We start from the raw sequence: 62,172 nt of genomic DNA, 5'->3' as shown, positions 1-62,172 counted from the left end.
CAACAGTGTTACACTGTTGACTCATATTTAGCTTATGATTCACTATGACCCCCAAATCCCTTTCCACAGTACTTCTTCCTAAGCAGTCATTTCCCATTTTGTATGCGTGGAACTCATTGTTCTTTCCTAAGTGGAGTACTTTGCATTTGTCCTTATTTAATTTTATTCTATTTACTTCAGACCATTTCTCCAGTTTATCCAGATCATTTTGAATTTTAATCCTATCTTCCAAAGCACTTGCAACTCCTCCCAGCTTGGTATCGTCCACAAACTTTATAAGTGTACTCTCTGTGCCATTATCTAAATCATTGATGAAGATATTGAACAGAACAAGACTCAGAACCGATCCCTGGGGACAGTGCCGTAACGAGGGCGAGGTGAGCGAGGCACTTGCCTTAGGTATGCAGAGTCTAGGGGCGCAAGTGTCAGCTGCTCTCTCGGCTTCTGCTGCCTCTATGGCAACCAGAGACACTGGCCGGCAGAGAACTGAGCCTGAGGGCGAGCGAGCAGCTGGCTACTGCAAGTCAGGAAGGGGAGGGGTAGGACAGGGGCACATACATGCTTCTGAGACGTAGCCTTCCCCTCCCCTGGCACTCACCTGGAGGAGACGCTGAGGGGGCTTCTGGTGGCAGACAGGATCATCGGCAGTGGACCTCACTCATCACCTGAGCAGCTGCTGGGGCTTCGGTGAGTGTTTGACCCTGTGATCCGCACACACACACACCCCAGCCATCACTCCTGCAAACTGGGCAAGGGGCAGCCCCATCCACGACCCCCAGTGAGGCTATGGCAAGGGGCAGCAAAGGAGGAAGGAAGCCACATGTGATGGCAGTCCCCTCCCCCTTAGATCCCACACCCCCTCTCTGGCCCCCAAACTCTGTCCCAGAGCCTGCACCCCAGACTCCATCCCAGAGCCCAACCTCTGAACTGTCCTACACCCCAATCCCCTGCCCCAACCCAGGGCCTGCACCCCAGACCTCCTCCCCCCACCCAAACTCCCTCGCAGAGCCTTAGGCAGGTGGGGGGCAGGCTCTGAGTGTTCTGGGCACCATCAAAATTTCTACAAACCTGTTGCCCCTGATACTTGGGGGGGGGGGGGGGGGAGATCTTATTCTACTTCTAGCAAAAAGACATTTTTCTTTTACCTTAATTATACTACCTTAGGGACCAGCTATAACATATTACCAAGGTTCAATACAAAGTCATATAAGTTATACAAAAATGCATAATGAAGAGATTTATCTACAACTGCATTGATTGACTGCTGTGTGCAGTAATATAGTGACCCCTGGGTCTTTGAATGAGGCTTTATATTTGGGGGGAGGCGAGGGGGCGAGCGGCGAGTCAGGGGCAAGTGGGTGGGCAAAGAGGCGAGCAGTGAGCCAGCAGGGGTTCTAGGGGCGGGCATGGGGGTTTCTGGCAGGGGAAGGAGAAGGTGAAAGGAGGCGAGTGGTGTGTTGGGGACTGACTAGGAGGGACCAGCAAGCCAGCGGAGGCTAGGGGGTGAAGAGGAGTGTGATGGTGGGGCCAAGCGGGAAGGGGGCGGGTCCTATTTTACTGCTGTGATCTGGTCACCCTATGCGTGCTGTTTCTCCACCCCTCCCCAACCTTCCTTTTCGGCTGTGATGTTATTGACATAATCTGGGACAGTATAGAACATGGGTGCAACCAAAGTCCTGTAGTGGCACCAAATCTTGTATAAAAGGGATCAAATGAGGTGTCTAAGACAAGTTTATGGTTTGCTGGTTATGATTATGCTCTCTTTATGTGTGTATCATTTTTGTAGTTGAAGTTATGAAGGTTGGCTCTATACTGTCTGTATTTCAAACTTATGCTATGCTTCTGGGTGACATCCTAGACAAGCTGGTGTCAGCTCTGCCTAGCCTGCTTGATGGCCTATTAAGGACCATCAGATATACAAAAAGGAAGATTACTTACCAAATCAGAGTGTAAATGTTGTAGTCCTCTATGAGTTTACTGTAAGTGTGCCTTTAGCCAGAATCCACCTTGAATAGAATGGTACTCAGCATGAAGTTATAGCTGGTGTAAGGAAGTTATTGCCTAAGGATCTTTTGGTCGGGGAAAATGTTAAAGCTTTGTTCAGTCCAGGTGATCTTAAACCTGTGTCTGTTATGGGCAAAGATTTGCCTGGGGAGGGTTTCTCCAAAGGTTTGTCTGAGGAAAAGAGCTGTTTGTCTGTAAATGAAGTTTCTGAATGTCTGTCTAATGTCTCAGAAGTAAATCTGAAGTTAGATCAAGAGCAGAAAGATCTCATTGGTCAGGAAAATGTTTCTCAGGAGCAGATTAAAGTGGATGGTCAGGTGAAAGCCCTAACTGAGGAAGGAAAGGGTAGATTTTGGATGGGTGATGGATTGTTGGCTAGTACAGCTTGTAAAAGTGAACCTGAAAAGGGTAACTGATTTGCTGGCAGTAGCTCAGTGTAGTGAGAAAAGCAGCAGTGTATCTGTTGGGAGTGGCAATGTGCCTGGTAAGGAAAGTCTGGATGAGCCTAGGCAGCCTTGTGAGCTGATGGTTTTATCTAATCAGCAGTTTGGGTAGGCAAGGATAGTGGAAGATGGGTTTGTTTCCAAGGGGCCGGTGGCGCTGGGGGGGGGGGGGGAATTGTTTCCGCAAGGCCGGGCGGGGCTGGGGGTGTGTGTTTCGGGGGGGGGGGGGGGCGTGCAATTTTATATTCTTGCCTCGGGCGCAAAAATAGCTAGTTACGGCTCTGCCTGGGGACCCCACTTGTTATGCCCTTCCAGCATGACTGTGAACTACTGATAACTACTCTCTGGGAATGGTTTTCCAACCAGTTATGTACTCACCGTGACCTTGTAGTAGCTCCATCTAGATTGCTTTGAGGAAGTCAGGACTGGGAGTATGTGGCTGTAACTCAGACTGGTAGATGGCAGAGTGTTACCATTGCTGCAAAGATCAGAGCTGCTGGACCAGGGCTGTCTACCACACACAGACACTCATGATGTAAAAACCTGATAGTAGGGAGTAGTCCAGTCTGGGAGCTACAGTACCAAAGCATTGTGGGGCACACAGAACAGGCAGTGGCATAGCCCCTCCTTGACCTGGATTTGCACCCCAAGCCAACTGGTCACTTATTCCATACTGCTGTTTTCAAGGGATTAATATCTCCTAACTTTACATCTTCATCTACTGATTTGAGAATTATAAAATAATAATCTGCTTTTTTTCTACTCATCTTTCCCTTTTAATATGTTTCCAGCTCTGATCCTGCCAACCTGCCCACTTCTACTGTCAACTTCCGGGCTTTATAGTGGAAATCTTAGCCCTTTCCCAGCTGGGCTTCATTTTCATTATCCCTGGCCCTCCCTCTCTCAGGTGACACAAGGTAAGCCTAATTGGCCTCTCAAGGCCCTCGTTAACCCTATCAGGGCTAATGTGGGGTGAACACCCCATCACACTGCCCTTTTGGTAATTTGTTGGTGTAACTTTTTCCTTTGCTGTTGTAGTAGGGTCACCAGTAAAGGAACAAGACCTGGCAAACTTGTCCCAGCATTTGTCTGGGACAAGTGTAGCCAAGGCCTACAACTCTAGGAAAGAGAAGAAATAAGATGGAGAAGGAAAATGACACGCAGGGGTGGCGGTGGAGGGGTTGACAAAGTCTCACACCCGAGGTGATGGTTGGGATTTAGCAGAAGCCAGGTGGTGATGGCATCTGGGTCCCACTTGCTCTCCGGCCTGGGTTGCTCAGGACATTTTTCAGCATCAGGATGACAAAGGGCCAACAATGTTACACTAGATCCCAAGGTCCCAGGAAATGGTGTCAGTGGTAGCCCCTTGATGGTAAAGCTCACTTCTTCCCATTCACCCATCTCCTAGCCAGTAGCTGTCAGACAGTTTTCACCCCCAAAGTAATTTCTTTTAAGGAGCCCTCCTCCTATTATTTTATCCACCAACTAGGCCTGACTTTTGACATACCAATTTTGGTCCATTGATTTTCAGTCCCATACTTCTCTTGTTTACCAGGCATGATCTTAACACAGTCCTTGAGTTCTGTAAGTAGGCCATTTTATTTGAATTAATTTAATCTTTTTGTTTCCCTTTTGCACCTTTTCATACTAACATTTATTGTCATCAATTATTGTGACACTTTGTGAAATTTTACTTACTTTTTACAACCTATCTCACAATTAGGGTAAATTTGTAGGCCCAATTATTACAACACTAGGTAGTTACACTATAGGGAATTGTTACATGGGCCAAGATTCTGATGCCCTTATACATACTTAACAGTAAGTTCTTGACAAATACTCTCCTTGAAGTTAATGGGACTGTTTGTAATATAGTGCTGATCCATAATGATTACTTGGCAGGTAATATTGTAAAGGTAGTTCAATTGTTAAAAGAGCTTACCTGTATGTTTGGATGTTTTTTATTTATATGGGTTGTGCTACATTTTCTTTGGAATTGAATTTAATAGTGTTTACTGATAGTTAATGAAGCTTTCTACTTGGTAATGATATAAACCCCTATCTTCAGAAGCTGTCTCTGATTTTGCACCCACAAGTAATTGTATTTACAAGTTGGAGGCATCCAGTAATAGTGGATGCGCTTCCTAGTTTTATCTAAGTGCCTGACTGAACCTCCAAATCAGATGTATAAATGCTACAGAATATGCCCACAACTGTTTGCAGACACAGATTTGCTGACACAAAGTTGGAAGTTGAGCTGAGATCTTTTTAGAGCGACAAGGTGAGTGAGGTAATATCTTTTATTGGACCAGCTTCTGTTGGTGAAAGAGATAAGCTTTCAAGATCTTCTTTGGGTTACGTCTTTTTGAAAGTCAGTGCCATCATATGGATTGATAGGCTTTTCTTTTGTATTTCATAGACTATTTTTAAAAATAATAAAATTTAAAAGTTTACCATTATGCAATTCATAATTGTTTCTATTTTTGTCCCATTGTCAAAGATAACATAATAACATAGAATTTTGCACATCTTAACTACTCAGAACTGTGGGTGTTTGGTGTGACAGATTGGGGGATATATCTGTGTCAAACTGTGAATTCCATGTTGTTTGGTGAACTCCACTTTGTTTCAGAGGTTCTACTCTGTATTGTAACCTTCATTTTGAAGTGTGACCTTCATGTTATATTGCAACCTCGTTTGTGGATTTGGAGGATTCCTTTAGTAGCAGGGGCTTAACACCTAGTGGAAAGACTATGGCTACACTAGAGAGCTTACAGCAGCTCCCATTGGCTTAATTACTCCAGCCCCTGCAAGCGGTAGTAGCTATGTCGGCAGGAGAAGCTTTCCCACCAACATAGCACTGTCCACATCAGCACTTAAATCGACATAAGTTATGTCGCTCTGGGGTGTGTGTGGCTTATTCACACCCCCGAGTGACATAACTTATGTCGATTTAAGCTGTAGTGTAGACCTTAGTCTGAGAAGCTATGAGAGGGCCATCAAAAGCCATCAATGTTCAATGAGTCTCCCCTACCAGAATAATGGGTTTTCTACCAGAAGGGCTATTGACTTTGAATGACTCTCTACATAGAAGCTGAGGGGAGGAGGGAAATTTTCCATCTGAAGCATATGGTGAAAAGGAGAACAGAGGCAGAGGCTGTTTTAAAAGGTGGCTGCATCTCTGAGCAAGGGGGCAGACCAATGGTATATGCAAGACCAGGCCAAAAAGGGCTTGTAGCCTAAGAATGCTGACCAAACCAAGGACTCACAGGAGCTGTGAGGTAAGATTGGGGATAGTGTTATTTTTAATAAATCTATAACTCTCTAGTGTGCTTTGTTAAGAGAGAAAGCGTCTACCGTTAAAGAAATTTCTTTGGTAAGTTTGTGTTCTTTGTCTTCCAGCCACATTGTACCTGAAGGATGTAACTAGGAACCAGAGATCTCACAGTCAGGTACACTGGGGGAATATGTCTAAGCAGCTAGGGGTTCTGGAGGGCTGTGACACTAGTTTCAGGGTCTAAGATGGCCAGACTGCAGGGTCCCGTTGTCCAAGATGAGTGTCAGACACAGGGTCTGCCCGTGGGAGTGTGCCAGAGCTAGGAACAATGACCAATCACTTCCCAGACTCAAAGGCACTTAGAAGCACATGGGCCCGAGAGTTGGGTCCCTTTACAACAGACTTAGGCTTGTCCAGAAGAGAGGACAGGGCAAGGTTGTGACAGATGATTTGGGGCACTGGGCGGGACAGAAGCAGTGCTCCTTCTAGGTTATATCCCACTTGTTCTAAAACTGATTCAGCTGAACAAGAATTTAAAACACTGGGAGTCATATTTTAGATAAGGCAGAGGAGCAAAGACCGCAGGGATCCAATTCTGCAGCCACTGAATACTAGTTCAGTGTAATTAACAGATTTGAATATGTATGTCATCCACAGAACCAAACCTGAAAAGTGAGCATCTGCTGCTTCTCTCCTGTGGAGTTCATGAACTCTGTGGGAGAGGGCAGAGATCCCCCATCATCACCTCTGGAATTTCTCAACTCCACAGCAGGGAAGTCTGTGCTGCTTCTCTTCATAAATTGCAGGAAGCCTGCAGGAGAGAAGCTCCCCTCCTGAGAAGCGGAGCCTTGTAGAAAACACACAAATATAAATCCCTTACCATGTCAAGTGTGGAAATAGTGAGGCTGGGGATAGGTGAGTCTCTGGGGAGTGATGTATGTTGGGAATGAGGACTTTTAGGGATATGGGTGAGTTTGGGGGTAGCAGCTGTGAGGGGGTATTGAGGGGCATAGAGGACTGGGAAGGGGGGCAGCAGTGGCTGCAAGAGAGCCTTTGGGGGGACACAGAGGACTTTGGGAACCTAGCTAGCAGTGGCTGTGAGAGGCGATGCAAAGGACTGTGGGAGTGGGAGCAGCAGTGGCGGGGGGGGGAGCGGGGTATCTGGGAAGTGGAGCTCTTTGGGGGGCGGCTCTGGTTGCTGGGTGGGGGGCAGCGCTAGTGAAGGGGAACCTCGGAAGCGCCTTGATTGGCTGGTCGCTTGAGCAAGGCCATGCCCATCCACCCCCCTTCCGCGCCGCTGGCGGTGTAGCGGGCAGGGGATATAACGAGGCGGGGCGCTCAGAAGCGCCTCTCGGTGAGGGAAAGGAAGTGCTGCCAGCCGCCTGCAAGGGGCGGGCGTTCTCACTCCCCGGCGCTGGTTGGAGGCTGGGGGAAGTTTGTCTCCGCTGATGCTAGCCCGGCTCGGCAGCAGCAGCTCGCGTTGCTCCTGAGCCACCGGCCGCTCGCTCCAGGTAACTGCTCGGCCCCCCTTCCTCCGGCTCCCCGCGGGCCGGGCTGTGCCAGTCGCGTCCGACGGAGTCTGGCAGCCCGAGCTCTGGCCGGGCTGCTGGCTGCAGCGCCTCTCCGGCTGCGCTGCGGTGGGAGGAGGGGTGACTGGTGCGCACTCCCTAGGGTTGCAGCGGGTCGGGGGCGGGGTGTCGTTTGTTCCTAGCCCGGGCTCTACTCCAGCCAGCCCCTCTTCGTTCACTCCCCTGACCCGGGCGCCCTGCTTGGGTCCGGCAGAAGTTGGTCCAGTTAAAGGTCTTCCCTCGCCCACCTGGGCTCTCCATTGACTGGAACACAAGGGTGGTGGAGCCAGGGACCGAGCCCCATCCTGGGTAGCTGAGTCTGTTTGGCCGGGGCAGGCTGTGGTGAGTGTAATGGACGGTCTGTTTCGGTTTTTAAGCCTCCTTTGGTGGAACTCGCATGTTGTTGTAAAGGGCTGCGGGATAACACTTTTTGGTTCTTTGCTTGTCCTGGTAGAAACAAGAACCACTCCAATGTGAAAAAGTAGCAATAGGGAGATTTTTAATAACTGCCCCGGCTCCAGTTTCTGGGCCAACGATTCGTGCTCTCTCTCCCTGGTATTATTCTTACTTGGAAAAACACTTTCTCCACAGCACTATGAAGTAGAAGCTATTTTAATGAAGTTGAAATTTACCAGGTTGTTCATCTGCTATTGTCAGAAAAAAATATTTCTGGAAACTTTGTTCTGTTTCAAATAGGAGTGCTTTTAGCCGTTTAACTAATGGGTCTCCAGGTTTGTTATTGTTGCTAACACTGTTGGCAACTTGAATGAATAAATAGGGTGAACCGTACAACAGTCAATCTTCTCCACATATGAAACCTTGCAGAGCTATAACAGACTTTTTACATGAACTTTTTTTGATCTAAGGTTAAACAATAATAACCCCTTTATTTCTGGGATTTCTGCAAACATTGCTATCTACTTTGAGCCATGTCTACATAATATTATTTAAGGGCTAAAACATCTTGGCAATGGCCATGGGTTAGAGAACAGACTTTTTATTTTTAAGGAATAGCATTCCTGTTTTCTGTCAAGGTTGGTAAAACAGAGCAGAGTCTGAAGAAACAGATTTGAGGGCAACAGTTTAGAAGGCTGTAAGTGGCTTTCTGGGATCTAAGCCTGGTGAGTGGTTTCAAACCTTAACAGGCAGCTCAGTATACCACTGGCATTTTGCCCCCTTTTCAAGGCTGTTCTGAAAAGTAAATCTTTTTGCTGGAAGGCGGTGAGGTCAATGACTTTTAAAGAGCAGTATGAGTTACCTGTTTGGAGTATTTGCAATTCCAAACAGGTTTCTTAAATAGGGGGTTTCAGGTAGCTGATTTCAAGTTTGGCAAGAAATAACACAGAGGCTCTGTGGAACCAGAAAAGGGTTTTTAGCACTGTAGCTGTTGGATATTTTGTCATTGAGCTGAAACCTCTCTTGTCTTTAAAAGACGATAGACCCCTTCTGCCTCTGTGAAGTAGGGAAAAAACATACTAGTGATGGAAGTCAAGTTATGGTACAAAAAAATTTGTCGGAAGGTAAATATTTTGGATATTACATTACTACTTAACTTTCTATCCTCTTTGGGAGTCTCCAGTGCCCTGTAAGGTTCACAACTCTCTTTCCCACTCTAACCTTTCTAGTGTCCTCAGATGTCAGTCCTTAAGGTAATGAGGTGGTACCAGAAAGAATCTGTATCATCAGTGATGGGCTTCAGTTGCTTGGGGCACTTCTAGTTGAGTGATATGTAACACTCCTTTCCCTGAGGCTAAGCACATCTCAGAGAATTTTTCCATGCTCCATTAGCCTGGTTGAGGATAAGACAAAGATCAGAGGCCAAAAATCTGCTGTTTTTACACCAACTACTAACTTCAGTGAAGTGGACTGCTCAGTGGGACTAACTGCATGAATAAAAATGTTCACCAGTTTGAGCAAAGGGCTTAGAATCTGCCCTGCTGAGTTTACACTGGTATGCTGGAGCAAAATTCAGTTCTTAAAATCTTCCATCACAGTGGAGAATTTCCTACCTGTCTTTCAGACAAAGCTTTTAAAACCTTCCTCTTGCCACACCCCCCCCCCAAAAAAAAAGAAATCTAAAGGTTCTATTCCAATTACAGCATGTTAAATTACTGAAATCTGACTTCCTAGAACTGCTGCTGCTACTGAGGGCTTCTCTACACTGTGACTTGTCCAAAAATTTTGTCTTTCACGGGTACTTAAAGTCCCCCCTTAAAAAAGCCCCCCCCCAAAAAACAAAAGTTTTGCCAATGCAAGTGGCAGTGTGAACGTGGCTTTGTCGGCAGGGCGACAAACCTAAAGCCGCGCTGGAAGTATTTTGTCCTCAAAAGTGCTGACAAAATACCGATAGAGAACATTTACACACGCTGACTTTTAGGGACAAGGCTGTGTCGACACAGCCTTGTAGCTAAAAGCTGCATTGTGTAGACAAGCCCATAGGAGAGGTAATTCCCCAGGAATTCAGCATGCCAATTAGCAGCATTGATGTAGTTTATCAGATACTAGTCAGCATTATTCAGCTCCAGGAAAGCTTACTGTGGTTTTTAACATTATCACTAAAAATAGCATAAGGAAACTAATTGGGATCCTTAATTAAACAAACAAAAGTAAAAGTGAGGGAGAGGAAAATTGAAAGCAGAAAAAAGTATCTCCATACCCTTCAACAGAATATAGAACCTTTTAGAATGCCAATAGCATCCAATGAGCCAGAGTTTTGCAAAACATGTAAATGCTATCCTGGAAAAGTCTGGCTTGCTGACAATAAAATTTTCTAAAATTTCATTTAATCTATGATAATTGTTCACATCTTTCATAAGGTTTTAGGCATTCTTCACTTATGCATGTGCAAGTATGCTGCAAATGTCTGTTAGGAGGGCAATAACAGTAAGGCAAGCACAGTTTTCCATATAGAGAAAACTGAAAGTTTTCAGATAACTTTGTTTTGTTTTAAGTATGGTTTGCCTCTGGATGCTAAGAATGGGCCAACACAGATTTGCATGATCATGTGTTCAAAGAAATACTTTGGGACAGGTGGGTTACATAAAGTATCTGTCTAATTTCAAAGCAGTGTTTTCTTATTATGTTAATGAGACTTCTATTTCTTGCACTGTTTTTAACTGTCTTCAATTGGTGTATAAGAGGATGATAGACCTGTGTGAATAACTGATTTCTTCAGTTTGCTGGCAGTCTGAAAAGTCAAAAGAAAAAAAGTGGTTTGGGTTGAACTGAACTGTTTGGGCATTTTCAATAAATCAAAAAGTCATTTCATTCAATCCAAAACAAAACATTTAGGTTTGGAGAATTTTAGCCTTTTTTAAAAATAAAAGCAAAATAAATGAAGAGCTGGATAACATGGTGGTGGTACTGGTACCTTACCTCTCTCCTGTTTACCCAATAGCCTCGTGGTTAGGGCACTCCCCTGAGATATCGGATTCAAACTGCTCTGTAGCAGGGACTAGCCAATGGGCCCTACAGAAAAGGGTGAAATCCTGACTCCATTAAAGTCAGTGGTAAAAAGTTCCATTCATTTTAATGAAGCCAGGATTTCACCCCAGATATCTGGATAGGCACCGTATAAGAATCTAGATTTTGAGAGTGAGGGGCAATGTTAATTTAAAGAAACTGTCATATTTGCTGCTTACCTCCCAGGTGCAAGAAGTTTGGATTTGTATTTGACAGTTGTATCTTTTAGCATTGCTGCAATTAAAGTTGGAGGTACCTACATTTAGAAATTTTTTTGGAAGGAAAAAAATCCCCACTGTTTCTACTGTTGGTGTAGCTCCACTGGTGCGAGCACTGGTGTAGAAAGGGGTCTTAAACACCATGTTAGGGTAGTCAGTGTTTTAAACCATGTCCTCTAACTAGGCTTAAAAAAGAAAAGGCCCATCCAGCATTGTACTTAATAGGGCACCAGTGGCCACTGGTGCCCTATCTAAACTAACTCTCTCACTAGTGATATTTTAGCAGTAATTCCTTTTATATAGATAAGGACACTGTGTTGGTGTATATAATGGCCATTGCCTGACAGAAAGGGTCAATATTTATTTTTTAAAGCTTAACGCCTTGTCTTTGTTGCTAAAAAACGCATACCTTTTCCCTTGCAGTAACTATTGTGTGAGAGAGATCCTGAAGTGAAAACCACAGTGAAAATGAGCCACTCTTCCTTATGATAAAACTAGGGCTGTCAAGTGATTTAAAAATTTTTTTTTTTTAAATCATGCGATTAAACAATAATAGAATACTATTTATTTAAATATTCTGGATGTTTTCTACATTTCAAATATACTGATTTCAATTGCAATACAAAGTGTACAGTGCTCGCTTTATATTTTTATTACAAATATTTATGCTATAAAAAAATAGTATTTTTCAGTTCTCATATAAGTACTGTAGTGCAATCTCTTTATCATGAAAGTTGAACTTGCTGTTGTAGCCGGTGTTGCAAGATACTTACGTGCCAGATGCAATAAAGATTCATATGTCCCTTCATCTTCAACCACCATTCCAGAGGACATGCGTCCATGCTGATGATGGGTTCTACTCGCTAACGATCCAAAGCAGTGCAGACCAATGCATGTTCACGTTCACATCTGAGTCATATGCCACCAGCAGAAGGTTGATTTTTCTTTTTTGATGGTTCGGGTTCTGTAGTTTCCGCATTGGAGTGTTGGTCTTTTAAGACTTCTGAAAGCATGTTTCACACCTCGTCCCCCTCAGATTTTGGAAGGCACTTCAGATTCTTAAACCTTGGGTTGAGTGCTGTAGCTATCTTTAGAAATCTCATATTGGTACCTTCTTTGTGTTTTGTCAAATCTGCAGTGAAAGTGTTCTTAAAAAGGAACAACATGTGCTGTCATCATCCGAGACTTCTATAATATGAAATACACGTCAGAATGCAGGTAAAACAGAGCAGGAGACATCCCCCAAGCAGTTCAGTCAAAATTTAATTAATTCATTATTTTTTTAACAAGCATCATCAGCGTGGAAGCATGTCCTCTGGAGTGGTAGCCGAAGCATAAAGAGGCACACAGATGTTTAGCATATCTGGCATGTAAATACCTTGCAATGCCAGCTACAAAAGTGCCATGCAAACACCTGTTCTCACTTGCAGGTGACATTGTAAATAAGAAGCCAGCAGCAGTGTCTCCCATAAATATAAACAACCTTGTTTGTCTTAGTGATTGGCTGAATAAAAAGTAGGACAGAGTGGACTTGTAGGCTCTAAAGTTTTACATTGTTTTGTTTTTGAGTGCAGTTATGTAACCCAAAAAAATCTACATTTGTAAGTTGCACTTTCACGATAAAGAGATTGCATTATGGTACTTGTATGAGGTGAATTGAAAAATATTTCTTATCATTTTTACAGTGCAAATATTTGTAATAAAAATAGTATAAAGTGAGCACTGTACACGTTATGTTCTGTTGTAATTAAAATCAATATATTTGAAAATGTAGAAAAACATCCAAAAATAGTTGTTAAATTTCAATTGATATTCTATTAACAGTGCGATTGAAACTGATTAATTGTGATTAAGTTTTTTAATAGTGATTCATTTTTTGAGTTAATCTGTGATTAATCAGTAGCCCTAGATTAAAAAAAAAAGTGTCTTGTCTTCACTGTGGTTTTCACCTCAAAATAGCTCAGATACATTAGATAGGGCAAGGTAAAAAATACTTTTTTTTTTAAGCAGTGAAGACAAGGGCATGTTCTTCAGGGCAGGGCCTGTTCTCTATGACCTTGTCTCCACTAGTGTCTTGTTCTTAAATTTCCCACTGTTCTGACAGGTGCAGCTCTACCAGCACAAACAGTAGTGTAGATAAGGCACTGGTAACTGCATTTTAACCTTGGTGTTGTCTAGATCCTGTTCTGAGCAGGATCAGATGATGCAATAGTTAAAATACCCACTGTCAGTCTGTTATTACTTTTGGCATAGCTGCTCTTGGTGGAGTTGCACTGATAGCTGCAGTAATGGAAAATTAAGAGGAAATGTCTAGTGTGACTAGACATTGATCCAATAAAATATATTACCTCACCCCCCTTGTCTCCTCCTTTGGGTTGGACTAATCAGATGCTGTTCTACAGCTGCGTCATAGAATACATTTTCCTGAACCAATCCTATAGTCCCAAGATTTTTAAAACATGAGCTATCTCTCTCCCTCCCCTATAACTGCCTTATTAATATCTAAAAAAACAGACCCAAGCATCTTTCCTGCCATGTAGCACTTTTACACAGGTGCTTATAAAGATTAAAACCATAAGCCCTTAGTAACAAACAGTTTTTAAAAGTTTTTTCCTATGCTTTTGGTGAGGACAGTTTGAAGCTGCAGCAAAAGCAGCTTTGTTAGCCAGTGAATTAGGGGTAAGGAAGGCTGTTAGCTGTCCAGAACATAGAAGAGATAAGAGGTTTGTTTCTTTTCAAATTTTTGAACAAAAGCTTGTAAAAGTTATATTCAGTTTTGTAAAGGAATAAAACTCTATTTTATAATCACTTGAAAAGACAAGCCCTTTATTTATAGGTGTTTTTATTAAAACACAAGCATGCAGAAATAGCCCAGGGTTAAAACCACAGACAACTAGTTTATCAAAGTAAATTATAGTAATAAAAAAAGTTTTCCCCTATGCTTTTGCTAACATTGATTATTTTTTAGTGAGGACAAGTTGAAGAAGCCTTTCTAAATTAGTGGATTAGACTTGTCTTTCAAAGAGGTTTTCTTTTCTATCTGAAGACACATACCTTCATTTAGTACTTTTGCATATGTGTTTCAATAAAAAATTAGCACACAGAAGCATCCGAGGGTTAAAACCACGGACAAACTGTTTCTAAAAGTAATTTATAGTGATAAAGTGTATATAATTCACTGAGTATCAATGGACTTCCTTTTGTTTTGTTTGTCCTCAGTACATAGTAGCAGTAGGCACTGAAGCTGTTTAACCTACTAAGTAACAGCAGCTTGAAACTGACATGATTGTTTCATTGTTACTACCCAGAAAGCTTTTGAGCAGTAATGGAAATTACCATTTTTTAGGGTTTGTTTACACTTGGAAATTTCTGAAATAGCTATTCTAGAATAATTCCCCACATGGACATTTATTATTTCAGAATAGCTATTTTGGTAAATTTCCAAGTTTACTTATCCTTACCAATGCTGCTGCTGTTTCACTGAGACATAAGCAGGAGCACCACAGCATTCTGTCTGCAGACTCAGGAAGACAGGACTGCATTGGTTTATACTCTGTTTATATCTGGAAGACTATCCTGGTAAATATATATATGAATGACTCTAGGAGCTCCTTTATGCCAGCTGGCAAAGGGCACGTGCAATACACTGTTGTCAGAATATTTAGCCAAATAGTGTCTTGTAAGTTATCGTATAATTAGTTACATATGGGACATTAATATCATTGTGTGATGTATGTATGGTTAGTGTGTAAAGGGTTATGTAAGTATGCTGGAAACATGTTACTAAAATATGGCCAGACAAGGCAATCTGTGTGGATAAACAGGTTTATTCCACACAAAGGAATGTGGATTTGCCAGTGTCTCTGGTATACAAAGCTTGAACCTGGCAATGAAAGTATATTTGCATCTAAGGTAAACCAAGTAATCAAACCAACAGAAAGAGCTAGTTCACAATGAGATGAAGACAGCATGACATGTGCTCACCAGGAGGGGAGAAGAACTTTTTTCTGGGGATACACTTCAAAAGAATACATTTCAAAGGTTTATGGGACTATAAGAAGAAGGGGAGGGAACCCCTTAGTTATCCATCACTTAAGGAACAAAAGAAGCCAGCGTTCTTGGAAACTGTGGAAGGTGAATCTTTCATCTGGGTGGGTTGAAGATGCTGAGAACTGACTAGTGGGAAATTGCCTGAGACCAGGATAGTAAACTGTTACATTTTAAACACTAGGAAGTATATATTTTTTTACTTTGTAACTATAGCTCTTTTTTTCTCTTGCTTATTATCACTTAAATCTGGTCTTTGTTACTAAACTTATGTTTAGTTTTACTATTAACTATGTCAATGTTGTGTGTTAAATTGGAATGTGTCATCCTCAGTGAGCCAGTAGGCTGGTCCAGGTATACCATCTCTTTGGAGACAGTGGACTTCATAGTTTATGTGAATGTTCAGTGAGACAAAGGGGACACTACAGAAAGACCTCTCTGGGAGAACTTGGGAAATGGAGTTCACTGAATGTAACCTGCAAGGTAAGATTTAGACTGGCAGTGTCTCAAGGAGTTTTCTGGCAAGGCAGACTGTTGTGGCATAGATTATAAATTGGCCATCAACAAATTTAGGCTGGAAATTAGGTGAAGGTTTCTAACCATCACAGGAGTAAAGTTCTGGAACAGCCTTCCAAGGGGAGCAGTAGGCACAATAATCCTAATAGTATTCAAGACTGAGCTTGATAAGTTTATGGAGGGGATGCTAAATAAGACTACCTACAATGGCATGTAGCTGATCTGTGACTGTTAATAGCAAATATCTCTGACCATTGATGGGACACTAGAATGGGAGAGTTACTACAGAGAATTCTTTTCCAGATATCTGGCTGTTCGGTGTTGCGGACATGCTTGGGATCTAGCTGACTGCCATATTGGGGGCCAGGAAGGATTTCTCCTCTAGGTCAGATTGGCAGTGACACCCTGAGGTTTTTTTGCCTTCCTCTGCAACATGTGGCAACAGTTAAAAGTAGAGTAAATGATGGATTCTCTGTAACTCAAAGTCTTCAAATTCTGATTTGAGAACTTCAGTGACACAGCCAGATATTATAGGGCTATTACAGGAGAGGATCAGCGAGGCTCTGTGGCCTGCAATGTGCAGAAGATTAGACTAGATCATGATGGTACCTTCTAGCCGTTGAGTCTGAGTCTTTGAGAGCTGTCTTAAGCTATGTCTACACTATGCAACTTTTAGCAACACAGCTGTGCCGCTAAAAGGTGCACAGTGTAGCTGCTGTTTGTCAGCAGGAGAGAGATCTCCCGCTGACAAAGCACGGTTCACACTGGCGCTTTTTGTCTGTAAAACTTTTGTTGTTCGGGGGGAGAGGGAAGCTTCACACCCCTGAATGACAAAAGTTTTTACTGACAAAAGTCCAGTGTAGACAGGAGCGGCGCCAGGGTTTTTGGCGCCCTAGGCAGGGGTCCTTCCATGCTCCCGGTCGTCGTCAGCAATTCTGCGGCGGCGGGGGGTCCTTCTGCGCTCCCGATCTTCGGGGCACTTCGGCGGCGGGTCCCGGAGTGAGTGAAGGACCCGCTGCAGAATTGCCGCCAAAGACCCAGAACGCAGAAGGACCCCCCCGCCGCCGAATTGCCGCCAAGGGCGGCAAAATGCTGCCCCCCCCAAATCCTGGTGCCCCGCCTAGGTCGCCTAAATGGAAGCGCCGGCCCTGAGTATAGACAAACCTTTGTTTCAGCTCCAGCAAAGCTCTCTAAGGCAAAGAGGTAACACAATGGGTTACAGTTTTGGGCTCCCAGAGGAGAGCATCACAATATATGGGCTAGAAATATAACTTTAATCCAAATTTAAGTTTGTTTGTTTTTAAAACTAATGCTTAAATCCTGCCAAAATGGTGGTGTAGAGTCCCATACTTACAAGGCACACTTACCATCTGCAGTGGTGAATTGATATTTTAGGCCTGCTCTACACTACAAAGTTACATTGATATAAGCTGCCTTGTGTCAACCTACTTGTGCATGTGTCTCCACTTAAGAGGGCTCATTACACCAACATAATAACACCACTTCAATGAGCAGTGCTGAGTCAAGATTGATATACGGAGTTTGACATTGCGTTACTCTGTCGACCCTAACAATCCTCCAGCAGCAGCTTTCCCATAATGCCCAACGACTGCTCTGGTCTCCATTGTGAAGCCCTTCCCATCCCCGCCCCCTTTGCAAGCCCTGCGAATTTCTGAAATTCCTTTTCCTGATTACCCGGCTTGGAGAGAGAACCTAGCAGCTCTCTGTTGCATAAAGCTGCGGGCGGCCATGCAAATGTAAAAAAACTGGTGGCCTGCCAGTGGATTACCCTGACAGGCCGCAAGTTGCCCACCACTGATGTACATGCTCCAGCCTAGAGTAGACAAGAGATATTAGCTCCTGGGCCTGTGGGGAGAAAATGCTGTGCAAGCACAGCTCTGAGCCAGCCATAGAAATGTGTATATCAAAGAGCAGAGACTCCAGCACCATCCTGCACAACACCGTTGATACATCCGAGGGCCCTGAGTCACAGGCCCCTGCTGTGAACAGTGAGGAAGAGGAGGAGGATGGGGTGGGGGGGAGGGGGGAGGAAGAAGGTGACAAGGGGATCCAGCTGTAGAGTGAGCCAGGATATATTTTACTCCACTGCAGTCCAGCCACATGGCATCAGGGGCCACAGTGCTACCTCTACAACTCCGCCCCAACTTCACATTAAAGACAATCACAACTTCACATCACTGACCTGTGAAAGCCATGATTGGTGTAGGTGTAGCTGAAGTGGACATGAATTCTCTTTCCCCTTCAGAAATTCAGTTTTAGTAAGTTTTGAATATATTTGTTTTAAAATGGCAAGGTTTCTTGTAGGGCTGTCAAGCGATTAAAATATTAATCATGCTAAACAATAATAGAACCCCATTTATTTAAATATTTTTGGATGTTTTCTACATTTTCAAATATATTGATTTGAATTACAACACAGAATACAAAGTGTACAGTACTCACTTTATATTTTTTATTACAAATATTTGCACTGTAAAAAACAAAAGAAATAGTATTTTTCACTTCACCTTATACAAGTACTGTAGTGCAATCTCTTTATCAGGAAAGTGCAACTTACAAATGTAGATTTTTTTTTTTGTTTGTTTGTTACATAACTGTTCTCAAAAACAAAACCATGTAAAACTTTAGAGCCTACAAGTCCACTCAGTCCTACTTCTTGTTCAGCCAATCGCTAAGACAAACAAGTTTGTTTACATTTACAGGAGATGCTCCTGCCTGCTTCTTATTTATGTCACCTGAAAGTGAGCACAGGCACTCGCATGGCTCTTTTGTAGCCGGTGTTGCAAGAACTTATGTGCCAGATATGCTAAACATTCATATGCTTTATGCTTCAGCCACCATTCCAGTGGATATGTATGCTTCCATGCTGATGATGCTCGTTAACAAATAATGTGTTAATTAAATTTGTGACTGAACTCCTCGGGGGAGAACTGTGGGTCTTCAGCTCTATTTTACCTGCATTCTGCCATATATTTCATGTTATAGCAGTCTCAGATGATGACCCAGCACATGTTTTTTTTAAGAACAGTTTCACACCAGATTTGACAAAACACAAAGAAGAGGGGGACCTCTTCTCCCTCGTCCCCTGCAGAGGAATTCCAAAGAATTAAGAAACAGCTATGATGACTAATGCTAAATGCTTCTATTTGAGTTTTATTTTAAAAATTAGCCTGTGAAAACACGTCTTTTTGTTTAGATATACGTCTCCATAATAGTTTCAAGTGTGGTGGGTTTTCTTTAAATTATGAGACAGAAAACTCATTAGATGCTAAAGCTTCAAAAAAAAGTTTCTATTTGAATTGAACTTGTAAGTTTTGAGGAAAATCTAAGGCCCTTAGTCCTGCAATGGGATGCCAGGGGACACACCTCTGTGCCTATGTGGAGACTAGTGACTTCCAAGTGGTCTGCCCTCACATCTCATTAAAGGACTGGGGCCTAAATCTGTAACCTAATAGTAACTGATATAATTCTAGTTATGACTAATATTTGTACTTCCCTAAAAGAGATTGAAACCTCTGTAACTGAATACATTCACATGTAATGAACTGCTTATCTCTCTAAAGTCATACCTAATTCATGGCCATTTACATCTGTGTTGAGTAATGGAAAATGCTGAGCTGTATTAACATATCTCCTCTCCGTGGCAGCACACATCCCATCAGATAACATTGCTGCTGTATATAGCTATATGCATCTGAAGAAATGAGCTGTAGCCCACGAAAGCTTCTGCTCTAATAAATTTGTTAGTCTCTAAGGTGCCACAAGTACTCCTGTTCTTTTTGCGGATACAGACTAACATGGCTGCTACTCTGAAACCTGATTGCTGCTGTGGTTCACCAATTAGTTTCCCCTCCCCCCCGTCTAAAGAATAAATGTTCTACATAGTATGCTGCAACCAGCAGCAATGCAGGATTTCCACTGTATGTGCTGTGGTACACCAGTCCCCTCGGTGCAGGTTAGCATGCTATTGTGTAACAAGTTCAGAGGTGAGCTCTTGGGGCTCCAAATGCTGTGTTCAATGGGTTCTAGTCCTTGGTGGGTTCCTGTAAAAACTCAGTTTCCAGTGAAATAAATAAATTGTGCAAATACCGTAGGTACAACTTCTTCTGTGATTACAATAAATGACATAAAAACTCTAAGCCAGTCCAGTCCAGGGGTAATAAAACCCGAGTCTGACTGGAACACCTTCACATCAGTTTCTTGCCTGCATGTTGCAATCCTGTGTACTTCAGCTGCTGGCCTTCTTCCAGCAACAGGCAAGTCTCTGCCAAGCTCAGAATCTCCCAGGTCCCAGCTCTCAGGCTATCCATTGTTTGGCCTTTCCTCAGGAGCCATCTTCCTGAGTGCTGTCTCCAGCCTGCTCTCCTGTGGGGTCTGGCTGTGTCCTGAGCCAGGTCTGTTCTGACCTCAGGATGTACTGACCTTTAATACAGTTCCCAGCAATGAGCCAGCAGTTTCATTACTATACCTTTATATTTTTCTGCTGGTCTGAGAACACACTGTTTTGGTTCTTTAAAGGTATTAACCGCTCACTGTGCCAGTACCCCATAATTCTTAATAGCCTCATGAAATGGTTTAAAAGTGACATGTAGAACAGAATGCTCTGTTTAATTAATCTTTTCTAAGGAAGAATTTCCATATGTTTTAGCTCAGTTTGATTTAATCACTTATTTATTCTTGTAACCACTGGCAACAAAGCACTGGGAATCTTGGAACATCATGGAAGTGTGGTGCCTTTTGCTTGGACTGTTATAGGGTAAATACTGTGGTGTGAGACTTGTCTGCGCAGATCAACTACTGGCATCCTTTATTAGGTATTGGCAGCCAGCAACAGTGTATAGACGGAGAAGTGTAATAAGTTGGTATTCTCTAAAGGGGGGGGGGGGTGTAAATGAAGCAAGTATTACTAAAGGGGATATTCAGAGTTGTTAACCTTGTGAAAGTACAAACCTTGGAAGGAAGTGGGACATTGCCATGGATTGAGAGAAAGTGGTAGTCCCAGAGAATATTAACGAACAGTTCTTTCTGTCCCCAGACATATAAATCAGGTGAAATTAGTAAAGGAAATAACCATCTTAGGGCTTGGCTACACTTGCAAGTTAGAGTGCATTAAAGCAGCCCCGGGCGCCCTAACTCCTGAGGTGTCCACACTGGTAAGACACACAGAGAGCGCCTGGTCTCTACAGCTGGAGCGCTCCTGGTAATCCACCTCCACGAGAAGCATAAAGCTTGCTGTGCCCTGGCTGAAACGCCCCGGGCATCAATGTGGATGAGGTGTTGCATTACTGCACTGTGATTGGCCTCCAGAAACGTCCCATAATCCCCTGAAGTCAAGTGGCCACTCGTCTCATTGTTTTGAAATCGGCTGCAGGCATGCAGATATCCCCTTTCAAAGAGCCCACATGCTTATCTCCACTGGGACAAAGCAAACCATTAGTGTGGAATGCTGCTATTGTGAGTGTGTATGTGAGGCGAGGGAAGGGGGTGTGCTGCTGTCTGAACTTACAAGACAGCATGTTGACACACTCTCAGCTCCCCAAAACACTGTCTCTCCCTGCACATACACACAACACACTCCCTGTCACACTCCACCCCCGCCCCCCATTTGAAAAGCACGTTGCAGCCTCTTCCACATTAGGATAGCTACCACAATTCATTGCTCTTTATGGCATTGCAAGAGCTGCTAATGTGGCCACGCCAGTGTGCTTGCAGCTGACAGTGTAAACACACAGCAGTGTTTTCCCTGCTGCAGTCTCTGAAGGCTGGTTTAACTCCTAGCACTCTACGTCTGCAAGTGTAGCCAAGCCCATAGACTGGTTTACAGGATGAGGTAAGGCCACTTGCTAACTTCAACTTGATACTCAAAGCAAGATGTGAGTTGGCAGGAAAGAGAGCCAAAAGCTAACTAAAGTTTTTAGAACATTTTTGCCATCTTAAAATTTATGGCCCAGATTCAGTTCCAGCAGAATTCAGGGAAAAGGCTGGCACCGTTAAGTGATTTGTCACATTGTACCCCCCTATATTTGGAGTTTGGACCCTTGTTCAAGCTAGAGCAATCCTTAGGCTGCTTGCTGTTGTATTAAGCTGCCTAGGTCCCAAAGGACTATTCCAGCAGCTGAGAACAGTTTGAGTCCAGCAGGGCTCCACCCATGTACCCTACCTTTGGGACTTCATGGGGGAGAGATGTAGAGCCTTTATACTAGTTTTACACTACCTCAGGAGTCTCCATGTATCTGGTAATCCCCAGTGTCTGGATCCAACACTTGACAACCCCTTAGTGCTATCATGATAAAATTAGCAATTAGGCCCTGTAACTGTAACCTAAAACTGGTCTTGGTGAAATTATATTGGTCTTTTGAGTCTTTATTTTAAAACTACTAGTGAAGTATTTTATTGAATGTTAAACTTACTTGCTTTGGGTTTTTATAGTGGGACAAAGGATCTAATCCTGAGGCTGAAGTAGTTATGGTACACTAAGTGGCATGGTACTAAATCTCACTACTTAAACACTTATTTTTTTTTACCTCACTTATGCTTATTATATTAGGATAACTTCAAAACTTTTACTACAAAAATATTTGCAATACTTGGTGACCAGTCATTAACAGAGACCTCAAGCAGAGGAGAGTAAATGAGATGTCTATTAAGTAGTGGTCCCCTCCATAGCCCCACTTTCCAAGATTGTGAAGACGCCCTCTAGGAAAAGATTTTGTGACATATCTGATAGGTGCAGAAGGAGGAGCGCTGCTGGAAGTTAGACTGAAAGTTACATTTTAGTCGATCTATGTATTCTTTCAGGTGTTAAGTACCAACTATGCCCCACTGGAGCTGATGCATCTACATCTGACCTTCTATTCTTTTTAAAAGAAGGTACCAATGTGAGATTTCTAAAGATAGCTAAAGCACTGGACCTAAGAGTTAAGAATCTGAAGTGCCTTCCAAAATCTGAGAGGGACAAGGTGTGGAGCATGCTTTCAGAAGTCTTAAAAGAGCAACAATCCGATGCGGAAACTACAGAACCAGAACCACCAAAAAAGAAAACCAACCTTCTGGTGGCATCTGACTCAGATAATGAAAATGAACATGCGTCAGTCCACACTGCTTTGGATTGTTACTAAGCAGAATCCATCATCAGCATGGATGCATGTCCCCTGGAATGTTGGTTGAAGCATGAAGAGACATATGAATCTTTAGCGCATCTGGCATGTAAATATCTTGCAATGCTGGCTACAACAGTGCCATGCAAACACCTGCTCTCACTTACAGATGACATTGTAAACAAGAAGTGGGCAGCATTCTCTCCTGCAAATGTAAACAAACTTGTTTGTCTGAGCAAATGGCTGAAGTAGGACTGAGTGGACTTGTAGGCTCTGAAGTTTTTTTTATTGTTTGAATGCAGTTACTTTTTTGTACATAATTCTACATACGTAAGTTCAACTTTCATGATAAGGAGATTGCACTACAGTATTTGTATGAGGTGAATTGAGAAATACTACCTTTTGTTGTTACAGTGCAAATGCTTGTAATCAAAAATAAATATAAAGTGAGCACTGTACACTTTGTATTGTGTTGTAATTGAAATCAATATATTTGAAAATGTAGAATACATCCAAAAATATTTAAATAAATGGTATTCTGTTATTGTTTAACAGTGCAATTAATCGTGTGATTAATTTTTTTAATCGCTTGACACCCTACTAGGAATCTATTTTGAGTGAAGTGTGTGGATATGACTTAAGACTTTGAACTGGTATAAATGAAATTAAGGGTGCAATTCATGCCAGTTCCAAACACTAGAGCTTTTACATGGAGCATTAGCCTGTATGCATAGGCAGTGTGCCGAATGACTATTGGCAACTGAAGAGTTCTTAAAAAATTGAAAACAAAATACAGCATCGTGTAAAGGTGACTGGAACTGTAAAAGGAGTCTTCTCAAACTGTGGGAAAGAAACTATTCAGCAAGCTATATTCTTTGTAAACTGGAGAATATGTTGAGGATATTAATGGTAACATTTAATTTTAGGGCTCTTTGGTTCTGGCCACCTGTCTGTATTCCATGGTGAAAGGTGTTTACTGTGGTCTGGTTCCATCTTTCTGAAGGGAAGGCAAACAGGTTTTTTTTTGTAAAACTAACGCTCATGCAGCTCTATCAGTACTAGTCACACTGGGAGTGCTATTGTAGACTGGCCAATGGCATTTTTATCATAGCATCCTAAAGTCCTGCTCTGAGTAGGTGTGAAGCTCTTGAGCAGATAAATCGCTTTTTCTATCAACTGAAACTTGACACATGCCACTGTGCTTAAATCATGTTCTTCTAGTCTTCTTGGAAGAACTGGTAATTCTTCCCTTCAAACATGTTCTACATTTCTAAGCAAACAAGCAGAAATGGTGGTTTGAGGGTAATCTGTAACAGGCTTCAGGTATTGGTTTCTGTAGTAAATAAAAATAATCCATACTCAGTTGACTTTCTCTAGACCCTAAATTCACTTCTTACATAAGAGATACCATTATTGTTTTAATTAGACCACCCTTGTAAGTCTACTAGATGTAGGTACCTGGATATGCTTCTGATACGAATTTGCCAAATTAAAAAAAAAAAAAAAAAAAAAGTTAAAGCCAGATCAATGTATCACTGTCTGTCTTTGTGAATTAGTCATTTTCTTTTTAATTACCGGATATTTCATCTACTACAAGTACTGTAATAGCTTATGAAGATAATGAAGTAATATGCCACCTCATTACAACAGTGCCTTATATGTAATAATTTGCTGTTAAGTGGGGCCAAACTGCAGATGAGCTTCTGCAATTGAGACCATAAATTAGTAGCGTTGGTGTATGCTAAAGATCTATTTGGGTAACCCTCTTTTTAATCATGAAATGCTACCAAATGATGATTGTAACCAAATTTGTAAAACTTGGAAAAGCTACATTAAGGTGCATGTGTTGAGTAAAGATTTTATTTCAGTCTTTGACTGGATTTTGAAGTCCTCAGTAGTAATCTGGAATTACTTGACTGGGGGCATCTGAACTATTTCAGAGATAACTATGACAAAATTGAAGAGCTTTGTGGGAAATGGGTGGAATGCTTTTTGCCTCCAGTATTGTAATGATGGTGTAATAGTGTAGACTTGCCCTAAGTGAGTAAAAGAAGGTGGTCCCCTGGCCCCACCTGCACTACAGGAAACTACCATCTTCTTTTCTGAGTAGTTCTATTGAATATCTATCTTGAGTACCAAGATTGACTTCAGTAGGGCTACTCAGTGAGCAAGTTACTACTCAATGAGGTGAGTGTCAGAACCTGAGCCAGTTGGGAAACGGTGGGTGGGGTGGCGAGTGCTAAATATTCCTAATGAAAATAGGAAGATGCTCTGGATAATCTAGCTGCATAATGTCTGTGAGGATTTTAGTAGGTAGGCGGTAAATATAATTTGGGACTTGTCTACAAAAATTCACTATGTTCTGAAATCATCTTTAAGAATCAGTTATATGTTGTCTTCAAATAACATGGCTGTACGTGCTAGTTGGGGTATGTCCTAATACAGCCAAAACTTTTTTAAATGGGTGCCTAAAGCAAAGCTCTTATGTCCATATTCAGGCATTGAAATAGATGGCCTGATTTCTCCCCCTCCTCCCCAAAAGTATTAGACATTCAACAGCTGCCACTGACAACCTAACAATGTCAGAGCTCTGCAGAAGGATCATTTTGGAAATGGAGTGTAAGCAAAAAGGGTCACGGGGTGGCCTCTCATGAAATACTGCAGCATCTGCGCACTCTAAAGGAAAACCAATTAAATAAGGAAGGTCCCAGAAAGGGACGGGAGAGAAAGGGAGAAAAATGCTGATGTCAGTGGACGATGCTGGGTGTTTAGCACTTTGTCAAATGAGTCCACTTAAGATGCTTAAATGTGGACTTATACTTAGGCTTTAAACAAAACAAAAAAAAATGAGTTTTCCATGGTTATACTACAACTGGTGTAGTGTAAGTAGACTAAGCAATAGTGGATTTGACCTATTGTTCTCAGTAGACAAGTTTTTATATGTGAGACGATTGCTAAAAACATCTTTAAAAAAAAATTAAAAATAAAATCATGCTCCTTCCCACCCCCGCACCCCGTTCTTCCTCTTTTCCCATTGCCAACTTCCACATCACACTCATAGTCCTGTTTTTAGCTCATTTCCTTCTTGGTATCAGCCTCCACAGTGTAATAGCAAATCACTTTTTTGTTTATTGTGCAACTAGATAGACACTCACGGTTGGCCCGTACCAGCTGACTTGGGCTCCGGGCTGTTTCATTGCTGTGTGACTTCCGGGCTTGCTCTGCCTCCCCCCCCCCCTTTCCTCCCAGGGTCTTAGAGCCTAGGCTAGAGTGGGGGGAGGGTCCCATACCTTAGGCTCCAGCCCAAGCCCAGAAATCACAGTCACCATGAATAAATTGCAAACCTGTATTTAAGTTTTTAATTACGGCTGACATTCTCATGTCTTATGCTGGAGGCGACAATCTTCTGAAAAGTGATTACTAGCTGGAGAGAGACTTGAAGTGGGAGGCATTATGAAAGGCTCTAACCAGGGCTGGGCAAACTTTTTGGCCTGAGGGCCACATCAGGGAATAGAAATTGTATGGCAGGCCATGAATGCTCACAAAATTGGGGTTGGGGTGTGGAATGGAGTGAGGGCTCTGGGGGGGCTGGGAATGAGGATTTTGGGGTGTAGGAAGGTGCTCTTGGCTGGGACTGAGAGGTTCGGAGGGCAGGAGGGGGATCAGGGCTGGGGCCGGTGGCTGGGGTGTGCAGAGAGGCTCAGGGGTGCAGGTGCTGAGCGACACTTACCTCAAGTGGCTCTGGGAAGCAGTGGCATGTCCCTTCTCCAGCTCCTATGCATGGAGCGGCCCCCGACCCTGCTAGAGCACCAGAGCGGGGCCATGCAGCTGCTTCCAGGAGCTGCGTGGTGCAGCCCCGACCCAGTAACCGCTTCAGTTTAGCCCCATTACCTTAAAGGCATTTACTGAGTGTTTTGTATAGATTCTTACACTGTGTTCATCACCATAGTATCTGAGCGCCTTCCAGCAGTGCATTGAGCAACAGGGCTAAGAACTATCACACCTTTCTCTTCTCTCCTCCTTTCCCCAGTGGAAGTGTGTGCATAATAGAAACCTATATTTTATATCATGTGTGTTTTTGATTTTGGAATTTGTGTGCGCGTGTGCACAATATAAACATATTTAAAAACACATGTTGCTATATCTTAGTGAAGACAAGGTCAAATAAATGTGTCTTGCACTTATTGTGGAAGGTAGAAAGGTAGTGATGGTTCTTATTTCCTGTGAATATTCATTCCAAAGTCTTGGGCCAGCCCCCAAGAGAGCTCCAAAATTCAATAGATTACTTCTGTAACTACTGAATTTTTCAGTTTCTTACCAACACTTGATTGATTGAAATGGGTTAAGAACTTTAAATAGTTCTCCAAAAGGGGAGGAGGGGGGAACCTCTCTATCACATCCTTTTCAGTTTTAAACTATCATTGAAGACTTCAAACATTATCTTGCATTTCCACTCTGTTAAAAGGAAATGCTTTCTAGAGAGTCAGACTCTTCCTGTCTTTTTGCTTTTATGCTGTTTTGGTCTTCTTTAAAGCAATTATCAATGTATATCTAATTTGCAAAATCTATTTAGGATTAACTGCCACAAACTGGTATTATGCACAAACTTCATCGTCCTTGTATTGTATGTGTGGGCTCGTGGGACCCCCACAATGAGCCGGTTCTGCGAGCGTGCGGAGTCGGTCGACGCTACGCCCGGCTCATGAGACAGCTCATGGTGTCCGCTATCAGGTGGTCCAGAGACATTTATACGGAACACATCACAGGACACCGTCAATACCACATTGAGGGTATGGCTACACTTGCAGCTGTACAGCGCTGTGAGTTAAACCTGTCTTCGTACAGCTGAGTAGGGAAAGCGCTGCAGTCTGTCCACACGGACAGCTACCAGCGCACTGTTGTGGCCACATTTGCAGCACTTGCAGCGGCATTGGGAGCAGTGCATTATGGGCAGCTATCCCACAGAGCACCTCTTCCCATTCTGGCGCCGTGGGTTGTGGGAAGGGTGCGGGGCATTCTGGGTCCTGTCCCAACGCCCCGTGATGCATTGTTTCGCATCCCAGCAATCCCTGTTTCCGTCCACATTTGGCGCCATCTTCCAACAGTTTCTGTGCAGCGCGATCTGTGTTCAGTTTCAGTCTGCGGGTAATGGAGCCTGAACTGCTGAGGAGTATACTGACGAGTCTCGCCAGCACGTCTCGTTTGGCAGTCGAGCTATTCCTTAAGATCCAAAGTGACACTGAGGAGTCCAGTCCGATGATGATAGCGAGTCATGTAACGCATATGACACGAAATTGCTTGTGGCCTTCACGGACATGCTCAGCACCGTGGAACGCCGCTTTTGGGCTCAGGGAAACAAGCACTGAGTGGTGGGATCAGGTCGTCATGCAAGTCTGGGATAATGAGCAGTAGCTGCAGAACTTTCAGATGAGAAAAGCCACTTTCATGGGACTGTGTGAGGAGTTCGCCCCCACCCTGTGGCGCAAGGACACGAGATTGAGAACTGCCCTGCCGGTGGAGAAGCGGGTGGCTATTGCAATCTGGAACGGTACAATCACAGATTTGCCTATGTGCTGTCTGGAGCGCTGTTCAATGAGTGCTGCACTTCAGGATGGGTATACTGCGTGGTGATGGGGGTTGAGTGCAGAGGGTAAGGGTTGTAGTTCTCAGGGCTGGTTGGTGAAGATACAGGTGTTGGAGGCAGCTGGTGGCGATAAGAACCCGAATGTTGGGGAAAGTGGGTTGGAAGTGACATGGGGGCACAAGGGAAAGAGTTTTGGGACAAGGGCTGCAGGGGGGGTGGGCGCGGTAGTGCTCCGCCTGCATGGCTACGAGCGCCTGGATAGAGTCCGCTTGGTGCTCCATGATGCTTATCAGCTGCTCCGTGCTTTGCTTCCGGTGCGCTGCATTTTCCTTGCAGATCCTGCTTTTGCTCTCCCTCCACTCCTGCGCTTTTTTTATTCTCTGTAAGAGATTGATGCATCACTTCGTGCAGCATGTCTTCTTTGCTTTTTCGTGGTCTCTTCCGGAGTTTTTTGCAGTCTGTCAGCCGGTGATAACACGGACAGCTGAGATCTCAAGGTTGCATCTGTAAAGGCAAAATGCAACACTTAACGGAGGCAGCATTGTTTATACCAGACAAAGTAATGATTCCCCCGCACTTAAGGAGGGCACACACGGTCTACGCAATAGCATAATTTTCCCGTCCCAAAGAGAGAGCACATAACCCACGGGAGCCCCAAAATGGTGAGTAAGGGGGACTGATTGTTTCAGGGCTGTACTGTCATCTGGGTTTATGTGCCTTGGGGAGAGCCAAGATCTGAAGGGGGCACCTACACTGAACACTGTCCCAACATTTTCCACAGGAGTTTATCCTGGAAGATATCTCGCTGCTGAGGGTGACCTGGGAAGCAAGGGAGGGTCTTCTACTGCGATGCGGCTTCCGCCCTGGCCCATATGCAGCTTGCCTGTGTGCAGCAATGGTCCTCGCGGCACAGTGGCGCGGACACGTTAGCCTGACTGGGACAAGGACTACGGTGGCTCTCCCAATAAACCTGCGCAAGCACATTGCCCACGTTCTGGATGAGACTTTCGAAGAGATTACTGAGGCCGATTACCGCGATGTGATAGATCACATCAATGCGCTATTCCGCATCTAGGCATGAATGCAGCCCTAATCCTCCTTTCCCGAAAATAAAAGCCGCTTACCGGGAACCTGCTCTTCTGTTTGTCCTCCACCAAGTACCGGCTGCTGCGACTGGCTACCTTTCTCCTGGCTTGAGAAGAGCTCCTGGCTGCATGCCTCCAGGGATTCCGGGGTGTCTCTCCCCCGCCCCAGCACCCTCACTCCCACTTTCCTCCTCCTCCTCCTCCTCCTCCTTCCCCCGCTCTGAAGTGTCCATGGTGTTGCTCAGAGTGGAGGTGGGGTCACCCCCAAGTATCGCGTCCAGCTCTTTGTAAAAACAGCAGGTAGTGGGGGCAGCACCGGAGCGGCGGTTTGCCTCGCGGGCTTTGTGGTAGGCATTCCGCAGCTCCTTCACTTTAATCCTGCACTGCAGTACGTCCCGGTCATGGCCCCTTTCCATCATAGCCCTTGATATCTGCCCGAAGGTATCGTAATTCCTACAGCTGGAGCGCAGCGGGGACTGGACTGCTTCCTCCCCCCCAAACGCTGATGAGATCCAGCAACTCGCTATTGCTCCATGCTGGGGCTCGTTTGGCGCGTGGAGGCATGGTCACCTGGAAAGATTTGCTGATAGCACTCCACACCTGATTTAGCAAACAGGAAGGGGATTTTTAAAATTCCCAGGGAATATAAAGGGCAGGTCTGACGGTTGGTCAGTTGAGGCCAGGGCAGTAGAGTTTGAACTGATGAGCAGAGTGGCTAGAACAGGCATTGTGGGACACTGTCAAATACTTCTGGAGGCCAGTCAGAGCGCATTGGGCGGCCACACTGACGCCGCAGCACAGCAGCGGCAGTGCAATACTCTTTATTCCTCTCGGGGAGGTGGAGTACAAGCAGCGCTGTAGCCGCGGAGATACAGCGCTGTACATGCCTTGCCAGTGTGGACGGGGAGTGAGTTACAGCGCTGGGGGCAGCTTTATTGCGCTGTAACTCTCAAGTGTAGCCAAGGCCTGAATAATCGAGACCACCGACCAGGGAAATAGCCCACTTCCTTCCCTGATGAACCAAGGGACGCACCCCCCCATGTACTCATTCGCTGCACCGATACTGACTTGGACTCCTTATAAATTCCATGAGTGGCGTACCCGAGCCCACTTATCCGCTGAAACTTTTAAAAAAAACAACTCTTGCACCCCAATCTGGGTCAATGCCGGTTATGTGATCTGTATATATCTCTTCACCCTTGCAACCGATACCTGTAATCCCTCATAACCCAAGCCTGACCCCTGATGTACAGTTCCTTCCCTCTTAACTTGTGTCTATTTAATTTTAAACATTAATTTTAATCCAAGCCACTCCCTTTTTTTGTTGGGGGAGGAATTGCAATAACCAAGCTTGTACATAAAGTCTAAGAAATTATTGGGAAAAGAGGTGGATTTAGATTTGGAGCTGCTCTGTAATTTATGTTCACCTGCTTATTTTTGTTGTATGAATATATTGGTTTACCTTAATAGTCTGAGGGGGGAAATCCAGCAGGAAGGGAAAGAAAAGCTCAAGATAAACCACTTCTCAGTAAGCACTTGAGGGCTAAGAGACCATGCCAGGATAGGAAAAAATCCCAGGAATGCAAGAGAGTGAAAGAACTCTGGTAGGTTTTAAAAGCAACACTCTCTCAAGATGGGGGTGGTCATTTGGGAGAACTATCCTGAAACACAGGCACCTATATGTTGCCAAAACAAAAAATGCTGCCAGACTGGGCAGCTGCTGAGTGAAATTGACATAATTCTTGACAGTTTCACAACTGCTGGTCAGTGGTGGGTGCCATAAAATTAAAAAGAATTGTTAATTTAACTCCACAGTTGCCAGGTCTTCTATGTTGCCATGTGCTCTGCCCCAGGCCTGGGACCCCTGGACTCCTGGGTCAGATGGTTCACCGGGCTGCAGGAGTTGGCCAGTCAAAGGAGCAAGCTGGCTGAGGAGTCTAGAAACCTTGATCTCTTGGCCAGCCTGCATGGTAGGGCTGCCCTGGAGCTGTAGATGTGGAAAGCCATCCCCAAATTTTCCAGGCTTCTGGCTCTGTGGCAGGGAGCTCAGAGGCTCTAAGAGCCCCCAGGACTTGCAGGCTCCCAGCTCTGCAGCAAGGAGCCTGAGGTTCCTGAGCTGCAGGGCTGCCCCGAAGCTGCAGTCCCTAGCAGCCCTGGTCCCCAGCAGGCCACCTGCAAAACAGAATAGGTTCCATCAGAATTTAATCTAACCTGTGATGTTTTCACAGAACACTTCAGGTTGGACAAAAGTAAGGGTGGCATGGTATGGTGTATTGCCATCCTTCCTTCTGCACTGCTGGTGGTGGTGCTGCCTTCAGAGCTGGGCAGCCAGAAAGTAGTGCCTGCTGGCCGGGAGGCCAGATTGCTGGGGCTATGAACTGCCAAACCCCAGCACAAATTAAGCCCTGAACATTGCTATTCTTAAGCTATATGAAAGAAGTAGATGCATTGCATAAGTTTTTGAGGACAACTTTAAATACTAAATTGTTGATCCTGCCCGCCAATATACTGGCCCATGGCTTTTAAAAAAAGAGAAACAAAAACCACTACCTTTCTTGTTGCCAAACTACAAGCATGAGACAAAGGCCAAGGCTGCAAGGCTCCTTGAAACCTATGAAAGTTGTGGAGTTGCTACAAAAACCAAAACGCTTATTATGTGACTTTGGAGAGGGAAAAATTGCTTCCCTTTATTGTGTTCTTTCAGTGACCTCTCAAAACATTTGGTCAAATAACTTGCTGCTTTTTGCTAATTTTGTTCAACTTAATACTGAGTTGTTAAAATATCTATCTTCTCTTGAAGAGGCAGAGGCCATATCTAAATATACTGGTTCAGAAACTAATTTTTGGTTAAGTTGTGATTCTTATTAAGAAGGGGAAAAGCATCCTGTCATAAAGATGATTTATATTGATATAGTTTATTCCTCTTCCCATACAAGAATAAGCTATAACTGGTATAAAGCACCTTTATACTTGCAAAACTGCATCCACGCTAGAGGGTTATAACAGCATTCACGCTAGGAAGATTGTACCACTTGAACACTGGTATAGTTAAAGCAGTACCACTTTGTGTGGATGAGCCCTGATACAGTGTGGACAAGCCCTGATAATGAATCCTTCCGAAAATGTCACCTGCTTTTTCCATTCTCTCTACTCCCCAAAGAAGAGTAATTTCTTTTGACCTAAGGTGTTAATGTGTGCTAACTGACAGCAACCTTAGTTAAAGAGGTTTTTTTGGGTTGGCAGGTAAAACTGTACAATTGTAAAACAGTTAGAGGTAGGTCAACCTAATCTAAATGAAGTTTCTAATTTTATCTCTTACTCAAACATAGTCACTGCTGAAATTTTATGTTGTTCAAAGTTGCTTAGGTCTCGTCTACGTTACGGTTTTGTTGGCAAAAGGCAGCTTTTGCCGACAAAACAGTGGAGGTGTACACACTACAAGGCTACTTTTGGCCGCAAAACGCTGCTGTTTTGCCAACAAAATAAAACCCCCTCAATGAGGCATAGAGCTTTTTGCGGCGAAGTTAAAGAAACAAAGCATCAGTGTAGATGCTGCCGTTATGTTGACATAACTGGCCTGCCCCAGTATCCCACAATGCCTGCCGCGACCATTCTGTTCATTATTTTGAACGTGGCTTGGCAGCCCTGTAGGCATGCACCCCTCCCCTTTCAAAGCTCTGAGAAGCTTTGACATTCTCAGCATGGAGAGCTCACAAACTGCTGAGGATGCTGCTCCTGGCAGCTGAGGAGGCTGTGGGAAAACTCTGAAGGAACCATTAATGTGGACTTGCAGGCTGGCAGGCAGAATGGGCAGGTGGGTGGTGGGAGGGGGGGAGGAAAGGGGGTGGAGAGACTGCTCTGTCTGAACTTAAAGAAGTAGAATGCGGACACGCTCTTCCCCCAACACATGCTCTGTTTCTGTCCATCCTCCCCACATACACTTCAAATGAATCTAGTAGGATGCCAGTGAAACAGTGCAGGTTTCTCAGTCGCATCATGTGACACTGTACCTGCCCCATGAGGCATTGCAAACCCTTCCCAAAGCACCCTGCCGCCAGTTGCACAGTGGGATAACTACCCACAGTGCACTGCTCTCTGTGTTGATGCAAGAGCTGCTAGTGTGGATGTGCTCTGCCTACACCAGGACCACAGTGTGGACATGCAACAGCACTTTAATTAAAGCAGCATAATTTTTGTTGTCAAATCTCTGTAGTTTAGCCATAGCCTTATATTCCTACTATGTAGTTGCCCTTGCCCTAATCCTGCAGTATAGTACATGTTCTCTGTCTTTGCCCTGAAATGTGTCCTGTTCCTCAACAAATGTCTTGATCCCTCTTCCCTAGTTAGTGTGGCAGAGATTCTGACTAGGATTTGTTCTCGCCTAAGTATGGGAACTTCCTTGGTCACGCTTCAACCAGCTGGTACTAGATTGGTCCTTAGTGTCCTAGCAAAACCCTTTGCCAAATGAAAGGCCAAATTTCTATTCCCCTGGCTGCTTCCAGAGTTCTCTCAGATTATTTGATAGAGTAGTTCTTCTTCCCCACCCCCACCCCCGCCCCTGCTTTCAACAAGTTGTATTTTTGGGGGGCATGAGTGGGGGCGGGGAGCGGAAATGTAATGCCCCGGCAACATTAACTTTCCACTTTCAATCTACAATGTCCTCTTTCTGTTCCTGAATTTCATTGCAAGTGTTGCATCAAAATATTTCTCCCAGAATCAAGAGTGGCTGTTAGTTTTTCTTTTAGTAATCTGCTTCCTTTGGATGCTTAGCACATTTGTAAACCACCCATGCCTGTGAAGTAATAGAACATGTTTCCCTCTCAGAATTTACTCTTCATAACCTTCTGATATTTACCTTAGGCTAGTCTATGCTGGCAATGTTAAAGCGCTGCTGCTGCAGTATTAAAAAATACACCTCCACAAGGGGGTGTAGCTACCAGCGCTGAGAGCCTGGATCCCAGCGCTGGTGCACTGTCTACATTGGTGCTTTACAACACTGAAACTTGCTGCGCTCAGGGGGGTGTCACACCCCTGAGCAAGAAAGTTGCAGCACTGTAAAGTGCCAGTGTAGACAAGCCCTTACGTTACATTTTATCTATATTGCTGTTAGTTGGACCAGAGACTAGACTATACCAAAACCTATACACAGGGCTGGCTCCAGGCACCAGCTTAGCAAGCAGGTGCTTGGGGCGGCCACTCTGGAGTGGAGCAGCACGTCCAGCTATTCGGCGGCAATTCGGCGGAGGGTCCTGTGACAGTGTACCCCATAAGGCTTTATGGGGAGGGGGTGCTTATAAATGTATGTATGACATAACTGGAATATGTTTGGTGCTGCCTGTGCCAGGTAACACATCTCTGTAAAGGTTATGGTCTACTATATCTATTCATCGTATTTGTACATATATATATCATTTTCTACTTGAGGTTAAGAATATGGTCTGTATGCTGGCTTGGTTTCTAAGTAAGCTTTGGGAGGCATTTGGTCAGCTTCTTTAGGAAGGAATTCGCCAGGTTAAGTACCTGATCAGGAAACACCTGGGGAACAATGCATCTTGGAATGCTCCAATCCACATAAGAAGTCTTCCTGGAGACTTGCAAGATTCCATGTGGACAATGGCTTCAGCCTGTAAAGACTGAGTCATGCAGGGACATGTGACTTGCCCAGGTGACTCCAGAACTCCATCTTGGAGCTGCACTTTGCATAGGAGGGAGGAGGGGGGTCTCCTCCCACAAGAGAGAGTCTATTTAACCCTGGGGGAGACCCCTCCATTTTGTCTTCAGCTGGCTAAAGAAGGAGCCTCTCCACCCCCCCAGGATGCTTGAAGGAAACTGAAACAAAAGACAGTAACTACAGGGGTTGGGAGAGATTGCTGGACCCAGGCTAAAGGGAGATTAGCCTGTAAAAGGGAGCATTCTGGAACTGGTGAGGAACTTATCTGTATTTAGTTTGATTAGGCATAGATTTGCGCATTTTATTTTATTTTGCTTGTGACTTTCTTTGTTCTGTCTGTTACTACTTTGAACCACTTAAATCCTACTGTCTGTATTTAATAAAATCACTTTTTATTTAGTAATTTACTCAGAGTATGTATTAATACCTGGGGGAGCAAACAACTGTGCATATCTCTCTATCAGTGTTATAGAGGGCGAACAATTTATGAGTTTGCCCTGCATAAGCTTTATGCAGGGTAAAACGGATTTATCTGGGTTTAGACCCCATTGGGAGTTGGGCATCTGAGTGCTAAGGACAAGCACACTCCTGTGAGCTGTTTTTGGGTAAACTTGCAGTTTTGGGACAAGTGATTCAGACCCTGGGTCTGTGTTGAAGTGGACTGGAGTGTCTAATTCAGCAAGACGGGGTGCTGGAGTCCTGAGCTGGCAGGGAAAACAGAAGCAGGGGTAGTCTTGGCACATCAGGTGGCAGCTTCCAAGGGGGTTTCTGTGATCCAACCCGTCACAGGTCCCTCACTCCCGCTTGGAGTGAAGGACTCCCGCCGAATTGCCGCAGATCGCGATTGCGGCTTTTTTTGGTGGGGCTGCTTGGGGCGGCAAAAACCCTGGAGCTGGCCCTGCCTATACAGCACTCTGAGAGTATTTGGGAAGAGCTGATCAGAAACAATAAGCTACATTGCTACAAACCCTATAGAGAAACTTGACCCTCTATATGCTAATTAGAATGGTAGAGTTTCACACCTCTTTATACTCATGTGAATGACTGCACAAGTGCAAAGTAATAGAGATTTGAGACCTTTGGGCTTCACTGAGTGGAGAAGGCAGTCTTATTTCTCTGATTGCCTTCATTCTATGAAGGGAACCATATAGAGCCCTTGTGCAGAAACTTGTGATAAGCAGTAATGGATCCTGGGAAACTTTCTGTAGAAAAGTACCTTGAATAAAAGAGGAAGGAAAGATGCCACCTCTACACTGTAAATTTATATCCATATAACTAAGTCGCTCAGGCGTGTAAAAAATCCACGCCCCTGAGTGAAGCAGTTACACTAGGGGCTAGGTAGGTGTAACAGCACTATGTCAATGGGCAATCTTCCCTGAGCTACTGCCTCCCATGGAGGTGGATTAATATGCGGATGGGAGAAGCTCTCCTGTCAGCAGAGTAGCATCTTCACTGAAGCACTACATCAGTGTAGCTGCACTGGGCTGCACTGCTGCAGCATTTGAAGTGTAGACCTGCCCTAAGAAACTGATGTAAAGGGCTTTAATGTTATGGGAGTGATTGATAGCAGGTTTGTGGGTTAAAACTACTGCTTCCCTTTACCTTCCCTCCTCCCACCCTCTTTAGGAAGATGGGAAATCTCCTTTGTAATCCTGCTCTACACAACTATGTACAAGTGTGGAGACCCTTGTGGATGAGTGTAACAGCTGTGTCACACCACCAGTGTAATGAAGAGCTGTAGACTTTATTTTTGCCTGTTTATAAAGCCAGCCCTTTGCTTTATGAACAGCTACTGTAGACACTAGGTGGAAACTGAACCAAAGAGTCACCATCTTGTTTAATTTCCCTACTGCAGAATAGAGAGTTCATAGCTAATTTGAGTTGGCAGAAAACTATTTTAACTGTTATATAGATGGTTGCACATCCGAGGAGGCACGGATGTGTGTCAGATGAGTTATTTAAATAAGAGTATGAAACTACTGCTGTTTAACTTCAGAGGACACAGTATAAGTGTGTATATGTAGTTGGAGTGAGCTATTTCTAGTCCAATTCCATATCGTTCTACTACCACGAAGGAAAATCTGACCCAGAGCACTTATTTCCTATAAAATTTTATATAAACACTCAACTGCAAATGCAGTGGGACTAATGAATTGTTGTGCAATTCATTTAGTTTGGAGGATGATGGAATCCTAGTAGTCTGCATGGAGAGTAGCATTGGTCCCTCAAACATTTTGTCTTTTGGCTACATACAAGTGGCCTAATCAGAGCAAACTTTACTTGGTTATTCCCTCTGCTCCAGCACTCTACCTGACTGCTGTCTATTTCCTCTCCCTTGATGCAGAATGAAACTTCTCTTGCTGCCTGGAGCTACCACTACTTTAATCTCTCAATGTCACTTTGCAGTGTGAGTCTGCTGTCCTGTAGATTTGCTAACTCTCTAGTTTTGTTGTCACGTGCTGTAATTTAAACATTTTTGACTATACATTGAAGAAACTACCCAGAATACATCATTTGGGGGGGGGGGGAGGAGCGCGGGGGTCAAGACTGCTTCTGAGAATCATGATCTGGGCTGCAACTAATAAGCATCCCCAAATGAAGACTGACAGGCATCATCAAGTAAGCTTAGAAGCCACAGTTTGAGAATCATAAATTAGAAGTTAAAATTTTAGCAGACTTATTAAAAATTCGTACTGAGCAGGTTACAGAAAAACAGGCTTAATGAAGTATTTGGGTTATGGAAATCTCAAGCCTTGATCATTTGTCTCTGTTTAAAATTCAAAAACAAATTGTTAGAAGGTAATTTGGAACTGGCAGTAATTGTTTTTCAAAAAACAGCTTAGCAATAAAATTGACATTTTTATTGGAATTTTAAAAATTTGGATGAAAAGCTTTTGTTTTCCCTTTTCTTCCTCCTGCACTTCCCTTCCACCAAGAATTGGGATGACGGAGGGGAAGAAAGACAGATACCAACAAAACTCTTGGCACTCTTTGCTTTATAGAAAAACTTTGTTAAATTTTTCATGGAACAAAAATTGTGTTCCAATATTTTTTTGCAGAATTTTTTTTACCAGCTCTATTAATAATACTTACATTTCTACTGATTTTGCAAGTGTAAACATGACTATGTATGAATTTGGTTGTCTTCCAGAGTGCTCTCTTAGTTAGTAAAAAGTTTTAATGCTTTAGTTTCCAGATTGAAATATTGGCACGTGTTCTCACTGAAAATTATGGACTCCCATCACCATCCCTCCATATACATTGAGCATTTTGCTTGCTATTAAATAAAGCAGTGGTTCTCAAACTGGGTTGGGACCCCAAAGTGGATCACGACCCCATTTTAATGGGGTCACCAGGGCTGGTGTTAGACTTGCTGCGGCCTGGGGCCAAAGTCCAAGCCCCACCGCCCAGGGCCAAAGCTGAAGCCCATGTCCCACTGTCCAGGGCCAAAGCCCAAGGTCGTCAGCCCTGGGTGGCGGGGGTCAGGCTACAGTCCCCTGACCCTTAGGCTTTGCCCACCCGCCCCACCTGAATGAAGAGCAATGAAGTTTGAGAACCCCTGAAATAAAGTACTTGAAGCTAAAACCTCAATGTTCTTTAGAGTTAATTAAATTATGTATTTAAAAGTAGAAGTGGCTATTTAGTACATTAGATGCAACATAATTGTTTATAGGCCTCCACTATCTGATTTATTGAGTTTGCATTATTTTTCCCTTTCATGCTGTCTCAATATTGTTTACATGTAAGCCTGGAAGGGGAGGTAGAGAGAAGAAAGAAAAGGAAAAACAAAGTTTTTGACCAAATGTAGCTTTTAATTTTTTGCAAGCATATTTGTGAATACAAATAAAGTGCCACTCTTAAACTATTACCTGTTTAGTTGATCCAGATTCCAGAGATTCTTGGCAAACTCTTCTGGGCAGTCATACATCTGCAGATGTCTCCAGATTCTGTCCATCTATATACAGGACTCTTCAGTCAAATTTTCTATAAAAATACATAATGGAGAATGTTCACATGGGTAGGGGTTAAGATATTTAAGGGCTAATGGACATAAAATATGTACTGTACATTACAGGTGAATACACAGATAGATATAGATATAGATATACACACACCATAGTGCTTTGAATTTATAACAAACTCAGATTTTCATTTATTTCGTTCTTAGCGTATTGGATATTTCATATGAAATCCATGTAGTTGTATCGAGAGAGAAACTAGGGCTATCCTATATTTCTGACAACACTATACTTCTCTCAACACTGTAGTCCATGCTTATCTAGTAGCCAGCTCTCTAACAACTGAATAAGCTGTCTTATGCATAGAGTGATATGAAAGACAGCTTCAAAAGTGCAATTTAAATACCTGTTTAAAAATAGACCACAAAAATAGCAATACCATGTCAACTAGAGAGCTGTCTTCAGGAACTCTCTGAAAGCTAGATGACTATGTAACACTACATTATTTTTTTCCCCTTCTCTTTTTCAGATCTTTCCTGAAAGAAGTGCTAGGGTCACATCACTACTCATTCTTCAGTATGTTTAAGGGTCTGTATCACAAGAATAAAATGTTGAATGTGCATGTGGGCTGCATTTCAAATGAGAGGATGGAGTGTGAATAGTTTCCCCAGTAAATGAGTTGTAAATTGAAATGCCAACAAATCTTTGATGGAGTGTGTGTAAAATGTCCCTGTTAAATTCAGGTTGGAATATTTACTATAAGTACTTAAGCTACTAACACTTCACATTCTCTGTATTGCACAAAACCCCAATTAGATGAAATAATTTAGCGAACCAATATGGGTAAACCAGTTCTGTCTAGGGGACAAAACAATTTTCTTCCTATTGCATTTTAAAATGCCAACATTTTTAAAAGGGATTCAGCGGATCGAAGTAATCTATCTTAGACCAGCCATACCAGAATTAACACACTTCATCCAATAATGCAATAGAAAAGATAGTATGAGGGGGAAATTAACATTTGAATTTATAGCTTCAATACTAGAGCTGGTCATAAAATGGGAAAACAGTTCCATGAAAACTCAGACTATATCTAAACTTTCAAAGGTCTAAACTTTGACCACCCTATTCATTACATTTTCTAAATTTCAGGAAACTTTTAACTAAACCATTCACCATTAAAGCAAAGACTTTTAAAAGCCACTGGTAAAATGTAGAATTGAATTGCAGAATAACTGTACTTATTAGAAATGACTTATATTTTATTTTTGTTTTAGGACTTTTCCTCCAATGTCCAGTGCATATACACACACTTTTGAGAAATGAGAACAGATGACTCTGAAGCTGTTGAAGTGGGTTTGAGATCATGAGTACAAAGAAGCTTTGTTTAGCCAAGTGAAGGTATCTGATGTTGTCTGAAATGCTGAGAAGAAAATTTCGTTTTTGTCATATTTTACGCTGCAGGCACCTCCTTGTGCTACTTTTGACTTTAGTGGCCTTTTCGGTTCTAAAAAGTAACCAAAAGCCGGACTTCTTGAATCACAGACATCTAGAGCTGACTGGTGAAGATCCTACCACTAATATTAACTGCTCTAAGATCCTGCAGGGTGATATAGAGGAAATTCAAAAAGTAAAGCTTGAGATGTTAACTGTGACATTTAAGAAACGCCCTAAGCTAACAGCAAGTGATTATATTAATATGACAACAGATTGTGCCTCTTTTACCAAGATGCGGAAATATATTATGGAACCTCTCAGTAAAGAAGAAGCTGGATTTCCAATTGCCTATTCAATAGTGGTATATCACAAAATAGACATGCTTGATAGACTTCTAAGATCAATCTATGCTCCTCAGAATTATTACTGCATTCATGTTGACAAAAAGTCTCCAGAATCTTTTCTGGCAGCAGTTAAGGGAATTGTGTCCTGTTTCAATAATGTCTTTATTGCCAGCCAATTGGAGAGTGTAGTGTATGCTTCGTGGAGCAGGGTACAGGCAGACCTCAACTGCATGAAAGATCTCTACAGGAGAAGTACAAACTGGAAATATTTGATAAATCTTTGTGGTATGGACTTTCCTATTAAGACCAACCAGGAAATGGTGGAGAAATTGAAAGCCCTAAAGGGTGAAAACAGCTTAGAAACTGAGAAAATGCCTTCCAGCAAAGAAATACGATGGAAAAAACACTATGAAATTGTTGATGGTAAGCTAAAGAACATGGGAATAGACAAACAACCTCCACCTCTTAGTACACCTGTTTTCTCTGGCAGTGCCTATTTTGTTGCTAGTAGGAGATTTGTAGAGTATGTGCTAGAAAACAGCAAAATCCTTGAATTTATTGAATGGGCTAAAGACACTTATAGCCCTGATGAATACTTGTGGGCTACTATTCAAAGAATCCCTGAAGTCCCAGGGGCAGTTTCTTCCAGTGACAAGTATGACGTTTCTGACATGAATGCTCTTGCCAGGTTTGTGAAGTGGCATTATTTTGAAGGGGATGTGTCAAAAGGTGCCCCCTATCCTCCGTGCAATGGAATTCATGTGCGCTCTGTGTGTGTGTTTGGCGTGGGAGACTTGAACTGGATGTTACAGAAACACCACTTATTTGCCAACAAGTTTGATACTGATGTTGACCCCTTTGCAATTCAGTGCTTGGAAGAATATTTGAGAGAGAAGGCTTTGAATCAACACAAAAATTAAAATGCTATCTTGTGTATGGTATGACCGCTTCACACCGATAAGGCTGTCATGCAGATAAAATATTAAGTATGTAGTGATGATTTACTAGTGTGTTGCACCTTACTCCTCGCCTTGGTATGAGCATCAGAAACTCCACTTGGGGTATATATGAGATGTTCGTTCAATTGAGTCTCACCTGACTACTTTTTCCCTACAAATTTCCATACCACATACTCTATTATTGGAAGAGGTCCAAGCCTCAAAATGCATATTTGGGGTCAAGAGAGCTGCTCCGGTAGGTCCAGCTCTTCTTGTGTAACATTTCAATATTAGCCTTTCAGGGTTTTTTGATCTCTGCTACTATTCAATCCAAAGACTTAAAAACCAGAACCCCCTGATCTTGTGTGGCCATAACTCAATCCTTTTTCATAATCTTAAATTACTGTTGGGCAAGGGGTGGAGAAAAAGCTAGACAGAACAAACATGTAGATGCAAAAGGATCTCAGGGAATGCATATCAGGAATTCTTTAAAAACCAGTTAAAAGGGAATTGACCAATATGCCAATGTTAAGACTTTTGCAGTGGTTCCATGTGTATTCTGGGATACATACTTCTGAATCCTCTCTTCAGAAAACTTTGAATTTAAGTTGAAATATTCACCAACCAGCTAAAAGGCCTTGTGTTTAAAGTACACTTCTTACAGTAATGTTTTGTGTGCTTGTTTTAGTTTGTTAAAACTATTTTAAAGTTCAACAATTAGATTTTAATTTCAGAGATGACATTTATAGCTCTAATCTGCAATGTCCATCTTCTCAGGGGAATGTATTATTCTGGGTCTGTTAGGATATAAATGCTGATATCAAGTTTATTTTGGTGCATAATGTCACTTTTCTACACTTGTAATTTTTTTTAATTAGTTGAGGATTGAATTGAAATTCTTTTATGTTGCAACTCTAACTGGCAGAGCAGAGCTGCTGGGTCAACTTTCTGAAAGAGTTAATGTACATGAGTCTACCCACTTGTATTCCAGAATATTTAAACATTGACTGAATATCCAGAAAAATAAATTTATTTTTCTAAGTGAAACTGTTTTCTCTTGACACTTGAAAGTCCTCTCTCTTAAAGCACTGTTAAAATACAACTCACTGTGATACTTATATTTGTTAACTTGGGGCCAAATCATGCTGTACCTGGCTCAGGTAGGTGGCCAGCAGTCAGAGTAAATTCAGTGGGGCTACTTCTGGGAGTAGAATGGAGGATGTAACAGGACTGACATAAAAGTAGTTAACCTTTTAGTCCTAACTCTTGAAACTATTTCCAAACTTCTTGGGATGAAGAAGAGATGGTAGCCTAGACTGAAGCTTAGTATGCAGTGGGTTGTACACCAATAGTAAGAGATTAAAGTTAAAAAATGTGTATATACTTTTTATGGTTTTGATCCTTTAAATATGTGCAGATGAGTAACATTACTCATGGGAGGAGTTCTATTGAAACCAGTGTTGCTGTGTGTGTGTGTGTGTGTGTGTGTAACTATGGGTGTGGCTACACTTGCAGATGTAGAGAGCTGGGAGTTAAACCAGCCTTCGGAGACCGCAGCGGGGAAAACGCTGCTGTGTGTTGACACCAGGGGTAGGCAACCTATGGCACGGGTGCCAAAGGTGGCACGCGAGCTGATTTTCAGTGGCACTCACACTGCCCGGGTTCTGGCCACCGGTCTGTGGGGCTCTGCATTTTCATTTAATTTTAAATGAAGCTTCTTAAACATTTTTAAAACCTTATTTACTTTACATACAACAATAGTTTAGTTATATATTATAATGTTTTTAGAAGGTCTCTTTCTATAAGTCTAAATTGTATGACTGGCACGCGTAACCTTAAATTAGAGTGAATAAATGAAGACTCAGCACAGCACTTCTGAAAGGTTGCCGACCCCTGGTTTACACTGTCAGCTGCAAGCACCCTGGCGTGGCCACATTAGCAGCTCTTGCAATGCCACAAAGAGCAGTGCATTGTGGTAGCTATCCCAGTGTGCAAGTGGCTGCAGCATGCTTTTCAAATGGGGGGGGGGTCAGAGTGTGACAAGGAATGTGTTGTGTGTATGTGGGGGAGAGACAGTGTGTTTTGGGGGGCAGAGAGTGTGTCAGCATGCTGTCTTGTAAGTTCAGACAGCAGCAGATCCCCCTCCTCCCCGCCTCTCTCTCACACACACTCACAGCATTCCACAGTAATGGTTTGCTTTGTGTCCCGGAGGAGATAAGCATGCCGGCTGTCAGAAATAGAGCTTTGAAAGGGGATGTCTGCATGCCTGCAGCAGAGTTCAAAACAATGAGACAAGTAGCCACTTGACTTCAAGGGATTATGGGATGTTTCTGGAAGCCAATCACAGCATCGTAATGCAACACGTCATCCACACTGACACCAGTGTGGCATAGCCAGGTTCTAAGTGCAGGGGGAGCAAACCTAAAAAAGGCACCCCCCCCGGCTCCTCCTCTGGCCATGCCCCCCTTGGCTCCTCCTCCAGCCGCTCTGCAACCCCCCCCCCCTTGGCTGGCCCCCCCCGCCGCGCCGCGCCGCCCCCCCCCCTTGGCCCCTCCCACCTCGCTGCAGCCATGCTGCGCCCCCCCCTCGGAGGGACTCGGTCGGGGGGGGGGGAAGGGGGACAGGCGAGCGCTGCTCTCTTCTCCCAGGAGTTGGGGGGGAGCGGAGCAGTGGGGCGGTCGGCAGCTGGCGAGATCCCCTCTCCCCGGCAGCTGCGGAGCGCTGGGCCGCCGAGCCCTGGGCCGTGGCGATGTTGGGGCCGCGCTGAGCGTGGGGCGCGATGGCCGAGGAGCTGGCCCCTTCGCTCCTCCGGCCGCGCCTGCCGCTCCCCCCCAATGGCTCCTCCAGAGTCCAGCTGTGCTGCCTGCCCCCCCTTGCCTGCAGGAGCCCAGCGCCAGCCCGACAGGCACCGCATTTGAAAAATGTGCTGAGGGGAAGCAGCTGCTTCCCCTGAACCCCCCTAGCTATGCTCCTGACTGACTGACACCCAGGCATTTCAGCCGGGGCGCAGCAAGCTTTATGCCTCTCATGGAGGTGGATTACCAGGAGCGCTCCAGCTGCAGAGTCCAGGCACTATTAAGTGCCTTGCCAGGGTGGACACCTCAGGAGTTAGGGTGCCCAGGGCTGATTTAATGTGCTCTAACTTGCAAGTGTAGCCAAGCCCTTAGCTGCATACTTGTTTGCAAAATTATACCCAGGACATCAGAACTAGGGCTGAGAAACCTGCTGTGGAGAAAGTGATTAAGGAAGATGGAACACAAGGTATAAATAAATCAAAAAATTTCTGAGATGTAGGAATAGGAAGAAACACTGCAGGTGCCGTTTGGGGACACACTTCATTTTGGTAAAGACAGTTCAGTCTTAAAAAGTACTGGATCTGTCTTCCAAAGGGACCTGCAACAACTTTGAATGCTATCTGAGTAAAGTTCTAGCTGTCTTTTTAGGCCTTACTAGAGACAAAAAAGCAGCTATTGTGGTAGACATGACAAAAGCAAGACTAGACTACACTCATAAACTCCTTGAATGTAAGCACTGCCTTGGTGTTAAAACTCAAACTATTCCTTAGTGCTGATTTACTGCAGTCTGATAAATTGGATAAAGACAGTTGTGAAATGTTCTCCATTCAGTACCTACCTGTTGTCTAAAACGATCATTTAATTCTTTGGAAACATCTTTATATATAGTTGCATTTTAACATAGGAATTCCACTTCCCCATCTAAATTAAAGATAAAGGCTATGGGTTTTTAGGCCTATATCCTGTAACCCACTTAAAATATTAATCTCTACTTCACATGAAAAGAGCAAAATATTTAATTTGATTTCTCTTCCCTTGCCCTTCCAAAAATGAATCTATTTCTAAGCATCTGCAATGTTGTTACCTCTGCCAATTTTAATCAAACACAAGATTTAGCCCATTGCCATACACAGCGAATACTCCAATATCCTTTTTAAAAAAAAAACCCAGAAGTAACTGATATTTTAGTGCTAAAAGAAACAAGTTGCCCCTGGCTTTAAAACTTCAGGTTAATCACTGCTTCAGGTAGGGTTGCCAGGTTTCTGGTTTTCGAATGGAATGCCCGGTCAAAAAGTGACCCTGGCGGCTCCAGTCAGCACTGCTGACCAGGCCGTTAAGTCAGGTTGGCGGGGCTGTCAGGCTCCCTTCCGCGCGGCTCCCCGGAAGTGGTGATGTCCCTCGGCTCCTAGGTGGAGGCGTGGCCAGGGAGGGGCGACACCTGCATGCGGAGACAGGGTGCAGAGCCACCTGGCCCCGCCTCCATCTAGGAGTCAAGGGCCATGTCTCCGCTTCCAGGGAGTCCCCTGAGGTAAGCGCCACCTGGACCCACACCTCCTCCCATACTCCAATCCCCTATCCTGAGCCCCCTCCCAGAGCCTGCAGCCCTTCCTGAGCCCCCTCCTGCACCCAAACTCCCTCCCTGAGCCTGCACCCCAACTCCCTGCTCCAGTCCTGAGCCGCCTCCCACACCCTGAACCCCTCATTTCTGGCCCCAGCCGGAGCCCGCAACCCCAGCCGGAGCCCAGTGAAAATGAGTGAGTGAGAGAGGGGGAGAGCGAGCGACAGAGGGAGGAGGGATGGAGTGAGCAAGGGCCAAGGGTGTTTGGTTTTGTGTGATTAGAAAGTTGGCAACCTTAGCTTCAGGGACTGTTATATGTTCCTGGGGAGGCTGTTACAGCTAGTCTATAAGTAGCTAGTCTTCCATTACAAATGTAAGCTGAAAACAAGCCAAAAGTGGCTCTACAGTATACTGCAATGGTCTCAATTGACCAGTTCCATGGAGGATTTAATCAAACAAAAAGCTGCAAGAAAAAGGCAACAACTCAGAGTGGATCAGACTGGATTCTGTACTAATCTGTATACAGTACAACAAGAAATGACTGACATTTTACAGCTCTTTGCTATGTGAGCCAAAAACAACAATAAATAAAGCCAAAGCTTAATTATTTGCATTAGCTGCATGTGTGGTGAAACTGCAAAGCTGTTTCTGATTGAATTCACGTGCATGCTTTCAACTTTAGTTGCAAGAGCCTAGACCAGTGGTGGGCAACCTGTGGCCCGTCAGGGTAATCCGCTGGCAGGCCCCGAGACAGTTTGTTTACATTGACCAGCACATCCACACCACTTCCCGCAGCTCCTATTGGCCGGGGACGGCGAACCGTGGTCACTAGGAGCTGCGGGCGGCCGTGCCTGCGAACAGTCAATGTAAAACTGTCTCATGGCCCGCCATGATTGGCTGCGTGCGGCCTGTGGGCCACAGGTTGCTCACCACTGGCCTAGATTCCCCTGTAGGCAGCATTTTCTAGGGAGCTGAGTTACTTCCAGTAGCTGGGGCTTTAAGAAAAATACCAAACTGCGAGACAAAATTGCAAGAGTTGGCAACACTGAAAGCTCTGTCCAGAAACCTGCCACCCTCACCAGCTACTGCAGTCATCCCCATCAAAAGAATCTTCAATTTGTTCATATGTTTGCTGCTTCTGTCTAACATCCATGAATATGAAAAATGCTCTTCCCTAGTGCTCCACTTGGAAAGTGGCAACTTCGATATTTCATCTTTAAACTTGGCTTGACTTTTGAGTTACTTTAAAGAAAACTGGCTTGGTCAACTTTAAAAGTAACGAATGTTTGGAGGTAGCAATTTTCATATGCTTGTACTAACCTTTTCACCAATAGACCTTGTAAGCAGGATAGCTTTAGTTCAGGCAAACTGAATGCTTCCTCTGACTCCAGGTTTCTTCCCAGGCAAACAAAAATGCAAAAAAGAATTTCAATACATAGAAACTAGCACTAAGGCAGAAGCCTTGAGTACTCAGACTGGAGTAACTAATTGGCTGTTTTATTTCTGAATCTTTTAGAACAAGCTTTTTCAAAAGCACGTTCATGAGTTAGGTGCACAGGTTCCATTTACTTTCAATGGGATGTGTGCTCCTTTAGGCACTTCTGAAAATCCCATTTATACTTCACCCACTAGTGTTACATTAATATTGGGGAGGGCGGTCATTTAATTTATTTCTATTGTAACTATAGAAATAGAACAGATAAATAACTATATAGTGACAAAGTATAACCATTGTCCTAGTAACAGATACCATACAGAGTGCTATTTCAGTTGACCAAAGGCTGACTCTCTATTCCTAAAATGTTTAAACTCTTACATGCAACCTCTTTCCCACTTGAATTTTGCTTTTCAGTAAATCTGTCACAGACTCTGCCTCCTGTAATATAACACTTCATTTTTAAGTTTCCTGTCACCTTCTGAGCACTGCAGTTGTAACTAAGTTAGCTGTACAACTGTTCATTGTGCTATCTTTCACTTCACTATTTTGTCCCACATATGAAACACCGTGAATATCAGGAAATCCAAGGGCAGTAGCAGCAAGAAGCTATTCGCTGGACAATGTGGTATTCACACTGATATCACTTAATCATTTTTCTCTGCTTTTCTTTCATTGCTTTTAACTTGAACAACTTTCAAATTTTAAAAAAAAGGGGAAGACGAAAGGAAAAGGTGCTGATTTTTAGGCACAGTACTTACTCAGATTTTTTTTTTTAATTATTTGAGAACTTAAGAAAAACAAAACCAGCTTTCTTAACTGTGAAACTGCCTAAAAGTAGCTTCAACTGAGGTATATGCTTCTGTAAATTGCATTTATTAATGAGTATCTATCCAATGATAACAATTGTCCTGCAAATCATCTTCATTTGTGTATGGTAACTGGAAAAACTGCATTAAAGATTAGAGTCTAAGTTTGTCATCCACTGTATGGCTTCTGGTTATGTGGCATGAATCAAAGCTGTCTTGCTGGAGAAGGATCTTAGAGGGCAGATGTTCACTAGATGTTCCGTGGTTTATATGTCTCCTCCAAATTCACATATAGAGCTGTCCTTCATTTTCCACATTGTAGTAAGTAATTGCAACACCTGTGTGTGGTCCTGATGCAGTTTGCTGTGATCCATATATTATACAGCATGGTGAAGCCAGGTAGCTGGCCTATAAGATCTGTTGTCAGGTCTTGACTCTTGGCCCTGCTATTTTCCCACAGCCTGTGCCAGTTGTCTATTGGGCACAGTCCTGATGTTTTAAGAATTTTGGCCACTCCCCTGAAGGAGTTCCTGAACTTAAGGCAGTGGGGAGAGGTGGAGATGGCAACCTTCTTACAGTCCTCCCTGTGAAGTGCTTTGGTGCAACCACAGACATGACAAGGGTGACAAATGTAGATTGATGGCTTCATAGTCTAAAAAGCAAATCAAGTGATTGTCCTGGCAAATAACTAAAGCTTTATATACACCAGTTACTCTAGTAAGTAAACAAATTGACTGCACTGTGTAAACATATTGATTCCTATTGAAAATAGGGCATGCTAACAATTTAAGACTTGCCTATTTAGAAATCAGTCTCATCTACTTAATATCTGACTGAAAAAAGTGTTCACAACTACAGACTATGAGCCAGATCCTCAAGCCCTTCAGTGGGAGTTTGGGGGATCAGCGCCACTCCAAATCTGGCCCTCTCACACTCAGAAAGCACAAGGAGCTAAGTATGTTGTATGAGAATTCATTCATTAATAGTGTGACTTGCTGCACAAAAGCCACAGTTCTATATTCAGTCAAAAGAAACTTCTGCCCCTTGGCGCTCTTTAGCAAGAGAGGTTGCTCCCTATACTAAAGGACTAGCAGTTGTGGAATGCTTCTGGGTGAAGCCTGTTGCTCTGCCTAAACTCACTGCTGTTCATCCAATACATGGCAACCCAGCTCCTGGGAATGATGCTGGGATCCTCAGTGTCTTCTCTGATGTCCGAACGTAGGAGCCGCTTCTTCCCCAGCAGAGTGAATGCAGGTCAACTACGAAAGGATTTTTCGAAGGTTCCTGCTTAACAGCTCTGCTCTGAGAGACCAGGTGGATGAGGCAATATCTTTTATTGGACCAAATTCTATTACCTCACCCACCTTGTCTCACTGATATACTGGGACTGACGCAGCTACACCAACACTGCACACATGTTCTGGTCTGTCAGCAAGATATTGAGAGAGGCCTATGCCCCTAAGATCTAACTCCTCCATGCCTTTAAAAAAAATGAAACCACTTCAGGGAGCCCCCTTTGCTGTGTTTGGAATAAGAGGATGCAACTAGCCTGCACAAGGCCTCATGCATCTTTTAAAATCAGTGTTGTTAGTCATCAAAAGGTGGATTAGGAAAATAACTTGGTGATTAAATTTGCCATGATGGTGTCCTTTGGGCTGAAAATACAGGTCTTATATTAGCTGAGATTATTAGACATATTCCTGCATTTTTAACATTTCAAAGAAAACATTTTTCACAGGTAAACATTGCATCCCCCCCACCCCTCCCACCAGGGCCGGCTCCAGGGTTTTTGCCGCCCCAAGCGGCGCGCAAAAAAAAAATAAAAAAAAATAAAGCCGTGATCGTGATCTGTGGCGGCAATTTGGCGGGAGGTCCTTTGCGCCGAGCGGGAGTGAGGGACCGTCCGCCGAATTGCCGCCGAATAGCTGGATGTGCCGCCCATCTCCGGAGTGGCCGCCCCAAGCACCTGCTTAGCAAGCTGGTGCCTGGAGCCGGCCCTGCCTCCCACACAGGCTCTCTGTCTCTTTCACACTCTCTGGCACTCTTTCACACACACATGATGATGTTGTTGTTGTTGTTGTTGTTATTATTACTGCTTGGTACTTCCTGTCACAATGTTCATGGTGAGCCAGGAGTGGCAAGGGGCTGTAGGAGGGCTGTGGGCTCTGGCAAGATGCAGCCCCTATGTGACAGCATGAAGCCTGCCTTGAGCAACTGCTGCAGTGTCTGCTGCATATGAAGCTCAGTGTGTGTCAGCAATGGGTGGGGGGGGAGTTCTGGGGCGGTCCGTGGGCGGGGGGTGGTGGCTATGCCATCTTGACACACTGAGGTCAGGGGTGCTGGCTAGGACCTCCTTCAGTGGAGCATAGGGTCCCCATAAATCCTAAGGATAGCCCTGTCTAGGACCCAAGTCGGAATGGGGAGGCAACTCTCTAATACACAAGGATATGGAACAGAATATTTCTGACTAAAGACACTGGGTCAAATTCTGCCCCTTACACCCAAAATCAATGAGGTGGCACAGGCCTAGATACACATTTGTTTCATTAAATGGAAAAATACCATGGTCAGACTTTTCACTTTGAAAGCAAACAATTTTTTTGGAGAGGTGGTTGGTTTAGAGAGTTTATATCTGTCTTATGTTTTATATTGTTCCCGTCACCATAGAATTTAGATAAAAATTAATAAAGCATGTCTCAGTCTGAAAGGTTCCTGCTCTTCACTCCTTGTCAGTGTCATTTTCTTAAATGGGATTATTCTATTTATCTGCAGGGGAAGTTCTGTCACTTCTACTAGCACTGTTTATGGAGGGAAGGCCTTTACATAAAGAAAAGATGTACATTTTCCCCTGAAAGTAGAAAGACTGGGGCTCATCCTGATCTCTGATGGTAGGGAGTGCCACATATGGGGGTTTTACATAATAGTCAGGATGCAGCATAACAATTATATCCCCAAACCTAATTGTGACCTCTTTTCCGCAGGAGTATCTAGCTAGATTTTCTGAAAGAGACAGATTGAAAATAATAAATTCAACACAGACAATATCTATTGGATTATACAGCCCACCCCTCTGCTTGTGGAAAATTGTTCACTACAACATGTTAGCTAATCGATTTGTCTAATCTAATTTTAAATATGTGCAGGGATGAGTCATCCACCATTTGCTGCTCAAGACACTTACTCTCCAGTCTTATCCATCTTGCTGTAAAGAAGTTTTGTTTTCATGTCTTTTCAGAGCTCATGAAAAGTGGGCTGCCCAGCACTTTGCAGAATAATATCAGCTATATCCTTGTACATTAAAATGATTGGCTAATTAATAGAACTGGTTGAAATTGTTGAACTTTTTTCCCCACATAAAAGTCCTTTCTAAAAAAAATTTAATTTTGCAGAAAAAAAGTTGATATTGACATTGTTTTTTGTAAAATTGTCTGCCATTTTTACTAAAAAAATTGTAAAATTAATTTTCAGAATTATTTTTTTTTTATTTACTGAAAACGTTTTTGGTGAATGAAAAATGTCAAAATTTTGATTAAAAGAATTTGGTAAAAGACATCACAGAAACTTTCACAGCAAACAGGTGCATCTCCAACCTTGGGATCTAGAAACAACTTTGGCAACTTTTGCAAATTATTTTTTCCATTTTTTTTATGGAAGCTCTGTAGTTAATAAACACACCTGCTACAACTGTGATCTTATTTCTATGTTTAAAATAATCAAGAGCAGTGCACAAGAGGCTTCTAGCTAATATAATTTCTTCCCTTCTCAACTCATTCTCCCCCAATTTATCTGAATGAAGCAGTTAAAATCAGCTTCCCACTGCTGTTCTGACCTGTTCATGTTTAAGTTTCTGTACAACTCCACCCTATTCCTACCATCATTTGTTGCTCCACCTGATTTAATCTCGGCTCTCATTTCATATTGCTTCCTACTAGTCCCTTTGATCCACTAATGAAGCCTACCGCACCCTGCCCTTTGTTTCCTTTTTTGATGCCTCTTCTATGCTGGGAAGAATTTCTTATCAAAATCCACCAGACATTCCCCCCCTTCATCCTAATTCTTCCTTAAAAAACTTTTTTTTTCTTTCTGTAAAAGTGCTGTCATTTGCCCATTATTGTTTTTTAAATAGATCCTCTAAATTAACAGCATTTTCTGGATTTCTCCACTTTTGTTTGCATCCTGTCTGTTCATGCATTTAGAAATCTTTTCCTTTTTGTCTCGTAGAGGGCAAAGCATACTGTGTGCACTTAAATAATGAATACATTAAACAAATGAGGTAGGATGGTGGTGCTAAACACTACTTCACTCCTAAAATCTGACTGGAAAGTGAGGGGGGGGAGACATATTGGGACAAATTTATTCCAATGAAAGCAATACACCAGCAAAGAAACTTGCTCATCCTGCTCAGAATGAGCAATCTATCTATCTAAAGCACTGGGGGACTTAAGGCATTTAAGAATGTTGAGTAATGCTACAGTGGTCCAAAATTTGGCCCCAGAGAAGGGTGACCAGATGTCCCTATTTTATAGGGACAGTCCCAATATTTGGGGCATTTTTTCATAATGGGCTCCTATTACCCTCCACCCCCGTCCCGATTTTTCTCACTTGCTATCTGGTCACCCTACCCCAGAAGTACTGGCCTCTGAACAACACATTTGGTAACCATAGAGATAGATAATCAAATTCTGAAGCAGAGAGTTTCTGCACTACATTTATTTGTAGAAAAAATATACATTTGCCCATTACGCAGGTTGGCAAACCTTTCAAAGGACTTGGAACCTGATCTTTCTTGCTCCCAGTGAGGTCAGTGGGAATCTTGCCACTTACATCAACTGGAGCAGAAAAGGCCTCCAGTCCAAGCTCCAAGTTTGTAAAGAAACTAAGTGGTTGTGAAACCAGATCTCTACTTGTAACTGCTAAGTGAAATGTACAGACTAATCTATTGGGTGGTGTAGTGAGGCGGTGTGGTTCCCTACCGCCCCGGAGAGAGACGAGTCCCTCTGGACACCAGACTGGGCAGAGCCAGGGAGCTCTGATGGTCAGGCGTGGCATTGGAAGTATGTCAAGCCCAACCCCAGAGCTCGCTGAGAGAGCAGCCGCCGGGGAGGCCAGACGCCTCCGGCCTAGCTCGCAATTGGGAAAGCCCAGCGGCCTGCGGAAAACCCAAGGACTGGCCTGACCTGCCCTGCACCAGCTACCCGGAGGAGTTGCTGAGCTTGCCCCTCGCCAGCTACCAGGAGGAGTTGCCGAGTCTACCCCCTGCGCCAGCTATCCCAAGGAACCCATGGTGCTGAACCCCCCTGAAGACACCATCCCGACCCAGGTACCTCAAGAGGGGGAGTCTGGAGGTAGCCCGGGGGCAGCCGACCCTAGTGTGGCTGCAGCACTGCCAGAGCCCACGTCAGTGTGTTGCGGCCAGGATCCCCACTGACTCAGCAGCGGGTCTTCTGCCACTGTTAGGGCCCCGGGCTGGGACGCAGTGGAATGGGAGGGCCTGCGTCCACCCTGTCACCCAACTCACGGGTGGCATTCTCCCCATATCCCAGGCCCTTCGGAGCCAAGGGCCTAGGCTTACTGTTGTATACTGTTACTGCTCAGCCCCTGCCTGAGGGCCTGACACACCATTGCCCCGCCCTGACCTAGGACCTGGGCTCACTCTGCTTATTTCTGCCCTCGCAAAGGCCTCAGAGGAAGAAGACTCCTGCAGCTGAACTAACTCACCACAAGACATCTTCCCGAATTTAGTGATACAGTGTGGTTCCCCGCTGCCCCGGAGAGAGACGAGCCCCGGCTAACCTCCCTACACGTGGTGGAGAATGTGGGCACGATCCCTCGACCCCTGTGAGAAGGAGTCTGGGGTACCCCAGAAAGAGCCATGGATCTGGACAAACTTATCAAGCTCCTGACTGAGAGCCAGGAGCAGCAGCAGGCGGTCCAGCTCCAGCAGCAGTTCATCCAGCAGCAGCAGCTGATTCGGGACCTGGGGGTTCAGAACCAGGAACAACAGCGACAATGCCTGCAGCAGCTGGCGACGGCACTGCCGCGCCCCGCAGATCCCCAGCCGGGAGACACGGCCCGGTAACCCCGCACCATTGCGTCGGGGCGACTGACCAAGATGGGACCCGATGATGACCCTGAAGCCTTTTTGAATGAATACATTGAAAGAGTGGTGCTGGTTGCAGGGTGGGCCCCAGACCAATGGGCCACTCTCTTGGCCCCGTACTTAACCAGGACAGCCCAAACAGCGTACAGAGGGCTGTCTGCGGAGGATGCAGGGGACTATAGCCAGGTAAAGGCAGTGATTCTGGACGGCCTTGGACATTAGCCCGGAAACCTTTTGGCAGCAGTTCCGGAGCAAGACCTACCCCACAGGCACCAGACCCCGGTTGGTGGCCCAAGAGCTGAAGGAAGTGTGGAAGCGGTGGCTACAGCCAGAGAAGAGGACCACGGACGAGGTCATGGAACAAATTGTTTTAGAACAGTTTTTACACATCCTCCCAGTGCAAGGAAGGGCCTGGATGCTTCACCGTTGGCCAGCGACACTAGCCGCCGCATTGATGGAAGACTTCCTCGCGGCCGAAGCGCCGGTGGGGCCAGCTACCAGAGCTCACACCCCAGAGTGCCCTAACCCCAGACCGAGGTGCAGAGTCTCCCTCACGGGCAAGAGGCTCGCTCAGGGCTCCAGGTTAGACACCCTGAACTCCCACCTTGACAAGGATCTGCGCCCCCTGTGCCGAGTGTCTTGAGGACCAATCAGAGTTCCCGCAGGGGCCCGACGGGTGGCCCTACCTGGGGTGGTCGCCCAGAACTCGGGCCCTGTTTTTTATGCAGGAAATATGGACACTTGCAGTGTGACTGCACTGAGATGGACTGCAGCTTCAGCCGCGTCTGTGCAGGAGAGACCCGGGCCCGGCTGCCACAGGTCCCCAAGATCACGGTTCCGGTAGTTGTTGGGAACCACCCAACCCTTGCCCTGATCGATTCAGGCTGTGGCCAGACGCTAATTCGTCAGACCTCGGGGCCCTGGGTCAACCCCCACCTGGGGACGATCCGGCTGCAATGCATCCATGGTGACGTGCGGCACTACCCCAGTGCCTGGATCCCGCTAATGGCGGCCAGGGTCACACGATGGATGATTGTCGGCCTGGCCCCTCGACTAGCCTACCCAGTGATTCTGGGGCATGACTGGCCGGCATCGAGTAGATCCGCTGCTCGACCCCTGCGCTGGAAGGAGATTGCCCTGAGGTCCAACTAGAGGAGGAGGTGGAGGTCCTGGACCCCGAGGGAGGGACTGAGGAACCCGTGGACCCTCCACCTGGGCTGGCTATCAAACCCCAACTTAACACCGACTTTTGCCACGATCAAAGAGCAGACCCCACCCTTAGTGAGGCCTACGGACAAGTAGCTGCTGTCGATGGGGCCGTGATCGACCCGCATCGTGCAAATCAGTGGCCCCATTTCAAGCTACACCATGGCCATCTCTACCGGGTGGAATGGGATCCCCATATGGAAGAACCACAGACCCAGCTGCTGGTGCCTCGGTGCCACCGCTGAACAGTAATGAAGCTCTCACACGACGTCCCTGCCGCAGGACACTTGGGCCATGAAAAGACCCTCACCCGGATTTTGACATGGTTCTTCTGACCCGGCATTCACCAGGAGGTGAGAAACTATTGTAGCTCCTGCCTGGAGTGCCAATTAGCAGCTCCCCCACAGGTACCCAAGACCCCTTTGGTTCCCATGCCCATAGTGGAGATGCCATTTGAGCGAGTGGCCATGGACCTTAGGGCATGCTCCCAAGAAGTGCCGCAGGATTCCAGTATGTATTGGTCATAGTTGATTATGCCACCCGTTTTCCCAAGGACGTGCCATTGCGGAGCACCACCAGCAGTGAACTAGTGAAGGTCTTCACTCGAATGGGCCTGCCCCAGGAGATCCTAATGGACCAGGGCACCAACTTCATCTCCTGGCTGTTGCAGCAGGTATGCGAGCTCCTGGGAGTTACAGTTATGCATCTCCATCTACTACCCACAGACTGGTGGGCTCGTGGAACAATTCAATCGGACCCTGAAGGAGATGCTGTGCAAGTTCCCCGCAGAGGAGCTACGCCGGTGGGACCAGCTACTCCCGCCCTTACTGCTGGCAATCCGCAGTCATCAACAAGATTTTCCCCGTTTAAGCTACTATATGGCCGCCGGCTGCGGGGCCTATTAGACTTAATGCGGGAGACATGGGAGCAGTCTCCATCACCAACCCAGGGCCTCCTGAAGTACGTTCTCCAGCTCCAGGAGCACCTCACTCAGGCCAGAGCCCTAGCACGTGAAAACTTAAAAGCCACGCAGGAAGCCCAGGCACGAACCTATAACCAGGAAGCGCAGGTCCGTGCCTTTGATCCCAGTGTCCTGCTCCTCCTACCGTCAAGCGAATCAAAGCTGCTGGCCCATTGGCAGGGACCCTATGAGGTGGCCCAGAAGGTCGGGCCTGTCACCTATGAGGTCCACCAGTCCAACTGACGCAAGAAGATCCAGCGATATCATGTGAATCTATTGAAACCATTGCGGGAGTGGGAGGGCCTATTAATTAACCCTTACCCGCCAGAACCAGAGTTGGGTCCCCGCGCGCCCCTGACAGAGGACCCCGCAGGGCCCCAGCTCAGCGACACGCTCACGGAGGAGCAGCAAAAGCAAGCCCAATGTCTCCTGCAGGCTTTCAGGAGAACCTTTACGGTCCTACCCGGTTACATGACCCTGGTCCATCATGCCATCCAGACCAAACCAGGGAAGGTAATCCAGGAGACGACCAGGCCCCTGCCACACTGAATGCAGCAGGAGGTTGAGGAGGAAGTACAGGCCATGCTAGCCCTAGGAGTCATCGAGCCATTGCAGAGTGAGTGGCGCAGTCCGGTGGTCTTCGTACCCAAGCCCGATGGAACATGGCGCTTCTGTATAGACTTCCAGCGGGTCAAAGCCATCTCGAGGTTCGATGCATATCCTACGTTCCATGTGGATGAACTGCTTGGCCGCCTAGGGGCGGTCCGTTTCATTACCGCCCTTGACCTCGGTAAGGGGTACTGGCAGATCCCACTCGACCCCATCTCTAAGGAGAAGACTGCGTTCCCACCCCAACAGGACTTTACCAATTTACCCAGATGCCCTTCGGCCTCCATGGGGCCCTGGCAATGTTCCAATGACTAATGGACCGCCTTCTACGGCCCCATCAAGACTATGCAGCGGCATATTTGGATGATGTCATAGTCTACAGCCGCCAGTGGGAGGACCACCTGGAACGGGTAGCTGCGGTCCTGAGATCCTTGCGAAAGGCGGGACTAATGGCCAATCCAAAAAAAGTGTCATTGGATGGCAAGAGGCAACGTACCTCGGCTACAACATAGGTAGAGGACAGGTGAAACCCCTCATGGGGAAGGTTCAAGCACTGGCGGCCTGCCCCCACCCACCACGAAGCACCAAGTGCGACAATTCCTGGGGCTCGCTGGCTACTATCGGCGATTCATTCCCCAGTTCACTTCCATCGCAGCCCCCTTGATGGGACTTTTGACTAAGGACAGCCCCCGGCACATGCCGTGGACCCAAGAATGTGAAGACACCTTTTGGACACTCAAGGAGTACCTCTGCTGGGAGCCGGTCCTATATAGCCCGGACGTCGACCGCGACTTCATTATCCACATGGACGCCTTGGAGGTAGGGCTCGGGGCCGTCCTGTCCCAAGAAATGGACGGAGAAGACCACCCGGTCTTATATCTTAGCCAGAAATTATTCCCCCGTGAGAAGAACTACGCGGTAATAGAGAAAGAAGCACTCGTGGTGAAATTGGCCTGTGATGCCCTTGGTACTATCTCCTCGGGGGCCCATTTACACTAGTCATGCACCATGCCCCACTCCAGTGGTTAACCAGAATGAAAAACAACAACACTAGACTAATGTACTGATACCTGGCGTTACAGTCCTATGCTTTCATCATCCGGCATAGGGCCAGCAAAGACCATGTGAATGCCAACTTCCTGTCCCACCTAGGAGGGATGGAAGAGCCTGGCCCTGGAGGGGGGTAGTGAGGAGGTGAGGTTCCCCACCGCCCCGGAGAGAGATGAGTCCCTCCGGACACCAGAGTGAGCGGAGCCAGGGAGCTCTGAGCCTGCCCCCAACAGGGTCAGGCGTGGCACGAGAAGTATAAAGGCCCGACCCCAGAGCTCACTGAGAGAGCAGCCGCTGGGGAGGCCAGATGCCTCCGGCCTAGCTTGCGATTGGGAAACCCCAGTGGCCTGCGGTAAACCCAAGGACTGGCCCGACCTGCCCCATGCCAGCTACCCGGAGGAGTTGCCGAGCCCGCCCCGTGCCAGCTACCAGAAGGAATTGCCGAGTCTACCCTTGGCCAGCTATCCCGAGGAACCCATGGTGCTGGACCCCCCTGAGGACACTGTCCGGACCCAGGTACCTCAAGAGGAGGAGTCTGGAAGTAGCCCGGGGGCAGCCGACCCTAGTCTGGTTGCAGCACTGCCAGAGCCCACGTCAGTGTGTTGTGGCCAGGATCCCCACTGACTCAGCAGCGGATTTTCTGCCACTCCTAGGGCCTCGGGCTGGGATGCAGTGGAGTGGGAGCGTCTGTGTCCACCCTGCCACCCAACTCGCAGGTGGCATTCTCCCCCTCTCCCAGGCCCTTTGGAGCCAAAGGCCTGGGTTTACTGTTATATACTGTTATTGCTTAGCCCCTGCCTGAGGGCCTGACTCACCATTGCCCTGCCCTGCCCTAGGGCCTGGGCTTACTGTGTTTATTTCTGCCCTCACAAAGGCCGCAGAGGAAGACTTCCGCGGTCGAACTAATTCCCCACAAGACATCTTCCCAAATTTAGTGAGGCGGTGTGGTTCCCCGCCATCCTGGAGAGAGACGAGCCCCGGCTAACCTCTCTACAGGTGACATAATCTTTTTGGGAGGTGGAGGGAGCATACATATTTCTCCTTTTTAGAGATCTCTCTTCAGTCAGAGTCAAAGCAATGTCATTCCCTTCCAAGGAATAGGAAAATGTGTGCCTCTATATTTAAAGGAGGCATAGTGCATAATAACTGCATAGATGGCTGGCGTGCTACATTCAGAAGATAAATGCATAGTCAGGTTTTTCAGCTGATTACAGATGAATTGTGATTTTTTTTTTATTAACCATATTTTATGAGCCATGTTAAAAAAAAAAAGTTGACGTGCATGGCTAGTTTTATGAGCACTGCTTCTTACATCTTTTTTACATACTGGGGACACACAGGAATAAGAGGAGTAAGGGACTTGTTCAGTGATTTAAAAATACTTGGCACATCAAACTTCTAGCACTTGGGAGTGGAAACACAAGTGTGTATGTACTTAAATGTATTTGGACATGTAAATACCATACGAAACGTTGACTATCTAACCTTAACAATCCAACAGTAAGAATAACCTAGATTTTTCAATTCTGATGTTTAATGACTGACAGGGATGACCCTATCGTTGTGTTTGTACATACACGTGGTTACAGGCAGTATAAGTGCTTATTCTAACACATGACAAATTTTAAGAAAAGGCAGAAAACCTGGAACATTTGTTTTTTAGGCTTGTTGATCTCCAACCATGTTATAGGTTTTAAAAAACCAAACGTATTCACGTTAAAGGCAAAAAGAACAGGAGTACTTGTGGCACCTTAGAGATTAACAAATTTATTTCAGCATAAGCTTTCGTGGGCACGAAAGCTTATGCTCAAATAAATTTGTTAGTCTCTAAGGCCTGGTCCACACTAACCCCCCACTTCGGACTAAGGTACGCAAATTCAGCTACGTTAATAACGTAGCTGAATTCGAAGTACCTTAGTCTGAACTTACCGCGGGTCCAGACGCGGCAGGCAGGCTCCCCCGTCGATGCCGCGTACTCCTCTCGCCGAGCTGGAGTACCGGCGTCGACGGCGAGCACTTCTGGGATCGATCCCAGAAGATCGATTGCCTGCCGCCGAACCAGGAAGTAAGTGTAGACGTACAGTAAGGTGCCACAAGTACTCCTATTCTTTTTGTGGATACAGACTAACACGGCTGCTACTCTGAAAACTGTTAAAGGTGATTTCAGTTTCTGCTAAGTGCTTTGTGTCATTTTGTTGGCAACGGTAATGGAAATAAAAACAAACAAAAAGTGGAGTTTTTCCAGCAAACTGACCTTACTGCAGTTCTTTGTCCAATATTTGTTTTTGGTGTTCTTGCCTCCTCTACAACTAATGAAACTGACTTGAACTATTTAGAATTAGATGAAGTCACTTCATTATGGTATATGGACCTGATTTGTTCTTTTAGAATAGTAGATCATAAGGCCTCTAAACAAAAAATATTGTTTGAATAAAGGCAAAACCCATTTATTTATATAACTTACTATCTATTTTTAAAAATTAGGTCCCAGTCAATGGCTAGGGCCCATTGTGGTAGGTAGTGTACAAGCACATAGTAAGAGACACTCCCTGCCACAAGGAGCTTATGATCTAAGGCCTTGATCTTACATTTTATAGTGTGTGGGCTCGGAGTGCGATTGACACTAGTGGGGATCTATGTGAGTGCACCAGTGAGCCCACACATTTGTAAACAGCTGGACTGGGGCCTAATTCAAGATGAAATGCCGTAAGTGTGATTGGTTTGTTCTAAGTCATTCTTCCATCTCTTTCCCCCCCCGCCCATAGCTTTTAGGAAAAAAGTGAAGACTCTGGCTGAGTCCCACTGCGACTTTGAAAGCAGATTACCTTGGGGTTCAGAGGTCTAGATGTTCCACTCAGCAGACATCTGAGGAAATGAGAACAGGATGACTGCAGGGCTCAAGACAGAAAAAGAATCCATTTCTACATGCTGTGAATTGAAAGACTTGCCAGATTTTGGTCATAGCATCTGAGCACTGGTCATAAATATTTCAATTTAGTTACATTGAAATAGGTTTAACCTTAATAGGCATATCGTGAAGATACATGTCTAATATGAGCAACAAAATGATTAGAGGCATAGGAAGACTTCCATAGGAAGAGAGTGTGAAATGATTAGGATGATGAGAAGATAAGTGTTCAGTTCAGAGGGAAGACAAGTGAGAGGGGACATGATAGATGTGTATAAAACAATGAACAGAGGGGGTACAATTGGGGTCTCCTATTTATGCCCATATAACACAAGAACAAGATGGTATCTAATACAATTAAAAGATAATACATTTTAAAACTGATTACAGGAAATATATTTTACCACCACAAGAAATCACTGAGTCCAAGAATGTAAGAGGATTCAAAAATGCATTAGACATTTATATGGATAATCAGAAATCCACCATTACTTTAGATCAGACAAAATTTATAAGGGATATAAGCCCTCATGCTTCCAGCTATAAGCCATCCGCTGACTGGGCTGAGCAGGAATCTTCACCAAATCACCATTTATTCTATATTTGTCTGTTGTCAAGTTTCTTGCAGCTTCTTAAGAAGCATCTGGTACTAGCCTATGCCAGAGATTGGATACCAGACTCAATGGACAATAGGTATGTATTATATGTATTCCTATGCATATTGTAGTGTTATTTATTTGTAGAAATCCACCCTCCCAGGTAAGCTTCAGCAGTAGGAAAAAATCACTTATTACCTGATACCCTACTTTTCACTGCCATCTTTTTTTAACTTCTGCTCTGATACCAAAGGTTTTTTTTTTTAAAAAAATTTAATCACAAAGAGGGTAATCATTCATTCTACATTAAACGGTACCAATCTTCATTCTGTTGTTGTTGGTTTAGTTTGCTCAAATCAAATGATCAGACTTACTTTATTTATGTAAATATTAAGTTACCTGGTGGGAGGGTGTAGACACTGAAAAGTTTAAGATAAAAGTTCATGTCCTGTTGAAAAGTCCCAGTCTATTAAA

The 62,172-nt window shown here is 44.8% G+C and overlaps 1 protein-coding gene across 1 annotated transcript; it reads left to right on the top strand.

The window, feature by feature from the left end:
• The first annotated feature begins 7,148 nt into the window (after nt 1-7,148).
• On the top strand, nt 7,149-42,840 carry GCNT1 (glucosaminyl (N-acetyl) transferase 1). Its single transcript, XM_024216073.3, has 3 exons — nt 7,149-7,235; nt 39,482-39,540; nt 40,230-42,840. Exon 3 carries the CDS (start codon nt 40,361-40,363, stop codon nt 41,651-41,653), a length of 1,293 nt encoding a protein of 430 aa, XP_024071841.2. The 5' UTR covers nt 7,149-7,235; nt 39,482-39,540; nt 40,230-40,360; the 3' UTR covers nt 41,654-42,840.
• The last annotated feature ends 19,332 nt before the right edge of the window (nt 42,841-62,172 follow it).

Source organism: Terrapene carolina, unplaced genomic scaffold (assembly GCF_002925995.2).
Source record: "Terrapene carolina triunguis isolate 2854851 unplaced genomic scaffold, T_m_triunguis-2.0 Scaffold113, whole genome shotgun sequence".
Taxonomy (NCBI): Eukaryota; Metazoa; Chordata; order Testudines; family Emydidae; genus Terrapene; species Terrapene triunguis.
Note: the sequence above shows the minus strand (reverse complement) of the source record. Positions and strands in the feature narration are given on the sequence as shown.

What these genes read in the sequence shown, in the direction of transcription:
- GCNT1 (XM_024216073.3), top strand. Translation starts at nt 40,361, where the DNA reads ATGTTGTCTGAAATGCTGAGAAGAAAATTTCGTTTTTGTCATATTTTA.